At 35.0% G+C, this 71,312-nt stretch overlaps 4 protein-coding genes and 1 long non-coding RNA gene across 5 annotated transcripts in view; 3 read left to right on the top strand and 2 right to left on the bottom strand.

Moving 5' to 3' along the window:
* The first annotated feature begins 14,168 nt into the window (after window positions 1-14,168).
* On the top strand, window positions 14,169-18,751 carry LOC143550146 (xyloglucan glycosyltransferase 4-like). The gene is made up of 4 exons (XM_077040851.1): window positions 14,169-15,012; window positions 15,670-15,978; window positions 16,735-17,139; window positions 17,850-18,751. Exons 1-4 carry the CDS (start codon window positions 14,338-14,340, stop codon window positions 18,486-18,488), a joined length of 2,028 nt encoding a protein of 675 aa, XP_076896966.1. The 5' UTR covers window positions 14,169-14,337; the 3' UTR covers window positions 18,489-18,751.
* Window positions 18,752-34,131: 15,380 nt separating this feature from the next.
* Window positions 34,132-38,395, bottom strand: LOC143550145 (ferredoxin-thioredoxin reductase catalytic chain, chloroplastic-like). Its single transcript, XM_077040850.1, has 6 exons — window positions 38,179-38,395; window positions 36,336-36,454; window positions 34,787-34,836; window positions 34,625-34,696; window positions 34,454-34,514; window positions 34,132-34,323 (listed from the first exon to the last, which is right to left on the bottom strand). Exons 1-6 carry the CDS (start codon window positions 38,270-38,272, stop codon window positions 34,279-34,281), a joined length of 441 nt encoding a protein of 146 aa, XP_076896965.1. The 5' UTR covers window positions 38,273-38,395; the 3' UTR covers window positions 34,132-34,278.
* Window positions 38,396-54,291: 15,896 nt separating this feature from the next.
* LOC143550150 (uncharacterized) lies at window positions 54,292-57,901 on the bottom strand. The gene is made up of 6 exons (XM_077040855.1): window positions 57,760-57,901; window positions 56,504-56,539; window positions 56,186-56,387; window positions 55,499-55,577; window positions 54,606-54,723; window positions 54,292-54,439 (listed from the first exon to the last, which is right to left on the bottom strand). Exons 1-6 carry the CDS (start codon window positions 57,840-57,842, stop codon window positions 54,415-54,417), a joined length of 543 nt encoding a protein of 180 aa, XP_076896970.1. The 5' UTR covers window positions 57,843-57,901; the 3' UTR covers window positions 54,292-54,414.
* Window positions 57,902-69,738: 11,837 nt separating this feature from the next.
* LOC143550133 (uncharacterized) lies at window positions 69,739-70,173 on the top strand. Its single transcript, XR_013138273.1, has 3 exons — window positions 69,739-69,783; window positions 69,905-69,968; window positions 70,124-70,173. It is a non-coding gene; the product is annotated as an uncharacterized LOC143550133 (long non-coding RNA).
* Window positions 70,174-71,250: 1,077 nt separating this feature from the next.
* Window positions 71,251-71,312, top strand: part of LOC143550137 (uncharacterized) — a 924-nt gene continuing 862 nt past the window's right edge. The window contains exon 1 of the mRNA XM_077040844.1: window positions 71,251-71,312. This exon is cut by the window's right edge and continues 862 nt beyond it. Coding sequence (XP_076896959.1) covers window positions 71,251-71,312 — 62 coding nt within the window.

The raw sequence follows: 71,312 nt of genomic DNA, 5'->3' as shown, positions 1-71,312 counted from the left end.
TTTTTGAGTGTGAAAGCGAATTCGGATATCATCGGGTATTGGTAATACTCAGGTCAGATATAGAATGGGTATTTAAAATCCTGGTATTTGAATATCTTTTTTATGGGTACTGAAAAACCCTATTTTCAAATTTTTGTCGGGTTTTTTCTGGTATTTTTCGGGTACAGTTTGGGTTTTTTAAGAGGTTGCACTTTTTTTGAGGTATTTGAAAAACCCGGTTCCCATGATGGAACCGGTTCTGGTTTTCGGGTATTATCAGGTATAAATCGGATCCGACTTTGGTTATGGGTTTTGGTACTGAAATGCATACCATATATGTGTCATACGGGTAGGGTAGGTACGGGTTCGCGTACTAAAAATCCAGGTATAAAAAACTTGGTTCCGGGTTTTTTTTCGAGTCTGGTTCCATGTTTTTTGTGCATCTCTAGTATATATATTGCCTTTACATTTTTGTTGATTGTGTAAAGCAGGAAAAATGCTAGAGGATATGTGTTTTACCTAAAGAAAACTGAGAGCTTTGACCTCATGCATCAGCTATAAAGTAGACACGTTAGCATCGTTAAATACTTTCTCATTTGGGTTTCGCCAAATCAACCAACAAGGGCGACTGCGTGGATCATTTTACGTTTCATTTTTGCAACTCGGAAATGCAAGTGAATCTATAACGGATCCCATATACAAAAGACAAAAATATGTGTGCGAACAAGAATCGGTCGTCCAAGCATAGTTAGCCAAGAACATGTGATAAACAAAGGTTCCACGCCGAGTTAGCCAAAGAACATGTGACAAATAAATGTTCAACATAATATAGACCGTAACGGGATATTACCTCCATGTGATTGTGTTTTTTGAAAGACGTATATTTTGAAAAGTTTAAGAACATTAGGTTGACAAACGTATATTGGTTTTTATAGTATTAACCCCAAATATATGTATTGTTGTTGGTAGAAGGTATAAAAGTGAATTATGTCACTCGTCCATGTGAAGCCAAAATTTCGTATTCAATCCTTAGGTGTGAGAAGTTACATTTATTACAAATCCGCAACATCATCTAAAGATAACTAGAGTAAGAGAGGCCGGAATCAAATACTTCTAACTTTCATGCATTAATGATTCTTATCCTTTTTAACATAGTAGATATGTATATGATATCTCTGTCTTTATACGAAGACTTTTGGGATGATCATTACTCACTTGGCGAGATGTTGTAACAATGTTTGCCGGTTTAGAGAGACATTTATAGTAAAAGAACTTCTTGATCAAGAATCGATAAGTAGACTAAAGCTTGTTTCATTTACTAGTCTAAAGCTTGTTTTGTTTTATAAAGAAGCTATTGGGTTACAACAAAACATTAAAACATGTTCTTCCCATTTAGGTTTCTCAACACACATCTATTCCTAACTATTTCAACATTCGATCCATGTGCAATATCAAAATCATTAAACAACTATATTGTTTAGAGGTGCCAATGTGAGTGGGTTGGGTTAGATTTGGATGATGCGTCAGGATGGGTATGGGTCAGGATGGATTTTTAAAATAAAGGGTTACGATGGATATGGGTCAAGATGGGTAAATCTAATCCATCTTGACCCAAGTTAAGGTTGACATACAAAGGGTTTTAAAAACCTCTCAAAAAAATATTAAAAAAAACTATTAAAAAAATAATAACTCAAAATATAAATAAAAAATGCAAAAATGTAAAATAACTAAAATGTTTCTCCCGTGATCCTCGTTAAAAAAAAAAAAAACTCATTTTGTACCGGTTCAGGTTCGAGTTTTTCGGGGGTTTTTTCTGTTCGGTTTTGTTTTTTTTTTTTCATTTCGGTCGGTTTCGGTATTTGCTCGGTTTCAATGATTTCGGTTTCGATTTCTCAGTTTTTTCGCTTTCAGTGTTGTTTTGTTTTAGTCAGTTTTTTCGGTTTCATTTCGTTTTTTTTTTCAATTCATTTTGTTTTATTTTAGTCGGTTACGTTTCAGTTTTTTATTTCGCTTTGGTAAGCTTTTTGATTGCATTTCGCTTTTCTTTATTTCGTTTTGGTCAGTTTTTCGGTGTCATATCGGCTTATTTTTGTATCGTTTTTTCTATTTCAGTTTCGTTTCGTTTCAGTTTTTTTGTTTCGTTTTGGTCGGTTCGGTGTTTTTGATTCGTTTTGATCCGGTTGTTAAATTGCATTTAGTATTTTTATGTTTCTTTTGGTCAGTTTTTCAGTTTCAATTCAGTTTTTTTGTTTCGTTTCGGTCGTTTTTCTATTCCAGTTCAGTTTCGTTTCGGTTGTTTTTCTATTTCAGTTCAGTTTTGTTTCGGTTTTTTTGTTTCGTTTTGGTCGGTTCAGTGTTTTTGTTTTATTTTGGTCAGCTTTATAGTCGCATTCGCTTTTTTTTGTTTCATTTTGGTCGTTTTTCTATTCCGGTTCAGTTTCGTTTTGGTTTTTTTGTTTCTTTTTGGTCGTTTTTCTATTTAAGTTCAGTTTCGTTTCGGTTTTTGTGTTTCGTTTTGGTCGTTTTTCTATTTCAGTTCAGTTTCTTTTCGGTTTTTGTGTTTCGTTTTGGTCTGTTCGGTGTTTTTGTTTTGTTTTGGTCAACTTTTCATTTGCATTTCGCTTTTTTTTTGTTTCGTTTTGGTCAACTTTTCGGTTTTATATCGGTTTTTTTGTTTCGTTTTGTTTGTTTTTCTATTTCGATTCAGTTTTGTTTCGGTTCAGTCGATTCGGTATTTTTGTTTAGTTTTGGTTAGCTTTTCGGTTGCATTTCGCTTTTTTGGTTTCGTTTTGGTCAGTTTTTCGGTTTCATTCCGATTTTTTGTGTTTCGTTTTGGTCGTTTTCCTATTTCGGTTCAGTTTCGTTTTAGTCGGTTCGGGGTTTTTGTTTCTTTTTGATCGTTTTTTGGGTTTCGGATGAGTTTTGTTTCGCACGTGATAGTTTGGGTATTTTGAATTAGATAAATTTTGGATAACTTGAATATTTTGTTTTGACCCATTTTAACCTATAAATGAAACTCACTTGTATATTTCCAACTCATCCTGACACACTTGAAGAATTTTTATGATTCATCCTAACCCATTTTACTTTTAAATTTTATCCATATTTTGTTGTTTGTTGACCTCTCATAAATGGTATCAAAAAGATCAAATTTGTATCTTCTAAATGCACCTTTTTAGTAATATTTTGTTTTCTTGTTATAGTAAGCACTACATACCACTTCATGTATGTCAATTGTTAAATCTAAAGCTCCAAGAAAATTGTAAAATCCCAAAAAAAAAAACTAAGTAAAGAAAATAAGCAAAATAATAATAATAATAATAATATTATGTACTTCCATTTCCTAAAGTATACTAGGAAACTTTTGTGTAATCAAGTATTACTAGAAAATGATAGTGATTACACAATGCCAAACTTATTTTATTTATAAAACGGAGCAATTTCATATAATAGTAGTTAAGTTTTAAAAGTGTTCCAATTAGGCCACTGAACTTTAAAAAGTGTTCAAATTAGGTCACTCAACTTTCATATTTTATTAAATTAAAGGTTTTAACATATTTTTTTAACGTTTTTAGTTTTTGTTTCACATAGAAAATCTTTTTTTCTTTTTTTTTATGTTGATGTTGAGTGGCGACGTGAATTTTATTTTTTATTTTTGAATTTTAATATAATTAACATTTTTTAATTTTTTAAAAATATAACTACATATATTGCAAATTCCGACCCCCACATCTTATCCTCCATTTCTTTCTTAACAAACAAAAAAATCGGTGAGACTCGATTTGAAGATTTAATGACCCAATTTGAGAAAAATATGCATGAGTGACCTAATTGGAACACTTTTTAAAGTTGGTCACTATTCTATGAGATATTTCCTTATAAAACTAAGTGTTGTGGAAGAGAGTTAGTTAATGAAAAGTGTTGTCACGTCACTACGACGTATGTGAAGGGGGATTAACTAGCTAAGCTCTCAAAGAGTGTAATGCCTTAATCAAAACATAGTTATTTTTTAATCTTTTTATAATAAAAATAAAAGTGGAGTATTTTGATAAGTTGGATTTGTAGTTGGTCCACCATCAAATGCTCTTTATCTTTTTATACTTCAATGGAGCCTAGGTGTGCATCATTACCTTTGGCGCCTTTATAACTTCAAGTGTAATGGTGTTTGGACCTTTAAAATGATGATGTAGACAAGAATAACGCCCCTTTGTAATCATAACACATGGTCTAATAAGTAGAATGCTCGTGAACAAAAGTTATGGTTTCATAAGAAAATGTGAATGAAACATATTCATGCATACATGGTCATGTGTCGTGAAATGAATGGCTTTTAATGAAGAACGAAATAACAAAGGTCAACCATAGTTGATGACTCGATGCTATTAAGCAAATGTAGCTTAAAAAGCAAATTAATCAAGTGGGCTGTGGTGATGTCAGAATTTGCACCTATTTGTATCTATTTAGTGATCAGTCCGCCTTTGATACTTGGTGGATGACCTTTCTAGTGGCTTTTTCCCGTCCTTTTTGGGACAATTCACCCTTTTCCCAACCAAGCATAGGTAGAAGCCCTCTTTCCCACCCAGAATAAAGGCTTCCCTGCCGTAGTTGGGTTCATTAGGTCGTTTGCCTTCGGCCATTTAAGAATGATCCATTTATATAGAAGAAACTAATCATCTTTTTTTTAGATGGAAGCCGGTTCCCCAGATAGCCAGCCCTCACCAGGCTGCTAGCATTGCTAAATGCTCCGCCACGAAGCAAGCTCTCCCGAAACGACAGATGTAAGGAAGACTACCCTTTGGAGCTAAATATTCCTTAATTCTTATAGAAGTCTTCTCAATTGACCATGGGGGCTCCACTTTTCCTTACTGAATTCATTCTATGCGAAAGAGTTTCGCGGCAAGAGCGCTACTAAGTCAACAACCAATACACAAACTTGCCAAAAATTAAACAAGCTATATCATTATCATATAACTATATAAACCTAATTTACATAAAGAATAAACGCCATTAGCCTATCCAAATGGCCATATATAGAGGTGCACAAATCAGGTTTTTAAATACCCGGGTTCGGGTATGGGACCAGGTTCGGGTATGACCGGGTATTGGTAATAACCGGGTCGGGTTCGGGTCGGGTATTGTCTCCAAAAACCATACCTTATTCATCGGGTTCGGGTCGGGTATTCTAAAACTGGGTATTTGAATACCCTATTATCGGGTATTGAAAAAGCCCAATAACGCAACGAAACTAAACTAAACAAGCAGCCCACTAATGAATTAACGGGTCACATAGAATTAACCAAAAGATAACAAACGTTAGTTAGGTAATAAATCAAAGTGACTTTAGAGTCAAAAATAATATAAGTTCATGGGCTAGAGGAAAAGTCCATGTCATCTCTCTTTTGGGCTTTGCAAAGTTATTATGTATTTTATTATGGGCCAAGACAATTGTTATGTAATTTGGGTCATGAAACACATTAGTAGTTGTGGGCCGATACCTATCGGGTTGGGCCGTAGAGGCGTAGACCAACCAACATATAACCATATCAAGTGTGTGTATTTTCAGTAAGACCTAAATGGGCTATAAATAAGTTTGATTCATAAAATTTTTTTAACGATTTTGCTGTATTTTTCACTATATAAATAATTTTGCTGTAATTATTTATGTTTTAAAATTTAATGCATTAAGTATTCATTAAACATTTAAAACTAGAACAACAAAGTGGTTTAAGTCAAGTCGACCCAGTCTATTTCAATTCAAACTTGAAATGACCCGTTTTGATCAGACTCGTCCGGCCCACACATCTTGCCACCTCTACTCTCTTATATTCCTTCATTGGGAGTTGGGACTACAACCTGGGCTTCGAAAAATGTCAAGTGGGCCGGGCCAGTATGGGTTGACCTGCAGTTATATAATTTTTTTTCAGTTAATAAGAATATAAACTCAAATATGAGTGTATTAACATTATTAATTAATAAAAACAACTTATGCCCATTTCATGGCCCATGACAAAAACAACTTCCAACCCAATTTGAACCCATTGTTTCTTATCATGCATTTATTTTCAGCCCATATCGACCCGTTAGGCCGTTAGCACAAATACCTTCATGGCCCGTTTTAACCGAAGCCCATGCATGAAATCCATCATTTTATTTTTATTTTTTTGGAAGAATTTGGAAAGAAGTTGTGAGGTTTATGTTTTCGTTTTGGTATTAACGAGTATTTAAATGCGTGTCATTTTGCAAGCTATTATGTAAAGCTAAATAATTTGAACAAATACAAGTATACAACACATAACATAGTTTTTGCAATCATATATAGCACAATAATCCCTTTTATATATTTTTAAAAGAATGATAAAAAATGTGCGGGCACTCCCAACCTGACACGTTTTGACCCGAACCTATTTTTACAGTCCATTTTGCCACTTCTACTAGTGACTTTATTGTAGTTTCATTCAAAATATACTTTGATTCTCGCGTCCAAAACTAAATAACATTAAATTTGTAAATGATTGAGAGCATATTACAAGAGTGTCGGGAGCATAACGATCCAAAATAAATGGCATTTTATCTGGAATGGATGTAACATGTTCATTTTATGAAAATTGACATTACTTTTGTGACATTTAATATGCCAGATGGTTTTCACAAACCCGACCCTCTTTTTGGCATCTCTTGTTTTTTTATGATTACAACCCGTCCTCGTGTTGAACCTATTGGATTATTATCTTTTGAATCATGATTAAATCTTCAAAACCCGAATTTGTCATGTGGCAGTTACGGTTACAAACGTCTATTATTCAAGAGTCGGACATTTCACCACCTGTTTATGAACATGAACATGCATGCAAGCATTATTATCCTTATCGTTATCAACAACCTATTTTTTTATAAACATTTATCGACTGATAACTTATGTAATAAATCTCTTGTTCTTTTATGTAGTCTCTAAAGGTTGTGGGAATCACTAGTGGGACAAAAAGACAATTGTGTTACATTTTAAGGTCGCTTCATTTATTACCAATGTCCCTTAGTTTGTATCTTCTAAGTATGAGTTTCTATATTATTATGCCAAATCTTAGTGCTTAAAAGGCTATTTTGTTGCATTATTATTATTATTATTATTATTATTATTATTATTATATAGAGAGAGAGTGTGTTTGGATCAAATACAAATTAATTTAATATGTTAAATGTACGAATTAAGTTGTGTAATTATATATACAATATAATATAATTATAGCATGGTGTAATTACAACATAGTGTAATTAGGCTATGTGTAGTGAAAAAGCTATAAAATGAGACATTTTGTGCCATGTGGTGCCCAGTCAGCAAAGATGTGAATTTTGTCTTAGTGATGTAGCGGTGAGATATATAGAAAATGGTTCAAATAAGAATAAGGAGTTCCTAAAAATGGTAAGAACCAACAAATTTTTGACATTTGGCATTACAAATGATGGTGAAAGAACAATTCTAGGAAACTATGTCGGTTATTGATGATTTTAAATCTCAACCATTGATTAACATGATCCAATGGTCATGATTTATTCCTAGTCTTCCTAGGAAACTACTTATTTTTAGGATAACCCTTCCCTATATATATATATATCACACAAACATATAATAGTAATATAATAAAACAACAAGAGCATCAGGCGACAACTGCATGTCCCCCCCACCCCCACCCCCACCCCCAACACAAATCACCCCTTTGTCGCCCAAGGAGGAGGCGGTGTTCTTGCCCCAAATCACCTTTGTCGCCCCTCACTACGCATACCCTTAAACTACATGTAATTGCATAATTACACTACTTAATTCTCTTAGTTAGCACGTTAATTTAATATGTATATTAAGATACAATCTTGATATAGCTAGGGACAAGATTTGGGGGGTATTAATTGAGATATAAGATCTGATTATGTGGGGAAATAATGGAGTTTGCTTCGCTGTAATGCAGGTTTATTGAAATTTAAAATAAAATTTAAAAGTTTAAAAATAAAAAATAAAAATCAGAAGGGTGTGTTATATTATTATTTGGTGAGGGAATTAATTAGGGTGCACATGGGGATTGCATAGTAAGGGACCCTGAGATGAGCTCACATGTTCATGTTGGCACCTTCATAACCAACCAAGCTTAGGGAACATTGCTTATCAAACCAAATATCTCATGCTTCCTCACTCTTTGCTAGATCTTAATTCTTGATTTTCTTTAAAGGTGATCAAATGGAAGTGTCAAAAAAAAAAATCAAAACGGGTTGAGTAGAGGTTATTGTAAGTATCGTTTGGGTGGTTTTCTTTATTTTTTATTTTTCTCATGCCTTAAGATGACAAAAACGGACATGTCAAAAGATAAATTTTGACGGATTTTAAAAACGGGTCAAATTGGGTTAACTAATTGTATTATTATTATTATTATTATTATTATTATTATTTTGCATTTGTCTATAATTTTCTTGATGTATTAAATATGATCATCACTTGATGTGATTTTATGCCTGATTTGCAACTTAATTTTTGTGGAAAAATAACTTTAAAACGATATTTTAAATGACTTGTAAGTATCAAAATTCCTTTATTAGGACTCAAATAGGTGTTATCTTTTTTTAACTCTTTTAATCTACACTACTTGTACATATATTACAATACTTGATTTTCACAAATAACACGTTAATTTAATTTGTATGTTAACTTTCCTCTATTTATATGGGTCCCGATTGATTTAGAAATAGATTTTTCACAGCAAGTCAGCGACCAAAATTAAAATCTATTATAAAGTTATAATTTTGACTTTGAAATATCTAATAAATATTTTCAATATGTGCACTTCATCTAAGCTTAAATTAGTTAAAACGTTATATTCACTTTCTCCTTGAACTAAATAGCATAATATTATTATTTTTTGTTATACTAAATAAACTAACTACCTTTCTTGCACCCACGTCTATGTTCCATTGTTCCTTATAGTGTTGAAGCCTTGAAGGTATGGTTTTCATATTTTAAATACATCAATTATTGAACCAATATTAAAATATACAAAATTTCAAAACAGAAGCATGAGAAATCGCAAATGGTGGATCACCACTAAATAATACACAATACAAATACAGTATAATGCATACAGAACCTATTTATTACTTACCTTTCTTATTTATTTTTTAGTGTATATATAATAATAATAATGCAATAAATAATAAAGAGTGTATCAAGTAATTAATTAGTATATTAAATACTGATTATCATTAAAAACAGATTCTTGGACTACAATTCATGCTAACACATGCATGATTCTAGTGACCAAGTTATTACCTACTTTTATTTTCTAATTTACTAGTATAAACTAGTTATATATATTAACCTATTGGTATGGTTTATTTAAAATAATTTATCAATATTTTAATTCTATTCTATTTTGTTTTTTTTTAATATTATGTTATGTTATCAGAAATTATTATCCTGGAGATTTCAAATGCAATACCCTACTTCCCATAACTTCGCCTACACATAGCAACATTAACATTTTATTTTATTGATTTTGAAGTAAGTTGTCTTATTCTTAAAAAAAAAATAATTGTCTTACCACGTGGAGTCTATGTTTTCACCTTTTAAGGTTTGTACTTATGTTATAATGTTATGTGTATTAGTTCTAACGTGTGAAAAGTTTAAATGGGACTATTCACCATTTAAACTTTTGAAGTGTTGTGTATATAATTGTAATTATAATTATATGTATGTTACGTGAAATGATTGATTGCTAACGGGCGATTTGTCCAGATTAAGTAATAAATATTAACATCATGGCCTTAACTTATTTCGACGACTTCTCACACCCATTTTGTATTTATATCTTATACTGCTACTCAGCTACTAAAACCAAAACCTGATATCACGACACAAATTATATGCTTCTTACTTATTAGCATCATATAGAACAAAAAACATACGGAGTAATGTCTCACTCGTAAAAGTACAACATGAAGAGGTTGAGATGCAGAGCAAATATTACCTTTATCATAGGAGATAAAGAGACTTCTCCAAATGAGATCACTTACACGTCAAACATTTTCTTTTTTACATTTTACTTGAACATAGCACAAAATATATATGGACACTAAAAGACAAAAAAAAAAGAAGACAAAGAATATAAAAATGATCGTGAACTATCTATAAAATAGTTAACATCCACATCTAGGAAGAAAAACAAACAAGAAGAGAGGATTGTCAAGAATATAAGAAAAAAAGAAGCAAATCTATATGTTTCCACTAAAGATTACTAACATTTATCTTACGCCTTTTCGTACTCCCATTATCAATAACCTACTCAGAAAGGAAGATAGTATTTTATATAAGGCTATCTGTTAAACCTATCATTCACCATTCACTCCACCTTAACGCCACATCACCATCACAAACATTTATCTTACGCCTTTAAGTACAATGCAATATATATATAGGCCCAAAACAACAACCAAAGTGTGTGACCAATGGAATGGTTGCCACTCCTACCACGTAAAAGTGAGGGGTGAGTGGAGTGACGCAGTGTTCCCAGCTCAGGCGCTCACCACGTACAACCACATCACCTCCCAACTTTTTAACGTCACATGCATAAAACATAGTCTAAGATGTAGATGAATTACCATATTTCTTTTCTGTTTGTTTATATACTTTTACCTACTAATTTATTAAAATATAAGTAGAAAATAAAAATTTTAAGAAAAATATTTTTCAATTTTTTATGCATTAAAATCACATTGTGTGGACTTTTAACCAGTTATGTATTCAACCATTTTTTTTTTCACCAATAAATAAATAAATAGGCCAATATCAACATATCTTTTTAAATGTATCTCTTTTTAGAGATATAAATGTTGCATTAAACACATATGTTAAATATTATATCTTTAATCATACAACTTTCTTACCATAAATGTATGGTTTAATTTGATATGTGGTGTGGGTGGTTGGGGGGGGGGGGGGGGTGGATCACAAATTTTTTCAATAAAGAAAAATTAAATGAGTATTAATGTTATTTATACTTTTGAAATAGATACCAAGAAACATAGGATAGTGAATGATACACGTGCCATTCTAGCAATGGTCATAAAGTGGTAATTTACAATATAATTATAGCTAATAAAAATCTGGAAACCACATAATCCAGCTAATACATATGAAATTAAAATAATGTACACATTTTTTTAATTTTATGAAAATTAAAAGTCAAACTTAAAGCTACCAACTCTCTAGCATTAACATGACTTTTAGCCGTTTAGACTATAGATTAAACTATATTCAAGGTTCCACAACTATACATACATACATAATATCATGACAATCACTAAAAAACAATCGCCTAAAGTGGATTAAAAATAGACGGCTACACGGTTCAAAGAATAATATTATATCTTATTCCTTTTAGTTTCTAATATTCTAAAATTTATCTAAGAAATTAACAACTTCTAATATGAGATATATGTTGTTTCCAAAATTTATTAGTCATATTAAACTTTGGGTGACCTATATACCATTAGGGTTTGCATTGTTTTCTCCTACTACGGTAGATTATTAACGGTAACGGGTTGTCGCAAATGTTTTTCTTATGTAAATTCCTGTGCATTTTAGTATATCGTTTATGGTTGTTTGGTTTGTTGATTATGATTGGTTGTGTATATACCATATTCACAAATAAAAGTATTAGAGCATTTGTCACAGTTATCATCAAGTTCAATATTAAGAAGCTTGATGAAACTGTTAGTTTTGCTATTTGGAAGGTTCATATGAACACGATGTTGATAAATCGCTAGTTGAAGAAGGCATGAAAGGGAAAGACGAGAAACATGACATAGATTCATGAGAGGGAATGACATGGAAGGGAAGATACTAGGGGTGACCGGGTGACTGACTGACTGACCCAATTATGTCTAGCTCGAGAAGTTCTCTGAAAGGTCATACACAAAGCCACCACAACATGTTCGAATTCGAGTCAAAACAAGAAACTTTGTTTATAAAATTTACCATCCTGCTTCATGTTAAAACGAGGTTATATCAACATAGCCCCCCTACTTATATGAACAGTTTTAGAATTATAATCTATGAAAATGAGATCACATTCAGATCTATTTTCTAGTTTGATTACGAATGTCCAACACCCTCGTTGGAAATAATCCCTTCAAATGATTACTTATTGGATATAATTAGTGACTTGAATTAATCAATGCCAAAGAAAATGAGATTTAAGAACAAACCAACTATTTAGACCATGCGTACTCCAAGTATTATAGAGGCGTTATGGGCTATAACTTTTTGGCGTTTTGTACATAACGCGCGTGGAAGGCAAAAAAAATAATAATAAAATAATAAAGTTGAGGCATTATGAAGGCTTTATGACTTTCAATCAATCAATCATACACAGTGAAGTCCCACAAATAGCAAAGCATTATGGAGGCTTTATGACTACACCTTATTAAATAAGCTCCAGTTTAGGCATTATGGAGGCCACGTGTTGCATAATGCCTGGAGGTGAGGCTTTATAACTACTCATGGTCTTATATTCGTGAATCTCGAAGAATGTGATTACAAGAATCGAAAATGAATTAGAAACAAAAAGAAATAATGGACAATTTTATCTTCATTTCTCGATTTATGAGCTTACATTCGAACCTCTCATTTTGTATCATGTTTTTCTTATCAACAACATTTAACAAAATCGTAACAAAAAAGGTATTTACAATTTACAAATACCTCTCTCAAAGTATAAGAACTAAACCTAATTGTCAAACTTAATACACGAGGATTGTCATCTCACCTTATAATACACATTAACCATGTTATCAATCATTCAAAACATGAGCCTCGGGCATGCTTTAACACATAGGGTGTTAAAGTTGACTTGACAAAGGTGAACGAATGGCCCTTCATGGTTAAGGAGTGCTAGAGGCGAAATATGCTAAAATGTTAACTAACTTTAAAATTCTCTACACATACACAAAATAATTTAAGAATTGTTTTTAAATCAAACTGAAACCGATGAGAGTTAAGCGGGGATAAACCAAAGGTGCACAAATCGGTTTAAAACTCCAAACCGGTTTGGGTTGAAGCTGGTTTCTTAACCATGTTACGATTGGTTTCAGTTCGGGTTTTGACTATTTTTGGTCGGTTTCGATTAAATTAGCCGGTTTGGAACTGATTTTCATGGAGAAAATTACAAACCAGTTCCGAACCTACGGTTTTAATCGGTTTCTACATAATCATTTTCAAACCAATTCGTTTAAGTTGATTTTCAGATCAATTCGATTTACTAGTTTATTTGCTCATCTCTAGTTAAACCATTCCCTTCAAGTGAGATGGTGTAAAAAGAGATAGAGGCAGTGATATGTCATCTACGTACAGTTAAGGAACATAATTGTATACATGATAAAACCTACACATTTTTAATAACACACACTTTAATATAAGTGTTTTCCTTGGTTAAAGACTTAAACCTAGTGTTGTAAAAATCGCTAGACGCTAGTCAGGAGGTGAGGTGGGAACTAACGATTAATCAGGTTTAATCGGATTAGACTTTAATGCGTATTTTTTCAGTTTTATATACAGATGCACACATTTTTAAATGTAATTTTCAGTTTTATACATACAAAAACATATTTTGGCCGGACATTGGTTGGAATCTCGTTGGAACGCCGATGATTTTTTTGCTGGAATCTCGCAAGAAAGCACTGATTTTGGTCGGATTCTCGTCGAAAACTGCGATTTTGGTCGGATTTGACCGTTGACCGATTAATTGGCCGACTAGCCAAAAATTAATCAATGAAGTGGGTGCTAGCATTAATCGAGGATTAATCGATACCTAGTCGGAATTTTGGCAATTTTTGTAACAATGCTTAAACCCATACCAACTACTTTAAAAAAATAGTAATAAACAAGCCCTAAAGAAGCTTCTAACACATTACTAGTAACCCAGATTCAAAGAACACCAAAACCTTGCATTTTTTTTAATTAAAACTTTTAACTTTTAAGACATAATAATAATAATAATAATAATAATAATAATAATAATAATAATAATAATAATAATCTAAAACCGTGTATTTACTCACCATCTTATGTTTACAGCACATCTTATGCTGACCAAACATTACTATTTATACACACACATACATACATAACAATTAAACACCTTATTATCCCACCTCACACTTCACAACCAAAAACCCATTTCCCATTTCAAGATCCAGATCAAACCCATATCTTCAATTCCATGAACACCCAATTTCCAAAACCCTAGTTTTTTCTTGATTTTTAACCCAAATTCAAATTCACCCAAATTCCCATCTGGGTATTATTAATTTAGCTTGAATACCATGGCACCAAGCTCTGTGCTTGTCACCATTGACAAATCAAGCAACATCTCATTACTAGAACTCAATGATTCAGACACATCTGTGTTTCTTGAAAAACAGAAAACTGCAAGCACAAAGCAGTTTTCTTGGACACTTTTGCTTAAAGCTCACAGAATATTATGTTTCTTTCCATGGGTTGCAATGGGTTGTTCCAAAACATTAACATCTGTTAAAAAAAGAATAGCTTTACCAGATACTGGTATAGATGAATTGCAGTATAAAGAAAGATTAATATACAGGTTCATAAGAGTGTTTCTTGCTGTTTCTGTTATTGCTTTGTGTGTTGAACTTATTGCTTATTATCAGAAATGGGATTTGAATATGAGTTTGGGTTTGGATTTGGATTTTATTCATGAGTTTAATCCTACAAATGTGATGGGATTGATGCATTGGTGTTATATGGGGTGGATATCATTTAGGGGTGAATATTTGGCTCCATTTATTATGATGCTGTCTCAGTTTTGTGTGGTGTTGTTTATGATCCAATCGCTTGATCGGTTTGTACTCGGGCTCGGGTGTTTTTGGATCAAGTTTAAGAAGATTAAACCGACGGTTGACGGTGGAGATTATGATGTCGAAGATGGTGATAGTTTTCCCATGGTTCTTGTTCAGATCCCAATGTGCAATGAAAGAGAGGTAATTTAGTAATTTACTAATATTTACTAATTTGTTTAATAACTTTAATTGCAATTTGTTGTTGATTTTTAAATGATTATTTAATTAGGAAGTTAGGAATTTAGGAATTATAAAAGATTTAATCTTGGCCTGTTTAGTAAACTAGATTTCTTTGGATTATTTTATAATAAAGATTATTATTATTACCATATGAGAAATGCACAAGTTTTGATCTTTATGCTAATATATTTAAGGGAGTTGTAATAGTTACTAAATGGATTATTTTAAAATTATATTATTATTATTACCATATGAGAAATGCACAAGTTTTGATCTTTATGCTAATATATTTATGGGAGTTGTAATAGTTACTAAATGGATTATTTTAAAATAAATGTTATTATTATTACCATAGAACAATGCACAAGTTTTGATCTTTATGCTAATATATTTGTGGGAGTTGTAGTAGTTACTAAATGAATCATTTTGAAATAAATATTGTTATTATTATTACCATATAAAAAATGCACAAGTTTTGATCTTTATGCTAATATATTTGTGGGAGTTGTAGTAATTACTAAATGAATTAAAATAAAGATTATTGTTACCATATGAAAAAATGCACAAGTTTTGATCTTTATGCTAATATTATTTTTTATGGGATTTGTGTATTTACAGGTGTACCAACAATCAATTGCATCTGCTTGTCAGCTGGATTGGCCGAAAGACCGGATCTTGATTCAAGTTTTGGATGATTCAAGTGATGAACTTTTGCAGATGTTGATCAGAAATGAAGTGAATTCATGGAGGGAAAAAGGGGTTAATATAATCTACCGACACAGATTCATAAGAACCGGCTACAAAGCGGGAAACCTTCATTCGGCTATGTCGTGTGATTACGTTAAAGATTACGAATTCGTTGCTATTTTGGATGCAGATTTTCAGCCGAACCCTGATTTCCTTCAACTCACTGTCCCTCACTTTAAGGTAGTACCAACAACCTCGTCATTGTTACTATTAATAGCCCACTATTTGTCCCTTTTTTGTGGATCAAGAATGATAAAAGGTCATCAATTTCGGCTCATTTTTTATAAATGAACCGACTTGATGAAAAGAGAACGGGTTGAAAGTTGCCTAAAATGGATTTTGAATACATACAACCGCACAAATTGTTTTATTCAAAAAAATTAGATCATTAGCATAATAATGTAGTTTTAATCATCGTGCTTAAGCAATGATTGTTTAATAAAAATGAGCAAAAAAAAAGAGTTTATGGGTCAACCCAACTCGACCCATTTTAGCCTACTATCAAACCATTAGTATTTCATCTCAAAAGGGACCAGATAGAAAAACTTTGATGAAAAGAAAAAACGGGTCGAAAGTTCCCTCGTTGATCATTTTATTAAAAAAAATAGATCATTAGTGTAATAACGTAATCTTAATGATCATATTTAAGCATTAATATTTATAAAAATGCAAAAACAGATAACGGGTCACCCAATTCAACCCATTTTAGCTCACCGTAAAAATTATTGGTTAGGATCAAACCATTCATAACGAGTCATTTGGTTGGTATTCTATCTCTTAATTAGTGAAACAAGTAAAGTTTAAAATAAACATGTTGAAAACTGAAAAGAACCCGTTTGACCCGTATTCATTTTGACCTTTTAACCCTATATTTCTTCATCTAACATTCCAAGAATGTTCAAAGTTGTAAACTTTTTGGTCGGTTTTAAATTTCAGGGGAAACCGGATGTGGGTTTGGTTCAAGCGCGGTGGTCATTTGTAAACAAAGACGAAAATTTACTCACAAGACTACAAAACATCAATTTATGCTTCCATTTTGAGGTTGAACAACAAGTCAACAGTCACTTTCTCAGCTTCTTCGGGTTCAACGGGACAGCTGGCGTTTGGAGGATTAAGGCTTTGGAGGAATCCGGTGGCTGGCTTGAAAGAACAACGGTTGAAGATATGGACATTGCGGTTCGGGCCCATTTAAACGGGTGGAAATTTGTTTATTTAAATGATGTTAAAGTCCTTTGTGAGTTGCCCGAGTCTTATGAAGCGTACAAGAAACAACAACATCGATGGCATTCGGGTCCTATGCAACTGTTTAGACTTTGCCTCCCCGCTATCCTTAAATCCAAGGTTTGTTTCTATTTGGTGGTTTATTTAGTTTTATAAGCGGGTCGATTTGTCGGTTATGCTTTTTCCTACAAAGGGTTAGATCACTAGATGAAAGAATAGAGGTAAAGAATGAAACGGGTTTTGATTGATATATTAAGAAAGTATACGTTTTGACAAGGGTGTGCATGAAACCGACATAACCAACCCGTAACCGAAATAACAGAACCGAACTAACCAAACTCAACTTAAAACCGACGGTTTGGTTTTATGTCTTTTTTAAAACCATATTTTCGGTTCGGTTTTGGTTTTGCATATACCAAAGCTGAAAAAAACCGAACCAAACCCATAAAATCCGAACTGACTTTTATAACCGAACCGAATCCGTAAAACCGAAAAAACGGACTTTTATTATTGAATTTGTGAATTACATTTCTTATTTTTGAGTGTTACATAATTTATAAAAAAATAATAAATGGTGTAGCACAAATTTTAGATCGAATGTATAATAATCAATAAAAATAATTAACAAAAAGTTTTCGGCCCAAATATATAATAATCGATCAATAATAATTAACAAATAGATTTAAAACCTTTTTTGCCCCAAAATTTTCAAATGGCAAAACCGAACACATTGTACCCAAAACTGACCCATGAACACCTCTAGTTTTGACCAAACCCGACCCGTTATGTTGTAGATGTGTTATGCTAAATTTTATTTATCATGATTGCAGATATCCAAATGGAAAAAGGCAAACTTGATCTTCTTATTCTTCCTTTTGCGAAAGCTGATCCTCCCGTTCTATTCGTTTACACTCTTCTGCGTAATCCTTCCGCTAACGATGTTCATTCCCGAAGCCGAGTTGCCCATTTGGGTCATATGCTACGTCCCCGTAACCATGTCGATCCTCAACATCCTCCCGGCCCCAAAAGCATTCCCATTCTTAATGCCATACCTACTATTCGAAAACACAATGTCGGTCACCAAGTTCAATGCCATGGTTTCGGGCCTGTTCCAGCTCGGCAGCGCATACGAGTGGGTCGTCACCAAGAAAACGGGCTGGTCCTCGGAGTCCAACCTGCTAGCGTTTGCAGAGCGGGAATCCAAGAGCTTTAACGAAGACAAGATTCAAAGACGGTTATCGGATTCCGGGCTCGAGATGCTCGGGAAACTAAAAGAACAAGAAGCCCCGGTGGGTCCCACAAAGAAGAACCGGATATACCGAAAAGAACTCGCGCTCGCGTTTTTGCTGTTGACCGCGGCTACGAGAAGTTTGTTATCTGCGCACGGGATTCATTTTTATTTCTTGTTGTTTCAAGGGCTTTCGTTTTTGGTCGTCGGGTTGGATTTGATAGGCGAGCAAGTGGCGTAAGCAGGTTCTCGGTAACACGGGAAAACGGGCCGGGTCGGGCCCGGTTCGGGTTAAGGGAAATGTGGTGGTGAATATAGCATGATACTTGAGACTTGATATTAGAATTGATTTTTTTTTGTGTTATTGTATAATTATAATTAATTAATCCGAATTGGATGATTAATATTGGACTTAACGGGCTCGAGGAACCGATTAGGATCGGGCTGTATACATTGTACGTGTAATTTAATTTATATATATATATATATATATATCCCACAAAACTTTCAGATTTCGATTAACCGAACTGCAATGTTTTTTAGTGTAATTATTTGATATTTATGGTCGATAGTGTCACAAGTATAGGTGATCAAATCGGGTTGGTCAAAGGAACCGGAACCGGTTCAGAACCGGTTCCATTAGTCAACATCACTGTTTAAACCGGTTCCATGGTCGAACCGGTTAGGGAACCGAACCGGTTCCCCAACCCTCGGACCCGGAACCGGTGGAACCGGTTCTGACCGGTTCCTAAACCGGTTCTTACACTGTAACCGGTTCCAACCGGTTACAGTGTAAAATATTATTTTTTTTTTCGTTTTTCGTTTCCGCTGCTTGTGTAGGTGATGATTTGTGTTCTTCTGATTTCTGAAGAGGCTCATGCTACTTTTGTATCGTGTTACATTTGTTGAGTTTGCTATGTATTATAGTCTTTTGGCTTACGCAAGTCAAATGCTGAATTATAATCAAGAGCGGTGTTATACGATTCGTATTTGTATAACATGTTAAATAAAAAAAACAATTAACATAAAATTCATTTTATTTACTTTAAGAAGTTCAAAAAAAAAGGTTACATGTTTTAAAATATTCAAAAACAAACTAACAAAACATTAAACTTATATTTTGTGACATATTATTTCTATAAAAGCCTTCTTGTTCGTCGTAATTATTGAGTGGCGACTTATTCATCAGAATTACTTGTAGAAACGCCTTCTTGTTCGTCGTGCACTCGAACATCAAGTGGTGTTTCGTCTTCCAGAGTGGTTACGTGTTGAACCCGATCGATTGAGTCCAAGTGATCCTTCAAGCAAATGCACATCTCCACCGACTCCGAATTCAGTCTTGTTCTTCTCACCGATATTACCCTGCCACTAAGAGAAAAAGCAGATTCCGAAGCTACCGTAGAAGCTTGGGCGGTTAGTAAATCACGGGCCATGGTGGCAAGAATCGGAAACTCGGTTTCCTTTACCTTCCACCAAGCCAAAACATCAAAAGTGCCATATTCCTCTTCGGATAAACCGGTAGAGAAATCATATGCACTATACCTTCCTAGTTCGCTTGAAGGGGTGTTACCCCTTTGTTTTTTAGCCGTTACGTTGCGAACGGTGTTCATAAGGCTAATCATGGGGTCTCGTACTCTAGGAGCACTTGAACTTGATGAAGACCCCCCCGGCGTAGGCATGTGTATGTTTGACCCATATTTATTTATATAAAAGTCATACATAAATTTAAAATTCAAGTTAAAATCATTTTGTGCCTCTGTTGAAAAGTTTGGGTCAACTTCATGCATATCTAAGGCTGAAAAAATTTCGTCTATCACACATTCAACCCCCGTAACATTTAACATTGGGTTTAAAGCGGCGGCGCAAGTAAAAATCGGTGGCAATTCAAGAAAGTATTTTTTTAATTTAAACTTCATTGGTAATATGATGTTTGAAAACATTGGACTTTTATTTTCAAATTCTTTAAGATTGTTAACGATTAAAAATAACTCCGAAAGAACCAAGGGACTTGTCGGATAATACGTTCCCGATAGTTTCGTAGTTGATGTTTTAAAAACTTCAAGAAAAGTCGATAAGTCATTGATAATTTCCCATTTCTCATTTGAAAAGGGGATTGCCAAATCATTCTCGGCAAGACTAGAATGAAACATTTGTAAAGTGTCTCTTTGTTTCAAAGCACTTTGAAACATTATGCAAGTGGAATTCCATCGATGAGGTACATCCCAATTAGCTCCCAAAGCTTTTCTTCCCGTATCTTTACAAAATTTTCTATAATCCATTTGTCTTTTTTTACTTTTCTTAAAAACTTCATGTAGCATTACTCTAAAATCGTTTATAACCGATGTAACCTCATCCGAAGCAAGTCCGTCTTGCACGATTAAATTAATGATATGTGCAACACACCTTGAGTGAAAAAATACACTATTGCAAATCGGCGTATATTTTAATTTTAATTTATCAACCGCCGATGTATTATTCGACGCGTTATCAAATGCAATTGAAAATATTTTATTTTCTAGTTTATAAGTTTTTATAACATAATCTAAAATTTCAAACAAATTATCTCCCGTATGTGGATACTCAAAGAGTTCGAAAGCAATGGTGCGTTTCATCATTTCCCACGATGACGGGTCTACCCAATGAGCGGTGACACAAAGATAAGATTCGGGTAGACCATGTGGAGCCGACCAAACATCAGTAGTTAAGTTTATTCCCGTATTTATATTTTCAAAATATGCAATTAGTACCTCTTTGGCCTTCTTCCACAATTTTAAACAATAACGTTTAAGAGTATGACGACTTACGTGAGTGTATTGTGGTTGAAGCGTATCTCGAATCATGGCGGTTAAGCGAGGGTTGTCGAAGTGGCTAAACGGCAAAGCTTCTTGAATCACAAACTTCGCCATACGATCTTGAACTCGATTAATTTGGTATGTAAATATTCCGCCTTCACTATCCATTTGCGTTTGTTGCGACTCGACGTTCTGTTTCAACGCCCTGCAATACGGTCTTTCGATGTGTTTCTTCAAATTTGAATTCGAAAGTGGGTTTAAATAAATCCCACAAAACTTGCACCGAGCCTTCAATGAATGGTCACTCAATTCAACCAAATCCCAATTGCACCAAATCTCTTGATTACGATTATGAGGTACAATACGAACGAAACTTGGTCCGGCGGTGGAACCTTGACCAACCGATGATTGTGAGGCAGCCATAACAACAAATATGAATATAGAAGAAGAGAAAACAAGAGATTAGAGAACTCAGAACGTTGTAATAGCGTTTTTTTGTATTTTTTTGCGTTCGGGTTTGCGTTTTGAGTGTTGTGATGAACCCATTACACTAAATACCTATTTATACTAGTAGTGGGGTGTTTGGGGAGCCAAAAAACGGCCATTTTTGACCCCAACGGTCAAAAAACGGCCATAAAACCGTTTCCCAACGGCTAGAACCACTCCAACGGCTATAACCGGTTCCGAACCGGTTCCGGTCGAACCGGTTCCAGAACCGGTTCCTACCCGGTCCACCTCCAAACATGTCAAACCGGTCCCGGATCGTCGGGTTGAAACGGAACCGAACCGGTTCCTACGAAAAACGGGTAGGAACCGGTTCGGTTCCGGTTCGGTTCCGCCGAACCGGTTCCAGGAACCGGTTTTGTTGTCCACCTCTAGTCACAAGTACGACATCTTTATAACCCTTTAACCGTTATAATTTACAATCATCTTCATATAACTCTAGTAATAGTACGACCATGATCAACAAGATTCAAAGAAACCCTGAAACTTATGAACAGGGTTCCAAACATATGATGTCATGCATTATATACGTAATAATATAATTAAGAACCAAGTCCAACGAGACGTGGGCCTTATAATGGTGAAGTCCTATGACGACCAAGTTGATTACGACACCACTACATTATAGAAAAACGTATTCAGCAGTGTAGCATATGATATGATAGACACATGGAGGCTCCCATTGGGACATGTCGAAGCATGAAATGAATCTGACCTGATCCATGACGATGTTTCCACGGATTTTCGAGATGAACGAACCACGTCTTGATCTTCTTCTTCAACTGCTTGAGACCTGCAATGGTTTTTCGGGGGTGTGGAGGTGACTGCTAAGAAATCCTGAGGATCTCTTGTTTACAGACACAAAAAAGTGGTGGTGGCTCTTATTGAGCATGACCCCCGAATAAGGAGGTGGAGACCTCCTTATATAGAGAGCCTCATGGCCACCATCATGGTACCCTAATGGGCCTAGCCCAGTTAGGGTTACCTCCACAAAACCCCCTCAGCCCAATAACATTGTATTAGTCCATGTAATAAAATAAGCCAAACATAATAGATTTAGGGTCGTAGAACCGGGTTTTAGTACCATACCCCTACAAGCCCCCCAAGTCCAGCGTTGCTCCGGGGCGCGCAAGCGTCTAGGTGGAGCGCTGGACTTTATAAGGTGTGAGGCGGTTTTTTCTCTTTTCTTTGGCCTTGTCTTTATTGTCTTTTGAGTTTTGGGAGGTTTTCCCCATGATGGTGACATGTTGAGGTCCTTATGATAATGATGGTGCCCTGTCATAAATAAGATATAGCACGCATCATAGTAATAATGAAGCTTGCGCGCGAGGCGACTTATGAGCTGTAAGAAAAATGAAGCCTGCGCGCGTGGCGACTTACGAGCTATAATAATAATGAAGCTTGCGCGCGAGGCGACTTATGAGCTATAATAATAATGGAGCTTGCGCGAGTTGCGGCTTACGAGCTACAAGAATAATAAAGCTTGCGCGTGAGGCGACTTACGAGCTATAATAATAGAGCTTGCGCGAGTTGCGGCTTACGAGCTATAAGAATAATAAAGCTTGCGCGTGAGGCGACTTACGAGCTATAATAATAGAGCTTGCGCGAGAGGCGTCTTACGAGCTATAAGAATAATAGCAGCTTGCGCGCGAGGCGTCTTATGAGCTGTAATAATAGAGCTTGCGCGAGAGGCGTCTTACGAGCTATAAGAATAATAGCAGCTTGCGCGCGAGGCGTCTTATGAGCTGTATGAATAATAAAGCTTGCGCGCGTGGCGTCTTACGAGCTATAATAATAATAATGAAGCTTGCGCGCATGGTGGCTTACGAGCTATAAGAATAATAACAGCTTGCGCACGAGGCGTCTTACGAGCTAAAAGAATAATAACAGCTTGCGCGCGAGGCGTCTTATGAGCTGTATGAATAATAACAGCTTGCGCGCGAGGCGGCTTACGAGCTATAATAATAATAATGAAGCTTGCTCGCATGGCGGCTTACGAGCTATAAGAATAATAACAGCTTGCGCACGTGGCGTCTTATGAGCTGTATGAATAATAAAGCTTGCGCGCAAGGCGTCTTACGAGCTATAAGAATAATAACAGCCTGCGCGCGAGGCGTCTTATGAGCTGTATGAATAATGAAGCTGGCGCGTGAGGCGTCTTACGAGCTATAAGAATAATAACAGCCTGCGCGCGAGGCGTCTTATGAGCTGTATGAATAATGAAGCTGGCGCGTGAGGCGTCTTACGAGCTATAAGAATAGTAACAGCTTGCGCGCGAGGCGTCTTATGAGCTGTGTGAATAATAAAAAGCTTGCGCGTGAAGCGTCTTACGAGCTATAAGAATAGTAACAGCTTGCGCGCGAGGCGTCTTATGAGCTGTAATAATAGTGGAGCTTGCTCGCATGGCGGCTTACGAGCTATAAGAATAATAACAGCTTGCGCACGTGGCGTCTTATGAGCTGTAAGAATAATAACAGCTTGCGCGCGAGGCGTCTTATGAGCTATATGAATAATAACAGCTTGCGCACGTGGCGTCTTATGAGCTGTATGAATAATAACAGCCTGCGCGCGAGGCGTCTTACGAGCTATAAGAATAATAACAGCCTGCGCGCGAGGCGTCTTATGAGCTGTATGAATAATGAAGCTGGCGCGTGAGGCGTCTTACGAGCTATAAGAATAATAACAGCCTGCGCGCGAGGCGTCTTATGAACTGTATGAATAATGAAGCTGGCGCGTGAGGCGTCTTACGAGCTATAAGAATAGTAACAATAATTATATTAACATGAATTAGTTAATAAATATGTTGTAATTATAACAAAGATTGATTATGGTTATATAATTCAAGTGAGATTCATTTGTCTCATAAGTAACAATTGTTGTTGAAAATTGATAAATTGAAGAGAATTTGAAGTATATTCCTATTCCTCAAAATTAAGATGTATAGTTTAAGAATTTAGAAATACAATATTTTACACACATTATAAGCACATTTTTATTCATATCTTTAGCAAAAAGTGTACACATTTTATTCTTCATCACTCATAACTCATATTACCTAAACAATGATAAACTAATATAGTTAATTAGATCATATATATTTGCATAAATAAATACATACAGAAGCTTGAATGTCTTTTGAGAGCACATTTTCTCTAGCCAACAATAAGCCTAAACTCTCCACACTTGCTTACCCAAAAATAATTTCAAATTTAATAACATGTACATAAGTCAAAAAGTATAAGCAGGAGAACCCATACTTCATTGAGAGTTAAGGCATGTTGGAATATCAAATGGGGGCTAATTTTTTTTATAGTTTATATTTAAAAAAAAAAGATGTGGGCTAAATTTGAATGGGATCCGAACTAAGCCTACCCTAAATCTATCGGTAGTCGGGGGCATAAGAGGTGATATAGAAAACTTCGTAACTCAAAGAAGAAAACGACAATGAGAGATGAAAAGGCGGTGGCAATACAAGCCGACACACAACATGGGTTACGACTAGAGTAATGCGTAGCGTGGTAGTCAATTGTCACAATTGACCGTAATACTTTCCTAAAATATGGAAGAGAAAGGAAATGAAAGAAACGTCTAATAAAAAAGGGGCAACGTAGGCGATAAAAATAGAGGGTGTTGATGACTAAATACGAGAATCACTGTTTAACTAGACTTTAAGTTATAAAACCATATAAGAATAAAATAACAAAAATTCTTATAATTTTTCTTTTTAATATTATCAACCCTTGTTTAGACTTGTAGTAAAATACATTTGCAATAATTATAATAAAACAATATAAACGAATTTCTTCTAATATAATACAAACATAACGGAAACAGTGTGAAATAACATTTTTTAACAATTATAGCAAATTTTAATTCCTGACAATACAATTTGTCCTGTTAAGATTATGAGGTTTGACATAACACTACAATGACTTTGTCAAATAGCTAATCTATTATATTAGATTGATAGAAATATTCTTGTTTAGCTTATTATTCATCCAAATGGAAAGTTATGATTAATTCTTGTCATGTAGATGACAAAATATATATATATATATATATATATATATATATATATATTTCATAATATTGATTTAAAGAAGCAATAGTATTTTGACATTTTCATCAACTTCTTCTTCATATATAAGATTTCAACAAATATATTCTTTATTATCTTTAACCCACCAACATTTTCAAATCTTTATATAACATTAAATGTGATATATGCTGATTACTATGGGAGATTACTTTTTTTTTTGTCCATAGTCCCATACTCTGGTAGAAATAAATAGAGGAAATTAATTAACACAGAATGAGATGTGTATATATGCTACATATATGCATATTGTAATGTGCTTTGCAAAAACCATGTGCTATGTCTCTCTATTAATATAGATAAATCTTTTTTTCTTTTATTTTGGTTAATAATTGTAGATGTATCACCCTTTGGGCTTGTTAGTTGTTATTGATCTTGGATACTTTGATCCTCAACTGTTCCCTTGTACTACTATTACTATTACTATTATGCTTCTCACTACTATACATAATCCATATGCATTTTATACATATAACATATCTATACAATCATATATGTATGTGACAAACTTGGTTGTCAAAGAGTGATTCTCGAAACTGAGGCTTTGAGACTCTTTCTGATGATTACCTTTCATATTTCTAGCTTGGTTTTATGCTCGGGACTAGGGGTGAGCATAAAACCGAATTAACCGAACCAAAACCGGAAAAACGGAACCAAAGCATTAACCGAAGGTTAATTTTTCAGTTTTTCGAAAAACCGATTTTTGGGTTTAGGTTCGGTTATCCATTTTAAAAAAACTGAAAATACCGAACCGATTAATCGAACCTATGTTTTCTATTTGTTTTTTTTTAAATGTTATGACCGGAAACAAAACACCAAAAGAATCTACCATTGATAGTTATGAAGATTATGAAGATGATGAAGATTGGGTCTAAACTTTGAAGATGAATAAGATAATGAATGAAGATTTTGGCCAAACTTTTAGTGTTTTTTTTTATGTTGTTGAATTTAAAACCCTACTACTCAAACAACTTTGTATTTCTTTGTTCCACGTAACACGTGTCTATTTTTGTAATTTGAATTCAATATGCATGCGGTACTCTATTTTTTTGAATTCTTTTTTTCTTTTTTGCAATGTCTACTCACAATAAAAAAAACGAAAACCAAATAACCGATTAACCAAAAACCGATCGGTTGGTATTCTAAAATATCTGATAACTTAGGTTTCAATTTGGGTTTCACCCAATAACCGAACCAAAGCGTGCTCACCTCTACTTTTCACATTCAAATTAAAATATGATCATTATAGGAACTCTATACTTAATTAGAGGAGCTAGACCAACTAGAAACACATATACCTTGATCTTTATCAATACACACACACTTCAAATGCAATAAAACTAAGTTTGGGCTTACCAGGAATCATTTTACCAAACCCGAAACCCGATACAAACCCGAGAACTAAACAAACAAACTCAAATATACCAACATTTGGTTTTAACTTTCAAGTTTCATTAATCGTTTTTTTTCCAATAAAAACCAAATATTTTACCAGTATAACAAGTTAAATGTATCGTATAATGTTGAATAAGTAACTAATTTTTTACTCTTTATAACATAAAAAGTAAAAAAAGAACACGGTATTTGTTAAAACCATTTTTTTTAAAGATTTTCCATATAGTAAATGCAATCTATACATCCCCTCTTGTTATATATACACATCAAAATCCAATTTCACCATCAAGTGAATTCACAATTTCACTTGTCATGAAGTCTCCTACATTTGTTTTAGCTTTTATTGTCTTGGTTACAACTTATGCCATGCATGGTAGCATTGCCTCACAAATTCACACCCCCACCATTACTCCATTGCCTACCAACAACACCGATCCGGGTACGCCATCATGCTCCACGACACCTCCTAGCCCAACCCCACCAACGCCGTATCACCTGCCACCCCCACCGACTCCAACAACACCATCCACACCCCCACTGACACCAACAACACCATCCACACCCCCTCCGACACCAAAAAGTCCCTCTACGCCACCACCGACACCAACAAGCCCCCCTCCGGTTCCAACAAGTCCCTCCACACCCCCACCGGCACCAAAAACTCCCTACACGCCCCCATCGACTCCTAAAAGTCCCTCCACACCCCCACCGGCTCCAACAAGACCATGCACACCCCCATCGACTCCACCAACACCAGCAAGCCCCTCCACACCTCCACCGACACCAACAAGCCCCTCCACACCTCCACCGACTCCAACATATCCCCCGCCCCCAAACCGGCTCCAACAAGTCCCCCAACACCCACACCGACTCCAACACCTGGCTGTAAAACCCCAATCTCACCCACACCTTATAATATAACACCACCGTCGGCTCCACCACCCGCTAATCCACCAACAATCACTCCATCTCCACCCCCACCAGCAGGTAATTATTAATAAAAACATCATTTTACTTCTAGTAATTAAATATTTCATAACTTTCAAGATTAATTATATATATATAGGATGTTTCTCATCATGTGAGTTGAGGTGTGAGCTACATGTTCACCAAGAGATATGCCACAGCGCATGCATGGCGTGTTGTAACCGATGCAACTGTGTTCCACCCGATCACTATGGAAACAAAGAGATGTGCGGTTCGTGTTACATGGACATGAAGACTCAAGCTGGTAGACCAATGTGCCCTTGAAGACCATTTTTTATTAGTTTCCTAGATAAGGAAATTAATAAAATCTATATATCCATAGTTATTATTAAAATAAATTGGTCTTGTGTTATTGAAATTCAGTTGCTGTTTGCTTGCAATATTTATCAGTTAACTCTTACTATATCATGAACTGTTTATGTGTATTTACGAAGTAATTTCATTAAGGGTCTCACAGTTAACAAATTATATAATGTTTATAATCAAAGAATAATAATAATATCAAGAGAAACTATAAAACAATTAGCTTTCTTCATTAAAAGAAAATATAATAAGTTTTGAATATGATCAGGACAATTTGTGATGAAATTGCATAACTAATACTATATATCTTTCTTGGCATATAAAAGAAAACATAATAAGTTTTGAATCAAAACAGAAGTCATGTAAATTAATTAACTACTACAGCCCATTTAGGCCCAACCTTTAAACACATATACAAGGTGTTAACTTGTTAACTTTAGTTAGTGTAGAGTTATTAAGAATATGGAGACCTACAAGTCCAAACTAAACTAAGATTCATTTAAGATCGGTTATAACCTGGTTGATCAACCTCGTCCCCCATGGTTTGTCGGTGTTAGAAATCGAATTAGTCTGCTCGAGCGTGTGCACTTCACACCTCCTAACTCGTAGCAATGCATGTTTACCCGACTTTTATTTTCTTTTTTGGACAAAGATTTTATAAGGTACTGACTAGCAGGACGCTACCACGCAAAAACAAGATAATTTCATGAATAGAATAGGTTCTTTAACCACTTTAAACAAATAACTTCACGGTTATTCTTCCTACTCGAATATCAAAGAAAAGATAAATAAGTGGCATCATCAAACATTAAGCCTATCAACATTATATACTCAATAATTATATATGTACAAGCTAAATATGAATATTTTGAATGTGATAAAAATATTAAGTTATGTGATAATATCAAATACAAATGCATATAAAATAGCAAAATCTTTGTTCAAATTCATGGTCCATATATATGTTACAACTTCTAATATATATGAACAAGTATTTACAATATGATAGATATATTATTTATATAAACGGCCTTCATCTTTATCCAATTATATACATTTGACCCATAGAAAATTTTCAATAAAATGACATAGAGAAGATTATGGTCGATTGTGTCACAAATCCACATCTTCATAACTCTTTACCCGTGTTAGTTTACAATCTTCATGTATCTCTAGTAATAGCACGATCACAACAACACGATTGAGGAACCTTGAAACTTATGAACCGGGTTTCAAACACTTGTTTTCATGCATCATACTTAATTTATTTGAGAACCAAGACCAACGAGACGTAGGCCTTGATATTGGTGAAGTCATACGGTGACCAAGTTTAATACAATTACAAAAAAAAGTTCATATTTAAATGTGTAACGTGTGATGACGCATGGAGGCTTTGGTTGGGACACATTTTGAGGGTTACATATATAATATGACGCGAGTTAACTTAAAAATTTATGTGTCTAAAATGGAGTAGTTAATAAATGTGTTCTAATAACAGGAGTGTTTCTTTTTATGATTCATGTGTTATTCATTTATTATCATAACAAACAATTATTGTTATAAAGAAATAAATTGAAGTTATTACCTACTTACCTAAACAATGAAACATTAATATAGTTAGGCCATGTATATTTGCATAAATACATACATACAGAAGCCTAAAATGTCTTTGAGAAAACACATTTTATGTTACCAATAATAAACTTAAACTCTTTACACTTGTTTACTCAAAAATGTCTTACTTTTATAACTTGTACAAAGTCAAAAAGTGTAAGTGAGGGAAGCCATACTTCATTAACTACTAGGAAGAGTGTGAATTTGAGCCATTTTGGGTTCTTGGTAAATGAGGCCTAATATTTTGTAGTTTGCATTTTTTTTAAAAATTGTTGGCCAAATATGAATGGGTGCCCCAACCCCTATTAACACACCCTAACTAAGCCTAACCTATGTCTACGCCGCTAGTCGGGGACAACAGAAGAAGGTGATATAAACAACGTCATAACACAAAGAAGAAAACGACAACGTGACATGAAAATTTTGGTGGCTATAGAAGCCAACATGCGACATGAGTTACGGCTGGAGCAATGTGTAGTGTAGCAGATAACTGTCACAATTAATCGTAATGCATTGCTAAAACATACGAGATAAAAGAAATGCAAGGTATACCCGGTAAGAAAGGAGCAACGTAGACTCGTAGACGATGAAAATAGAGGATATTGATGACTAGATAAGAAAATTAATATGTAAGTAAAGTACTCTAGGTTCTAAAACCATGAAAGAAAACTAATGAAAATCTTTATAATTTTTTTCATATTACTAACCCTTACTTAAACTTATAGTAAGAAACAATTATAATAATTACAAGAAAACAAAACAAAGAATATCTTTTAATAAAATACAAACATGATAGAAAGTGTGAAATAAACTAATAACAACATTTCATAACACTTAACAATTATAGCAAATTTAATTACTCAACAATACAATTTACTCCATTAAGATTATGAGGTTTGACATGACACTTCACTTTGCCAAATAGAAATCTTTTATATGATATAAATTTTCTTGTTTCACTTGTCATTCATCCAAACATATAGGAAGTTATGATTAGTCCTATTCATGCAGAATTTTGACAAATAAATTATTTAGGTTTTTAATTTTGATCTAAAGAATCATGTATTTTCATCAGCCTCTTCATTAATTTAGTGCAAAATACTTTAATAAATGTATCACAATACGAATTAACTCTTCGATTTTGATTTTAAAGACCGATTTTAAGATATTCTCGTCGACGCTTCCTATCCAACACATGACATAGATGGTGCCTTGTAAATCAAGTTCAACTTTCCGGGTCGGGTTGTCACATTGACCCGCCAATATTTTCAAATGTTCATATACCATTAAATGTAATATATGATTACTATGGAAGATTGCTTTTTATTTTGTTCATAGTCCCATACTCAGTAGTCAGTAGAATTAGAGGAAACACAGAATGAGATATGTATGCCACATGCATATTGTGCATGTGCTTTGTAAAAACCATGTGCCATGTCTCTCTTTTAGTCAGTAGAATTAGGTTAATAATTGTAGTGGTATCACTCTTTGGGCTTGGTACATGATGGGCTCATATACATTATGATCCTTTTACTTTAGCCATTCACCTAATCCTTTTTCAATTTATTATTTGAATTGAATTGGATTCAAAAATATTGAATTGGGTATTTTGGTTTAGTATCCAAATGGACCAAATATTTTATATAGACAAATACATATATATATTTTTTTAATTATTACATATATATTATTAAATTAATTTATTTTTCTCATAATTCGGTTTCATCACACCAACCCGAATTCTAACCGCATTTGAATTTTCAAATTTAAACGGATGTTTTGAATTCGAATTAGTCGCTTTTGAAACATCATAATTCGAATAACCGATTAGAATAACCTAAAACAAGTGAAGCTTGTATAAATCACATATGCATTTTATACATAGAACATGTCTATACAATCATATATGTATGTGACAAACTTGGTCGTCAAAGAGTGGTTCTCGAAACACTTTTGAGACTCTTTCTGACGATTAATCGATTACTATTGATATTTCTAGCTTGATCTATGTTCTGGACTGCTAACACAGCTATTTACTGATAACATTTTGTTATTGTTAATGAGTAACAATTTTTATAGTCGTTAACATATCTCTTGTAACCAACCATATGATTATGCAAAAGTGAAAGTAAAAAGCATGGCATTTGTTAATTTTTTAAAAAGTTTTTACTTTTTACCCATTTATAACAATATAGTAAATGAGGTGAATGCAATTTACCCCTCCCCTTCTTGTTATATAAACACCACCACCACCACCACCACCACCACCTTAACTCATTCATCATCAAGTGAACTCACAATTTCACTTGCCATGAAGTCTCCTACATTTGTTTTAGCTGTTCTTGTCTTGTTTACAACTAATGTGTTGCATGGTAGCATTGCCTCACAAATTTACATACCCATCCCACCACCACCACCCACTGCCGGTGTTCCGGTTGTGAATTCAACATGTCCCCCCACACCTCCATCATCTCCTAACCCATCACCACCAGGTATAACTCCAACATATCCACCACCACCACCCACACCAGCCCCTCCAACGTATCTTCCGCCACCCACACTGACTCCTACAACTCCGTTCACGCCCCCACCGTCACCACCAAGTCCCTCTACACCACCACCAACACCAAGTCCCTCCACACCACCACCAACACCAACAAGTCCCTCCACACCCCCACCAACTCCCTACCCGCCCCCGTCGGCTCCACCAACTCCATCTACTCCCCCTCCAACACCAACAACACCCTACACGCCCCCATCGACTCCTACAAGTCCCTCGGCACCCCCACCGGCTCCAACAAAACCATGCATACCCCCATCGACTCCACCAACACCAGCAAGCCCCTCCACACCGCCACCAACAAGTCCCCCGACGCCCATACCGACTCCAACGAGTCCTCCGACACCCATACCGGCTCCAACAAGTCCCCCGACACCCATACCGACTCCCACGAGTCCTCCGACCCCAAAACCGGCTCCAACAAGTCCCCCGACACCCATACCGACTCCAAAGAGTCCACCGACCCCAAAACCGGCTCCAACAAGTCCCCCGACCCCCATACCAACTCCAACGAGTCCACCAACACCCAAACCGGCTCCAACAAGTCCCCCGACACCCATACCAACACCAACGAGTCCCCCGACACCCAAACCGGCACCAACAAGTCCACCAACACCAACACCTAATTCACCCTCTCCACCAGGTTGTGGCCCACCAATCGCACCTACACCATCTAATATAACACCACCATCGCCTCCACCACCTGCTAGTCCACCAACAATCGTACCTACACCACCTGGTAGAGGACCCGGAGGCGCCCCACCAATTGCACCCACAACTCCTCCATTTCCACAGCCTCCCAACACTTATCCACCGCCCAATGCTCCACCCACGCCACCTTGCACCCCCCCAACTCCATCTCCACCACCCGTTGGAACCCCACCACCAGCTAGTCCACCAACACCCACTCCTAAACCACCCAACTCATGTCCACCACCTGCTAATTCAACACCGCCCGTCGGAACCCCACCGCCTGCTTATCCACCAACCGTCACTCCATCTAAGCCACCATGCTACAGTCAACAAGACATTAACCCTCCAAGCCCACCATCAGACTCTAAAGGTAACATTAATTAAATTCTTAAATGACAAAAACTATATTTAATCATTTCATAATCATGTGGTTGCAGGATGTTTCTCATCATGTGGATTAAGGTGTGAGTTACATTCGAACCAAGACAGGTGCCACCGCGACTGCATGGTGTGCTGTAACCGATGCAACTGTGTTCCACCCGGTCAGTATGGAAACAAAGAGATATGCGGCTCGTGCTACACAGACATGAAGACTCAAGCTGGTAGACCAATGTGCCCTTGAAGACCATTTTTTATTAGTTTCCTAGCTAGATAAGGAAATTAATAAAATATCTATAGTTACTAAAATTCTAGAATAAATTGGTCTTGTTCATGTCATTTGGAATTCAGTTGTTTGCTTGCAAAAGTTTCATCCTTATGAATGCAATATAGTTATTAAAGTTTAAGAACTGTTTATGTGAATTTGTGAAGTGGTTTAATTAATCATCATGCCATCATGACATTAACAAATTACATGATGTTTAATTAATCATCATGCTATTATAAAACCAACGTACACGTGTCGGTTACATATTTCTAGTTTTGATAGAGGTTTCATTTTATTTTTGTTAGTTTATTGTAAGGCATGTTAATGCGATGGCGGGATACGCAGTACACCAAAAGTGATGTTATATGAGCATGTAAAGTTATACATGTACTGTAAATATGTAATCAGTATTTGTGTACCAAAAAAAAGGGTGCACCTAAACTACATATTGGCCATTGATTCTTTGATTTCTTCCATCGAGATAACCTGCATTTGTTCAGGGAAAGGTTACGCAGTTAGAACCGAGCAATTTTAAAATTATTTTAACAAAACTATTTAATTGAAACTGTTGGCTTTCTTAAATTCTATATTTACTAAAAATATGGGTTCGTATTACCTGCTCCGTGCCAGCAAAATCATTATCGGGAGTGAGGAAAAGCATGCAGTGACACTCTTTTCTGAGAAATAAGATGTCAATATCAAATGTCTTGTTTAAGTTGTAATTTGTATACAAACTAAAATCGAATATTTAATTAAATGTTTATGTGGCAAAAACATTGGCGGATACCTTTCTCTCATGGGGACACAAGGGCAATTCCAAAAGCCTTGCGTTGCCTCAGCTGCTTTGTCATCATAGTGCCTGTTTACATACCGAATCACATATTATCTGATTTTTAGTGAGACAAGTAAGATATTTTTATGTGGTAAATGAGCAAGAAACGCAACATACCTGCAGGGGCAAAGTGGTGCACCCAATGAATCTTTGTGGTCTGCCAATCCCTGTGTCCAAAGTAAAAAGTAAAGACCAAAAGCTTTAACTTTACAGTAAAACAAGTAATCATGAGCCTAATACATTGAGGCCAAAAACTTCACACACACTTGAATAGAGATTTAAAATGAGTGATACAGATACGCATAAGCAATAGACATAGCAGTTTAGGCCTCGGTGTACACCATATATACTTTGTATTAGCAGAATAGCAGCTACTGGTCCTTGTGGTTTATAATTGTGGTTTCGATAAAAACTGCCACGTTGCAAGAATAAATGAGCACACCAAAATCATGGCTAGGCAATAAGGTGCTCGCCTAAGGGCCAGGCATTCGTGTAGAGCCAACTAATCTCAAAGTGAATTTTAACTTTATGCATTCTCAGTTCTCACCTTAAAGATATATTTCAGTCTGAAGCTGCAATGGACTTGGAGATTATTTGAAAGCCTAATATTGGAATACATATGCTTGTTGAATTATACTACATAATATATGTAGTTTGAATTAGATACTATGAGAATTGAGAAAAATAAAAAAATACAAGGTATATATTAATCTCAAAGTGAATTTTAACTTTATGCATTCTCAGTTCTCACCTTAAAGATATATTTCAGTCTGAAGCTGCAATGGACTTGGAGATTATTTGAAAGCCTAATATTGGAATACATATGCTTGTTGAATTATACAACATAATATATGTAGTATCTAATAAAAAATTAGATACTATGTAGTTTGAATTGTTTTAAGGATTCCAAGCATCAAAAATGTTGGTTGTTTCCAAAGAGATGTGTGTATCATAGAGCAGAGGCCAAAGTTAACATTGCAGAAGTGTTACTAACTTCCACAGTTTATTTGGGTCACCCTTTAAGCCTAGCCTGAGTATCTCAAGAAAGACTTCTATTATGACTGTTTCGCCTAATATGTGATGTAAATTTGGGGGATTCATTATATGCGCCTAATCATATTTAAAAGAATATATCACTTCCGTAGCAATTCGAAAAACTGGCAGGGCATATCATCAAACTTATTCTAACAGATAAGTACTGGAAGGTAGGTCTTATGTCTTTAAAAGGGAATGAAGTCACAAGATCTTAAATTTATGAGTCTAGGGATTTCTTAATGTATATATCCGTAATCAGATAAGTATTGGAAATTACTCCAAAATGAACATTTTGACTGGCATCCACAGTGATATCTATAAAAGTAGGAAACTCTCATTTTACAAAAAATTTACATTTAAGGTTCAACCTTTTGTTTCAATGAAATAACTTAAGTTGTACTTAGTTGATCAGAAGCTTCAAGCTATTCAAGCAGGCAAGCAGAAAGGCACATTAAAAAGGAAGTGTACTAAAGAATCTCCAAATGTAAAGGCACTCAAAACTCTTCTATTTTATATAAAAGTAAACACTCAGAAATAATAGAAGAAAATTAACTGTAAGTCTAATATAGGAAATCCTGCATAGTTCATAGTCTCACATGAGAAAACAATGGAAACTGGAAAGAAGCAGTACCTTGATAACCACAGAAGTAACACTTTTGTCAACACAAAAGTATGTGCCAGATCTACGGGCATACTGCTCTGAGAATTTCCTCATAATTTCCACAGACTTATCAGATGGTTCAGCTGAAGCTATTTAAAAAATAACAATAATCTTAGCCACAAAGAAACTGCCACCAATATAATTCAACTAAAATTTTAATACAAATTAACTTGAGCTCAATGATATTAAATATTAATCTCCTCTCCTTGTTGCTAGCAGTAATACTTTGTTACCAATTCAAGGTATATATTATTTAACATATACGTGAGCAAGTAAAATTAGGCCATTAATATGCACAAATTGAAATGAATATGACCATAATGAAGACATTTGCAACTAGTTCTGTAAACGAACTGAACCGAACTGAACAAGGCCTTGTTCATGTTCGTTCGTTAAGCTTTCATTGGACAAGCGAACGTTTCAGGAACAACTAACCGAACAGAACTTCTTGTTCATGTTCATCCATTAAGGAAATGAACTTGTTCGTAAACGGTTCACGGACACAAACGAACAAAACGCACACAAACACAAACAATGCTTTATTTGATTTAGCTAGCCGAGAATGGTCAATCTGACTACCAAGTTTGTGTTGGTGTTTTATTTAACATGTATATTCATATGCTAATTTTACATGTAAAGTAAACACAAACAATACTCTTATATATTATTGTTCTGTAGCTAATAGTTTTGCTTAAGTCTATATGATCAGATGAAATAAGTCATTAAAAAATATTAAAAACACCTAATGAACAAACATTATCGGACGTAAACAAACACATTATCGAACGTTCACGAACACATTTGAATGAACATAACCTCTGTTCATGCCCGTTCATTTAGTTAATCGAACGAACATAAACGAACTTCCCACCGAACATTCGGTTCAATTACAGCACTATTTGCAACCTTATAAGCAAGTATAGTTATATCTGTCACAGTATTCAATAAACATACTACTAGCATGAGCATCATCTGAGTTAAATCACTTCAATGAAAGCGAATCAAGTAACGAATCAATTTAACTCTACGAGAACTCAATTCAACTAACAAAGTAACAAACACAAATTCTCATTAAATCACCAATACATATTGCTTTATATGACAAGACGAAACAAGTCATTAAAAAATATTAAAAACATTTAATGAACAAACATTAACGGACGTAAACGAATACATTATCGTACGTTCACGAACACAATTGAACTTCATTCATTTAGTTAATCGTACAGAAGTCCTTGTTCATGTCTGTTCATTTATTAAACGAATGAACATAAACATAAACAAACTTCCACAGTAGTCAATAAACATGCTACTAGCATGAGCATCATCTATATTAAATCACTTCAATATATTCGAATCTATTTAACTCTAAGAGAGCACAATTCAACTAACAAACACACAAACTCTCACTAAATCACCAGCACACATTGCTTAATTCTAAATGATAAGATGAAACACGTCATTAAAAAAAATAAAAAACATTTAATAAACAAACAAGCAAACATTAACGGACGTAAACGAGCACATTATCGGACGTTCACATAATGAAAGTCCTTGTTCATGTCCATTCGTTTATTAAACAAACGAATATAAACGAACTTCCTATTTACAACCTTATAAGCAAGTATAGTTATATCTGCCACAGTATTCAATAAACATGAGCATCGTCTAACTTAAATCACACTTCAACGAATTCGAATCAAGTAACGAATCAATTTAACTCAACCAGAGCTCAATTCGACTAATAATCAACAATACACAAATAGCTAGGGTTTCAACACGTAACATAACTAACTCTAAATCAAACAATTACCGTTAACAACGACAGTTCGCCGGAGACTGCGGTGCACCGGAGGTACGGAGAACGAGGAAACGGCGGAAGAGGTGGTTGGCGGCAAAGCTCTCATAACCGTCAGAATTAGCAGTTATTTGTTGATGAGTTAAATTAAGAGGATTAAAAGATCTGGATCATAGTAGGTGAGCTATATATATATATATATGTATGTATGTATGTATGTGCGTGTGTGATTTGGCGTCACAGTGAAGATATTTTTTGATTCTTTAAGAGGACGAGATGACGGAGCACCACTCGTTGTGATAATAAAGTTATCCGATTTGCTTCATTTCTCAGGTGTGCGAGAAAAAAAACCCAAACTCAGAAACCGGAACCGAAAAAAACTGTAACCGATTTTTTATATCCGGGTTTTTATTATCCAAATCCGTACCTGACCCTACCGTAGGATACGAATAGATATGGTCATATGGATTTCAATACCAAAACATGTATCCGGAACTGAACCCGATTTGTACCCGGTAACACCCGAAAACCGGAACTGGGCTTTTTCTATACCCGAAACCGAGTTTTTCAAATACATGAAATTAGCCATAAAATACCCAAAAAATACTCTAAAAAGTACAGCCCCTTAAAAAACTCAATCCAATGTTTTAAAAAGCGGTATTTTACTTGCACCGGATTGGCTAAAAAATGGTACAACTGGTTGAACCGAATTATGTTGGGAGGTTCAACCGGTTGAATAGTTTACCTTATAATTTTGTATAAATGTAACTTCAATTAAAAAAATAACTTAAAACTAAATGATTCCATAACAAAAAAATAATCCAAAATTTAATCCATATTAAGAAAATAATGAAAAAGCACTATATTTAAAAAAAATGGTCCTGACGTTTTACACATTTGAATGTTAATTGTTAGGTTAAAGGTAATTTTGTAAAAATATGGGCCGCAAAATAAAAAATTTATCGGACTTAAAATCAGTATTTAGACAAAAACCGCCGGTACGATATTCTAGCAAACCGGTGAAAAATACCGGACTCAAAATACCGGCCTGCGCGAAATCCGGTTTAACCGGTTCGAACCGCTTTTTAAAACACTGACTCAATCTATACTCGAAAAATACCCAAAAATAAGGTTTTTCAATACCGGTCTACCCGAAAATAGGGCGGGTATGGTATTTAGGGGTCAAGTTATTCTACAAAGGGTAACAAAAATGAGAAGTGTGAGAAGCCATATATAATTGAAGTGTGTCAAGTGGGGACAAAAAGAAAAAGGGTATAGAGGTAATTGTACACATTTTCTCTCTCCACATGCAATGCACATGTTAATACCCCCATCATTTTAGAACGTTTATAACTTTTTCGTATGACATTTTTTTTTTAAAAAAATCATCATATAACAAGTGTTTTATTATCTTTAATATGAGTATGATTTTTGTTATATAAAATTTAAGACAAAAATCACTTCATTGTGTCTTTTCGCACACCATTGTGTCTTTTCGCTTATCATTGTGTCTTTTTTCGTCATTGTGTTTTTTCGCACAAAATTGTGTATTTTCGCTTATCATTGTGCCTTTTTTCGTCATTGTGTTTTTTTGCACACCATTGTGTCTTTTCGCACACCATTGTGTATTTTCGCACACCATTGTGTCTTTTCGCTTATCATTGTGTCTTTTTTCGTCATTGTGTTTTTTCGCACACCATTGTGTCTTTTCGCTTATCATTGTGTCTTTTTTCGCCATTGTGTCTTTTTCGTCACTGTGTCTTTTCACATACCATTGTGTCTTTTCGCACACCATTGTGTCTTTTTTCGCCATTGTGTCTTTTCGCACACCATTGTGTCTTTTCGCTTATCATTGTGTCTTTTTTCGTCATTGTGTTTTTTCGTCATTGTGTCTTTCAACTCATCATTATGTTTTTTTTAAATACTAATAACACCATTGTGTAATAATAATATGTAAAAATAATGATAAAATAATAACAAATTATCTAATACATAAAACAAAATGATTAATACATGTTACACAATAACTTGAAACGTAAAACACAATGGTGAATACGTATAACACAATTACCTACTACGTAAGACACATTGGTGAATACGTATAACACAATGGCCTAAAACGTAAGACACAATGATAAATATATATAACACAATGACTTGAAACGTAAAACACAATGGAAACAACATATTACACAATGACACAATGAACAACAAAAAAAACACAATTAAAAAACTCATTAATTTTTTTTATTTTTATATAACAATATGATACTCGTATTAAAGATAAAAAAACGCTTATTATTATGGTGAATTTTTTTTTAAAAAATAATGTCGTATGAATAAGTTATGGAAATTTTATAATGATGGGGGAATTGACATGTGCCTTGCATGTGGAGAGAGAAAGTCAACAAAGGTGGGTTATTACCTTCCCTTTCAATCAATTTTTATTTATTAAATTAATCTCGGCCATTTAAATCTAAGATTAATGGACTGGATTCCTTCTCACCCTTCTTATTTTTGTTGTCCTTTGTATCCTGGTATTTAGAGACAATACTCAGACCCGAACCTAACCCGAGTATGGCCAAAACCCGGTTCCATATCCGAAGCCGGGTGTTAGAAATACCCTATTTATGCACTTCAGTTGTTATTTATTGGGCTTAATTTGCTTTACATTAGCCAGTACAAATACTTGGCTAATTAGCTTTAGATATGTATAAATCGGGTTTTATCCTAAAGGTTTTGATTGACAAAACTCCAAACCTATCAAACTGATTTAGGCCGGGTTACAAACCAGTTTGAAGAAAATAAACGGTTTTAACCGGGTTTTTTTACTTACCATATTAATTATAAACCGGTTTTGAAGAACGAGAATAGAAACCGGTTCTATACTAGTTTTGGGCTAGGTTGTGTATTGGTTTACTTGGCCCAAACCGATTATTAACACCTCTAGTCGGCTTTACTAGTTTACTAATCGAGATATTCGCTTGAATTCTCAGGTTATTAATTATTGGGCTTAATGTGCTTCACGTTAGCCCAGTACAAATGTTTGGCTAGTTGGCTTTGCATTAAAGGAGCTTAAGCGAGCTCGGCTTGTGAATTGTCTTTTCAAGCTCCGGGTCAACTCATTTATTAGCTTTTAATTAGTTTATATATATTTTTAATTATTTTTATATAAATTTGAAGAAAAATATATAAAGAGCCTAAACTGGGCTCAAGCTCATATTGATATATAGGAGTCCAAAGGGGGGAAACATTTAAGGATTACAAGGCCCGTTAAGGCTTGATGGGCCTAAACGAGCTTCTCATACAAGGTTCGAGCTCAGTCTCGATAGCTAAACAATCTTTATTTGAAGCTCGATCTCAGCATGTCTCAAGCTTTTTATCAATTCAGTAGCTCGCAAGTGGCTTAGCTAGTTTGAACCGCTATTTACTATGTCTATATGGGGCATTGGGCTATTGTGTTTACTTTTCATTTTTGCGTATTTATTATAACTTTATTATGTATGTATCATGTATCATGCCTTACAACTTCTCACATTACATATTATGGTAAACTTTAATATAAAGATATAGAAAATCTTTTTATGACTTGGGTGGGTTTACTCCCATCTTCCTTCATTTCCAGGAAGAAAGTATTGATCAACCGTGAGAGGTTTCGGGCCGCCATAGAAATCGATCAAGAATATATCTTCGATATCCAATCTGTATACCTTGAACGAATGATCCTTTGGCCAATCTATCAACAAGAACCACAAGAGTTAGATGGGCCAAACCGTGGGCCCGCTGTCACAAGCAGGGCGGGCCCACTAAAGTTTAACTGGGGTCTGGGGTCATAATGTCATATGACCCCACACTTTTCGGAAAAAAAAAATTATATGTTACGTATACTGTCATCTACTTTTACAAACATTAATCTCATATAACTTTATGTAACGTGTATTACTTTTCATCTCGGCGTGTTTAGAAAATAAAGCCTTTTTAGCCATGCCAGTCTCCTCCGATTCTGGATCTACCTCGTTCAACTGAAACAAAACGATCAAATTTGCGTACGAATAGTTATATACTAATTTGTTAATTGATCATACCTTTCCTGTGAGTGTGATTTTGGAACACGTTGGATTTTCAGGGTCAATCTGGCCGCATGTTCCAAGAGGAAACTCGCTTAATGTGAAGGAAGATCTATGATCCTTCAACGCATATCGTGTGGTTGGGTATAGAGTCGTTAAGTAGAAATATGGAATGCCAGTGCCATGGTAGGGTTGCCCGTCACTGTACGAAACCACATCCCTACGTCGTTTCATCACATCAAATACGTGCTAATCATTCATGTTGTTTCAAAACCGATAATATATTGAGAATTGCTGGAAGCCTAGAACTTAATAATGCACATAATTTTTTAATGTATGACATTCAAAGCAATGTGTACAAATGCATTATTTTCAAGGCCGGCTCTTAAGGAGGGCAGGGTGGTCGGTGTACAACTCGCTAGACCCAAAAAAAAAAAAAATTTTATATTTTTATGAAAAAAATGTAGTTTTAGTGTTTAAATCCAATTACTCAACTCATTTAAGCCTATTTTTATAAACAAAATTTTTTTGCACAACCCAAAATATAGCCAAATAATCCCGTTTAAAAAATATTAACTATTTAAATTCGACAAAGAAACCTTTTTAACTTAAGGCCTAACAAATTTTACGCCTTCGGCCCAAAAAATTTTAACGATTCTCGGAGACGGCCTTGATTATTCGGTTCTCGAAGTTCATGACATATTATTGATTCTGAAATCAACGTCTGAAGAGGTAGGTCCCAGCAGAGCCCAGTTGGACCCGCAGGACTCACCTTGAAGAGAGACGTCTGCGCAGAAACCAACTGGATCCGCAGGACCCACCATGCTCAGAGACGTGACGTCCTTACGCGCAGTACGCAAGCTGTTCCCGCAGGAAATGCCTCCCAATGGTGAAGTACTCCACATGTTCCCGCAGCTGCGGATACAAGCCATCAGGGAAGGCCACCCGCGCAGCAAGGCTACACGCACAAGGCACTTAGCTCTCAAAATAATTCAGTAGTCACCTGAAGGAATGAGCAAAGTCGGGAACAATCCCGCACAAAGGCGGGAGGGGGAATACTCCCGCCCAAATGAGCCAGTCCGTACGATACTGGAGGATCTTTTATACTGTACCTGACGAGGTATGGGCAAAAGATTTGACCAGAGATACGACAGCTCATTGACAACAGTATGGCGAGCAGCATGCTCTTGTACTGTATGTCACTATTAGCCGCTGCCTACTCACCAACTCCTGTCATACCACGTGCATAGCCTGCGGTTGGTGGAAAAGGAATAGTACACATCAGGCCTGGTCACTGTCAGCCGCTGCCTACCCACCAACTACCAGCATGGCACGTGCGTAGGCTACAGTTGGTAGAACAGGAATACTATTCAGCCGGCTATACCTTCTTGGAAACCTACCTTCGGCTATAAATACCCCAAATGGTATGATCATCTCATCTTATCTTGTATCTTATATCTTATACCTGATATCTGCTCTAGTAATCTCTTAATATACACTTATATTCAAGAGCAATCTAGTCTGATTCTCACGCCGGAGGGTGGTCACAAGGAGGTACCCCCCCCTTCTCAGTGACGAGCTCACGGTGTCTGTTTTGCAGGTTATCAGAAGAACCATCTTTGCCGGATCTAACCCCTCGTGAGAAACATCTATTTAACCCCCAGATTATCCGTAATCTGCCCGGGGTCGATTAGTGTTTCTTCATTGGCGTCATCCGTGCATAAAAGCTAGAACTTAATCTTTTTCAGTTTTCTCAAAACTTCTGGAAAGATGGTTAAAGAAACTCCGGTAACCACAACCCCAGCTACTGGGGGGAATACCGGCGACTACACAGTTTTTACGAACACTACCCCGGTTACCCAAGCCGGGGCAAGTGCAGTAAATTTTACGAACACTACCCCAGTTACCCAAGCTGGGGCAAGTGCAGTAAATAATCGCTCACTGGGATTCACCGATACCCAGTTAGAGACAACGAACAAGGCTCCCCCGCCAAACACTCGATGAAGTTAAAGCGTGGGCGGAAGCACGTCAAAAAGAATTCCAAGCTGAGTTGGATGAACGCTTACGTTTACTCCAACAGGCTGATGAATTCGTAGAGTACTTTGACGATGATTCGGAGGAATCCGATAGTGACGCAAACCCTCGTCATAGGGCGAAAGGGAAGCGTAAGGAAACGGACTCCCAACCGAGAAGGCATTTTGGAGAAACCTTCAAACCAAAAAACGCGGGTGGAAACCCACATGACTTCTCCAAAGCATTTAGACCAACTGCGGCAAATGCGGGAACGTCCAAATTTGCAAGGGACACTACGGAAGCAATCGCCCCGAAAAGTGCCAAACAGATGTCCAACATCGGCACTTACGATGGTATATCTGATCCAGACGATCATTTAAACAGATTCATAGCGGGGGCAACCGTCAGTAATTGGACGGAACCTACGTGGTGTTACATGTTCCAAATGACGCTTGTTGGGCCAGCTAGAGCGTGGTTCGATCGTCTACCGGTTAACCACATCTACGATTGGGCAGACTTCCAACAGAAGTTTAGCCAACACTTCAGCCAACAAAGAAAGTATACCGAAGAGCAATAGACAATCCTCAAATGCATTCGAGAGGAAGATGAATCTTTGCCAGACTTCATCACTCGCTTCAACTCAAAGAAGCTAAGTCTGGGCAATATTAGCGAAGATCTTGTTCGCGCTGCTTTTATCCAGGGCGCGAACGACCCACAGCTCATCCGCACCTTAACGGGTAAAGATGGCATGCCATCCACATGGGATGCCATCATGACAGCAGCTAAACGCTTTGCGGAAACGGAGAAACAACTGGGTAGAGATCTCCCCCAGAGCACAAACCTCTACACCCAGAAAACAAGAGAAGACAACGTCCTTACAGCCCGACTAAACAAAAAGCGGAAGCTAGGCATTTGGCAGTCAAGGGTAAACTTTGACACCTCATCCGGCTTGCAACATCGGTTAGGCGGAAGGGATAACGTACAGTCGAACCAGAACTCCAGATGGACGCCACTCACCAAAAGCGTAACCGAGATATTCGCCACTGAGGAGCTCCCATGGCCAAAGGCTCCAATAATCCGACATCGTCACAATGCTGATCGGAGCAAATACTGTGACTTTCACAGGACAAAAGGCCACAACACTGAAGAATGCACAGACGTGAAGGACATTGTCGAAGCATTTGTTAGAGATGGGACGCTTGCGCACCTCGTGGCGTAACGAACGCTGAGCAGGCTGATGCGTGTAGAACCCCAGTTGGGGAAAACACGAATAAAATTGCAGCTTCAATGTTGGAGACTACATACTGCGTAAACAACGAGATCCCGAACCAGGTGCATATCGGCTCGATGGCACTCCCATCTCAACAACATGGAAGGGAGCTCAATTACACAGTTTGCATGTAGATCAATTCCAAATTTGTAAAGAAAAGGCCCAGAGCCACTTCTAATGGAAATGATTCTCCTTAGAACATTGATGCTGATGATCTTACGTTTATACTTATGAACTTTCCACACTGATATGTCGGTCTTCACCGCATACATAAGTGGGGAAGTCGTTGCTTGTGGAAGGCGGCAAAACCCGCATAAACACAAAAAACGGCAAACCTTCACGCAGGTCAGTCATAGGTAAAGTTGGGTCATCCCACTAAATGAAAGTGCCGGTCCTAACCGCACAAATCATGATGGAGGAAACCGAACTAACCTATTGACAACCGCGCATCGAACGGTTAATTTATTCAAAACACTGATGCCGGTTTTCACCGCATAAATAAGTGTAAAGAAATCGTTGCTTGTGGAAGGCGGCAAAACCCGCATAAACACAAAAAGCGGCAAACCTTCACGCAGGTCAGTCATAGGTAAAGTTTGGTGATCCCACTAAATGAAAGTGCCGGTCTTAACCGCACAAATCATGATAGAAGAAACCGAACTAACCTATTGACAACCACGCGTCGAACGGTTACCCTATTCAAAATACTTAGAAAATTTCTAACAGAAGGATGAGGAAAACCTCCACGCAGGTCAGATATAGGTGAAGTTTAGCCATCCTACCAAGTGCAAGTGACGGTTTTACCCGCACAATCACGAAGGGGGAAGCAAAACTTCAACCTATTATCTACCACGTTCAAAGGTTAACTTATTCTAAACACTTAGAAAATTTCTAACAAAAAGATGAGGAAAACCTCCACGCAGGTCAGATATAGGTAAAGTTTAGCCATCCTACTAAGTGCAAGTGACGGTCCTACCCGCGCAATCACGAAGGAGGAAGCAAAACTTCAACCTATTATCTACCACATTCAAAGGTTAACTTATTCTAAACACTTGGAAAATTGCTAATTTAAACTAAAGTGTGCATGAGCAAGTCATATAACGTTTATAAAGCAAGTCATCCAGTGAAAGTAGCGGTCTTACCCGCACAAAGATTTATATTTCATAATAATTCATTACAAGAATGGCTGGGTAACTACCCGCCTACAAGAATATAAATCTATATAAGCTAAACCTATCCTAACAGTGGGAAGGGATCTTAAGGTTCAAGCTTCAGGACCACTCCCTCCAAACCCACTTATACCCGCACCATCAGTTGGCCGTGGCGGTTCAAGGAAGGTCTTTAGAATGGCTAGCCCATCATCAGCAGCAGCAACTTCGTTCACCTTCTCCACCACCGGATGCGGGAAGGCGGCATACTGATTCACTGCTTGGTCATATACAGCTTCAGTATCAACATCATATAAAGGGAAGTTGGAAGGCGGGATGCCTTTCTCAACGAACCCTAGACCAAGCAGGAAGCCGGCCTTTTCCCCATCCTCGTGAGAAGCGTTGAGGGCTGCGCTCATGGCATCGTCGTATGATGTGTCCGTGAAGACTCGATGCACAACCTACAAGAAAAAAAATACAAGTATCAAAACCTTTTCTATTTACAAAGAAAAGCCTGAAGACATTATGAAGCTAAGCTTACCTGCGACAACGCTTCTCGAAGAAGCCATTCCTTGGTAACCAGAGCTTCCTGGAGGGCAGCTTGAGCTTCGTTACGGGCGCGTTCGGCTTCACTTTTGTTGAGGTTGGCAAGCAACACTTCTTTAGCCGCAGCCTCTTCAACGCCCTTTAGATTCCGCTCAGTGTGGTCAAGCACCCCCCTCTGGTCCAAGATCTCTTGGAGCTTCTTGGCGTCTTCCATCGCCAAGGCATCATGAGCCTGTTGGAGCGCCTCTAGTTTGGCTTTAAGTTCCTCATTCTCGAGGCGTAGAGGCTCAGCAACAGCTTCAGCCTTGGTGGCCCTCTCAGTTGCGTTCCGTGCAGTTTCCTTAGCCAGCCGAAGCTGTTCGTTAACAGCTTGGGCAGCCTTGGAACGGGCCTCGAGCCGGGCCTGAACTTCAACCTCGAGGGCCTTGAAGGCCTTCTCCTTTTCCGCAGCCACTGCGGTAAGCCTCTTGTTCTCCTCCCGGACAGCCCGCGCCTGAGCTACTTCTTGAATACGAGCTGCTTTTAACTTGTCGTTTTCACGACAGAGCAGCTCGACGCGCGGCTGCATCCGGGCCAGGAGAATCCGAAGCTCGTTGGTTAGCCTACCCTCCTGGTAGCTAGCCATTGCTTCCCCCAACGCACCACTGGGAGCTGCGTGATGAGCCCACTCCACGCACTCCACAGGCGTGCGACGGGTTGTTCCTTGGCGGATGTTCCATCGTGGAACACACTTCATTGGAATCCGACACTGCAAAAAACAAAAAGCAGTTAGGAAAAGATGATAAAAAAAAAGGCCAAAAGAACCCTACGCACCTGTAGGGTCGACAACAGGCCGATAGCCGCCAAACCCATCACCTGAACCCAAGGGAAATCCATCCAAGAGGTCAGGCAGATGGGAAGGAGGCAGAGGTTGGCGAGAAGCCCCAAGCATACCTGAAGGATCGGCCGTAGCTGCCGACGTCGGAGGCATGGAGGCCGCCGCGGTAGAAACCAACGGAGGTGAACTCACCGGAGGTGAACTCACAACCGTGGTCGCCGCTGCGGAAGTACCCGCAGAAATAGTCACCGCCGGCTCAGTGAAAGATTCAGTAAATATGGCACTGACGGCCGGCGGAGATGTCATCACAGTTGGAACAGTTGGCTCAACTGGGTGAGCAACTGAACCAACAACTGAAGCAGGCGCAGCCGCCTGGGTCATCGCCTCAGGTAGGTTGACCAAGCCTACCGTCATGGGTTCGGAGGTGCTCCTCCCCGCTCCACCCTGGAATGCGGTAGCATCCACGCCTGCACAAAGAAGATATAAGTATAATGGCGGAAAGATATGAAGTTAAAAAGTAAAGTTTGTACTTACGGGTTTTCTTGAGCCTAAAAGTGCGAACAGGCGGGGACGAACCTGATGGAGCCGGCCTCTTCACGCCACTCACCGTCGTTGTCCTGGGCTGCTCGGAGGTGACGGTCGTCTCAGCCTCCGGAGCAGTGGTCTTATCACCACCAGGGTTCCTCGCCACCTCCTCGCTTTCGGTCTCTGAATCAGACCGATGCACCGGATCGGCAGTGGAGGCAACCTTCGCCTTCGCCTTCCCCTTCCCGCCGGCAGCCTTCTTTTTCCGCACCAACGGAGGACCATCTGCGGATTCCTCATCAGAACACAAGATTAGAGGAATTCCAGCAGAGGTTTCAGCATTGAGAGGTCGAGGGTTGAATAACTCCTTACCTGGCCGCCTGGCGCTCAGGATCTCGTGGCCTGGCGGGTAGACCTCCACGAACCGATCCGCCGTCTGTTCAAGGATGGGCAACTCGTTCTCATCTAGAGCACGAGTACCCATCCGAGCGGGACCATCACTCTCCCGCGGCTGCAGGAGAGACTGCAAGTCGTTCCCCTCTAAATAAAAAAGAAACAGTTAGAAGAAAAACCTATATTAACAAAGAAGACAGAGCATACCGTAAGGGACAGAGTTCAAACCGTATTCGAGGACGATGGGAATCTGGGACGCCTCCTTCCACACCCGGCTCATCCCAAGCATCGCCATCCCAGACTCCGCAAAGCGGTACACCGGAGTCTGGATCCGGGAGATCTTGGCGAACCATTCCGCCTCCTGGTAGTTGAGGGCGTGAAGGGCTGGGAGTGCTCTCCCATTCTTAAACGTCATCGCAAGGGGGACGACGCGAGCGGAGATATAAAAAAACTCACGCTTCCACGACCGAAGACTGCGCTCGGTAGCGCAGATCTTCAACCCCTTGATACGATTGACCAACGTGTACCACCCCTGGATGCACCTCCAAGAATAGAAGGTCATCAACCGGTCAACATGGGGCTCCACGCCCAGAATGAGGCACACCCACTCAAAGTGGCGGATCTTGGCGATCGCCATCGGGTGTACCTCCGTCAAATGCACCCCGTGCCTCTCCAAGACACGGTATACAAACTTCGTCAATGGGAACCTGAGATTCCCATAAACGAAGAATGCAGCGTACACCCCTATCTTGCCCTTGGGGGCATCGTACACCGTCTGGTGTGGCTCCGGAAACTCAGGCTCGAACGGCTCGAGCATGAACTTCCGGACGACGTACCGATAGAGGTCGGCCGGAAGAGCACACTGGCATTCGCCAGCAGTGCTCTTATCGTCTTTATCAGACGTAGACGTCGGGATCTCGACGTGCACGTCAGATTCTTCGGCAGCAGCTTCAAAATTGTGAGTAGAAGACAAGGTTTGGAGGTAAAGAAGAGTGATTTCAGGAGAATGCTTGGCAGAAAGTATTCGCCGGAAATCGTTTACAAGAAGAGAAGAGTGAAAGTGTGAATTACAAAAGACCCTCTCCCCCTTTATATACTCATCGCAATTAATGCGATGAATTTAATGCGGAAGAGAGAGAAATCGCAGGTGCAATGAAACTATGACACGTGGCAAAGTGCAAGCTGGCAACAGCTGTTGAAAGGACGCGTGCCATTAATTTCGCGGCCACGCGCCCGAAAAATCGCGCCCACGCGCCTGAAAAAGCGTCTGGAATGACCATGTACTGTCACGTCGCCATAACTTCCTGCACGTCCTGACACAGTCAGAAGAAACCGTCGGACGACGTTTCAACAGTTTGGACTGTTCTTATCCTTTCACCAACTTCGAATTTCAAAATTTCAAAAAGATTCAAAAGTAAGCGGGAAAATACCCCTTACCTTGGCAACCAAGAAACTATAAGACAGGTGCGAGTACAGTGTTAAGGCAAAACCCTTCACATACTTAGCACCTGCAGGGAATTGAAGCCAAGAATACCTAGGCAACCAAGTAACCATAAGACGGGTGCGAGTACAGTGTCAAGGCAAAACCCTTCACATACTTAGCACCCGCAGGGAATTGAAGCCAGGAATACCTTGGAAGTAAAGTAACTATAAGACGAGTGCGGGTACAGTGTCAAGGCAAAACCCTTCACATACCTAGCACTCCGCAGGGAATTGAAACCAAGAAGGATCTTCTGGGCCATGCTTGCGGGAACGGGAATAACATCCCCGCATAGCGGGAACGTCGAGAACTATATTGTTTGAAGCTCCAAGATGGAATTGATTGTTTTAACATAATTGATCACTATGTTCAAAACTACCAAAACCTCATGGAGAATCTACACAAGTGGGACTCAACGCTCCTGACTTGCGAGGAGGTTACAGACCTACCCGCATCATACCCAAAGATCAAGCAGGAAAGTCGGGAATTTCTGCAAGTGACATTAGGACTTCCGCGGGAAGAATCCCCATGGAAAACCTTAAAACTAAACCCTTTTCAAAACCCTTTGCTTAAGTCCAAAAGTTCACCTCACTTATTAAACATTCATGAGAAGAACATTGGACTGGGGGGACTTGAAGAGGTAGGTCCCAGTAGAGCCCAGTTGGACCCGCAGGACTCACCTTGAAGAGAGACGTCTGCGCAGAAACCAACTGGATCTGCAGGACCCACCATGCTCAGAGACGTGACGTCCTTACGCGCAGTACGCAAGCTGTTCCCGCAGGAAATGCCTCCCAATGGTGAAGTACTCCGCCTGTTCCCGCAGTTGCGGATACAAGCCATCAGGGAAGGCCACCCGCGCAGCAAGGCTACACGCACAAGGCACTTAGCTCACAAAATAATTCAGTAGTCAACTGAAGGAATGAGCAAAGCCGGGAACAATCCCGCACAAAGGCGGGAGGGGGAATACTCCCGCCCAAATGAGCCAGTCCGTACGATACTGGAGGATCTTTTGTACTGTACCTGACGAGGTATGGGCAAAAGATCTGACCAGAGATACGACAGCTCATTGACAACCGTATGGCGAGCAGCATGCTCTTGTACTGTATGTCACTATTAGCCGCTACCTACTCACCAACTCCTGTCATACCACGTGCATAGCCTGCAGTTGGTGGAAAAGGAATAGTACACAGCAGGCCTGGTCACTGTCAGCCGCTGCCTACCCACCAACTACCAGCATGGCACGTGCGTAGGCTACAGTTGGTAGAACAGGAATACTATTCAGCCGGCTATACCTTCTTGGAAACCTACCTTCGGCTATAAATACCCCAAATGGTATGATCATCTCATCTTATCTTGTATCTTTATCTTATACCTGATATCTGCTCTAGCAATCTCTTAATATACACTTATATTCAAGAGCAATCTAGTCTGATTCTCACGCCGGAGGGTGGTCACAAGGAGGTACCCCCCCCCCCCCTTCTCAGTGACGAGCTCACGGTGTCTGTTTTGCAGGTTATCAGAAGAACCATCTTTGCCGGATCTAACCCCTCGTGGGAAACATCTATTTAACCCCCAGATTATCCGTAATCTGCCCGGGGTCGATTAGTGTTTCTTCAACGTCCCACTACTAAAATATATGTACGGGGCACGTTTGCATCAGAACCAACAGTATGTTGAGAAATGAGAACAACAAGAACCGTATAATGTGTCTGTACATAATGCATGCAAAAAAATAAATAATAATAATAATAATAATAATAATAATAATTTACTCTAGATAAATGAGTTATGTGGTTCTCGCGTTTCTTAACGTATTATTGTTTCAAACATGACCGTCATATATAAAAGAACCGAAAACAACATATCCAAAAGGTCCTCCGCTCAAATCATCCGCAAGTGTGCTGCAACATTTTGGTAACAATATCAGCTACAATCAAAATATTAAATTTTGATACAAACTGAACTAGAAAGAAGTAGTCATATTACCTCAAAACCCCCCAAGAGTTCTCGGAAACCAACCATCGAGCAAATGCCGGTGCATTGCTACGATTCGGTCTTTCCTCAGACAACGACGCAGACACTCCAAATATAACCAACACAAAAAATATCAAATGAAGACAAAAATTTTTATTATCCATTTGGACAGTTAACAACTTAATGGTGAGAACTGGAAGCTGCATTGGTGATCATATATATACGGTTTCATGAAGAGCGTAAACGATGACGTTTCGAGATTCATGTTCCCTTGGTAAATCTCTTAACCTGTGACAAAAAGCATGGGCTTTTATTGAGCAGTATTTATGGGGTCTGTTGTGTTACTTGAGATTACTCAAATGAATTCAAAAGCCTTTCAGTTTTTATGGAAAAAAACAACTGTCAGTTTTAACAATATTATGTACATGTACCAAATGTAATAATCATAATTGGACCTGATTTGATGTCATGTCCACTGTCCAGCATTCATTTAATTTAAAATAGTTTGAGCTCGTCTATGCATAAAACTCGAGCTCAGTTCGTAGGCAGTTTTTCGAGTTCTATCTCGACACATTTGTTATTATTCATTATTTTATTTATCTAGATTTATAATTATTTTTATATGTATTTATAATTATAATTTTTATATAACATATTATAGATTATATAAGAGTTAATTAGTCCCTGGCCGGGTTTAACCAGAATGACTAGTTGAGTATCAAACCCGTTCTTAAGACAATGTTTCATCTATTTGCATCCTTTTGGCTAGTCAAAATAAGTGTAGTTATATATATATAGGGTAGAGATGCTGTACGAGAGAGGTACGCGAGACGCTCAAAGGCAAAAATACTAAAACGCTAAAAAAACGCTCACCCAACCCCTAAATGCTCAAAAACGGCTTTCGTGAAAAAAGGTGAAAAATTGATCGATTAACCATCCAAAACTGTTTTTTCGGTGAACCAATGATTAATTGGATATGTAATGACGATTCCGAGATGCTGTGATGTGATTTCATAGATCGATTTGTGAAAAACGGGATTCGCGTACGTAATGTACATTAAGGTATTATTGTATTGGATCTTTTCCACACACACACACACATATATATATATTAATTATCATTTTTATATATTTAATATATTAAATAAAAATTATATAAATAACATGCTCGTTAAGCTTACAAGCCTAGTCAAGCTTGATATGTGAAGCTCGAACTCACTAATTAAAAAGAGGCCCAATATAAGCTCGGGCTTGGGCTCGTTTAAGCTCGGCTCGATTCGAGATTTTAGCAAGCCGATCACAAGTACCTCATAGTTCAGCTCGTTTATACCCGTAATCAAAATCGAACCGGTAATCGATATTTTGATTTTATGACCAATCAGTTTTGGCTACAAAAAGGTAGTTATTTCAGTCATTGAAAAGCATCCCGGCTCAACTCGAGTTTTTAGTGAGCCAATCTCAAATAACTCACGAGCAGCTACGCTCGTTTACACCCCCTAGTCAAAATCAAACCTGTAACCAATATTTTGATTTTATGACCAATCGGTCTGGTCACAAAAAGTCCATTTTTTCGTTCATTGCCAGCCCGGCTCGATTTGAGTATTTAGTAAGCGGATTCAAGTAACTCACAAGCAGCTCGGCTAGTTCACACCCCTAATCATAATAAAAAACGTAACCACATTTTGATATTCGTTATTGAAAAAATGGTTTCGCTAATCGCTTAATCGGTCAAAGAAACTACAGCAAACGTCCTCCGTCTTATAACATATTATTTAAAAAAAAATGAATTTTCAATGTAAACACCATGACTACCAGTGTTCTTCAGGTCATTGCAGTTGACCAAGAACAATATAATTTGAAAAAAGTCAACACACATTACACATTTGATTATTCTGTGATTATTATTTCCATGTAACAATGAGCCTTGGCTATTAACATACAAATATTCAATGTTCAAGTAATCATATTACACAAATTCTCGAATCGAATATTCAAAACGCGTTTGGGATCGTGCTCGTTTTTCACAAAATCGCTGTTAGTTCATCCCTGTAGATGGCAAAAATATGTGTTTGTAAATGTGCTTCAAGACCAACAAGTTTTTATTTTTATTAAACTTTATATATCTTATATTCATATTTTACAATGATCAGGTGACATTGCGGTAAAAGTTTATATAAACTCATTACGATTAATGCTCTCGAATCCGACTTACTTTCCAGAATGGAGGTATTGATCAACCGTAAGAGGTTTAGGACCGCCAAAGTAATTGATCAAGAATATTTCTTCGATATCCAGTTTGAAGACTTGGAAATTATGATCTGTTGGCCAGTCTATTAACAAACATAACAAGAATTAAACAGCGTCAATAATATTAAACATGCAACAGAAAAAAAAACAAAAAAACAAATGGTAGCTTTTTTTTTTCTAAAACAACTCGTTTCAACCTCAGCCTAATTTGGTCAAAACTCATTTTACCCGAACCAAACTGATACTTTTTAGGTCGACCATAGGGTGTTCATGGTTCAGTTCAGCTGATTTTGACAGAATTTTTGTGCTGAACCGGAAAGTACGATTTTTGGAAAAACAAAATAAACCGACCGGATTGTCTGGGTCGGTTGGAACAACCAAAATGGTTCAGTTTTCGCGGTTTGCTGGTTTGGGCTTTTTTTAGCATGAAATCGTACAAATGTACATTACAATGTGTAAAAAAATGTAATAGCACGAAATCTGTAAACCTAATAATATACAGTTATATGCATATTAATATTAAAAATATACGTCTTATAATTTTTTGATTCCTATACGTGAAAAAAAATATTATATTTTTACTAAAACTATACAGATTAAAAAATACTTTTTTATTATTCTTTTTTACTTTGGCTGGTTCGGTTTTGGCGCCCCGCGCCTGTTCCAAACCATACCGAACTGGTTTTCCGAACCCAGTTTTCTAAACCATTAACCAAACCGTGGAACTTGGTTTTCCGAACCGAACCTGTTCGCTCATAACCTGATCGAACCAGTCAATATAACTCAGTTTGGGCGGTTTCAACGACTTCATAACAACTCTAGTATATCACATATAACGCGTGTATCACAGTATATTACCTTTCATCTCAGCATGTTTAGCAAACAAATAACTTTTAGCTGTTACAACCTCCTTACTATCTGCATCTATCACACTTAACTGAAACAAAACAAACAAACTCACTTACCAATTTCACTAAAACTATAATAATAATAATAATAATAATAATAATAATAATAATAATAATAATAATGGCTGTAAAATCCCGACTAGGCGCCGGGTACTCGCCAAGTAATCGCTACAAGGTATGGTGCCCAGACGACTTTCTTTAACTCCGCCTAGTTACTCGGAATCGATCAAAAGTGGTCAACCTCCGCCACAATTGGATCTAGCCGGTCAACTCGAGTCGATTTTGACTTTAAAAAAGTTAAAACATAATTCATATTTCTATAACATTAAAGAACGACCATCATTTTTTTAATTAATTTTTTTTTTTCATATTTTAGATACTTTAGTATTTAAAGATGTATCTTTTTTATTTATATTGATATTCTCGCATTTTGTTATAAATATTAGTAGATTTATGATACTTGACATATATATAAGTTCTCAAAAATTAGTTTCTTTATAATTTACCACGTCCGAGTACTCCCCGAGTACTCTCCGCCTAGATAGAGTACTCGAAACTCCCCAGTCGACCACCCTGGGAGCGCCTAGCGACTTTCGCAACCATGATAATAATAATATAAAAAAAATTAACTCCATACCTTTCCAGTGAGTGTGATTTTAGAACAGGTCGGGTTTTCAGGGTCCGCCTTGCCACAAGTTCCAACCGGATATTCACTTATCGTCAACGAAGATCTATGATCTTTCAACGCATAACGTGCAGTTGGATCCAAAGTTGTTAAGTAAAAATACGGAACCCCGGTGCCTTTGTCAGGTAGACCATCACTGAATGAAACCACATTCCTGCACCATAATAATATCACATTAATCATGTATTCATGTGACCAGTTTTATTTCATACCAAAATTCGAAATATTAGTAATGATTTTATATTAATTAAAAAGATTAAAAAAACGTACCCGAAAGGAGCTCCACCCAAGTCATCTGCAAGTGTACTGCAAAATTGTGTGATGAAATAAAATTATTAAAAAATTCAGGTTTTATATTCGAATTTAAGTAACAATATATACAGAATCATTGATTTATTTTAAGAATTAACAAGATTTTAATTTAATCATCATCATAATTCATAAACCTACAATTTAATAAAAACTAAGCAATAACAATTTAGGGGTGTGAACAAGCCATGCAGCTCGCAAGCTACTCGAAATGAACCGAGCTTTTTTGGAGCACGAGCCGAGCAAGAGCCCTAAATATAACTCGTTTAGTTATCGAGCCTGAGCCTTAGATAAAGCTAGTTTAGTTACTGAGCCCGAGCTCGGCCTTGTATAGAAAGCTCGTTTAAGCTCGTTGAGCCTTGTGTGTTTTTCAGTTTTATCTCTTTTGGAGTTCTGTGTATTAGTTTCACATCGCACATCCGAGCTCAAGTCGAGCTATGGCTCGTTTACACGAGCTTGAGCCGAGCTTAGGCTCGTTTAAGGTTTCTCTCAAAATAAATAAAAATAATTAAAAAAATGTATATAAATTAATTAATAACTTATAAACGAGCCTAGCCCGAGCTTAAAAAACAAAATCAGTAAAGAGATATATTTTTTCTAAAGTTAGCTTCATATCAGTAAAATCAGTAGAGAGAGAAGAAATATAGCAATAATACACTAGGGGTGCAAACGAGCCGAGCAGCTAGTTGCTCGAGATCGGATTGATAAAAAACTCGGAGTGAAATTCGTTTTCGATTAATCAATCGCCAATTCACCTCCCGTTATAAAGCTCGTTAATTTATCAAGCCCGAGCTACAACCTTGTATAAGAAGCCCATTTAGGCTCATCGAGCCTTATGTATTTAAAATTTGACCCTTTTCGGACTTCTGTGTATTAGTTTCACAATGCACATCACAAGCTCGAACCGAGCTTAGCTAGTTAGCTCGTTTAAGATTTTTCTCAATATATATGAAATAATTAAAAAAAACATATATAAATTAATTAAAAATAATAATTTTATAAACGAGCCTAGCCCGAGCTTAAAAAACGAATCATAAGTCAAAAAAAATCGGGCTCGGCTCCTTTACACCCCAAACAAAATCAGAAATTCATCTTCAAAAGCTACAAAATCCCAGATAATAATAATAATAATAATAATAATAATAATAATCAAAAACACAATATGAGCTACAATTATACAAATTATTAAAGTAAAGAATATATTAAAAATTAATTACCTTAAAACACCCCATGAACTCTGGGAAACTAACCATCGAGCAAATGGTGCGGCTTTATTAGGATCTGGTCGTGTTTGAGACATCAGTTGACGGGCATGGACGGGCCCACCAGAGATGATTAACACAAAACATAGGAATAAACTAAATACCATGATTATGATGAATGGTACTTGGAAGTTGAAACTAGTTGACCAAATGGAAAGCAATGCCTGGGGTTATATATTCGGTTTCTGGATGCTTAACGACGTCGTTGTTTGGATTCTTATCCGGGTCGGTCGGGTCGGGTCGGGTCGGGTCAGGTGCAGCACACAAATCATGAATTTTACACGTAAAGATATTATGATAATAGGTTATTAATTAACAAAATATAAAATAATAATTTGGGTGTGTAACGGGGCGTGTCAAGTTTGTAATGTTAAAATTAATGTGAACTATTGAATCTTGTCTTAAAAGACACACTTTGATATTGAGGGTGGTTCCAAACATTATTAAAAAGAAAAATAGAATTGAAAGTCGGTTTATAAAGTGTGTGAATTAGAGCATTTACATTCTTTCCATTATTTCTTCTTTTAAAATAGCTTAAAATCTTACTTTTTAAAATTTATTTTCGTTAAAAGAAAACCTTACTTCCCATTCACTAAACATATCTCTAAATCTTTTTCTTTACTGTTTTTATGCGTGTGTGTTGAGAAAGAGAGGATATAGGATGAATAATAGTTTTTTTTTTAATTGTGGGGAGTGTGTGGATTTTTATTAAATTTTATCATGTAGATATAAAGATAACGGATGGAATGTGTTTTGAAAAACTCTAGTTAATTAAAGAACACACATATAAATTCTTTTAAACAAAATGGTCCAATCTTACTAATATATTAAATCAATACAGTTTTACCATATGTTATTCTACTAGGGCGTTCACCTAGGTCTCCATGTCATCTCATTTCCATTCTAAGACTCTCTAATATGATGTCATGTGTCTTCTCACATACTATTTAAACCTTATAATTTTCCACCATCATTATAATCATTTTAATTTCTCTCTCTCTCTCTCCCTCCCTCCCTCTCTCTCTCTCTCTCTCTCCGATAATTTCCACCATCGAGATTAATCGTTTTTTGGTAATGGCCAACAATGTTATTTGATTTTCCGGCAAAGTAATATCTTTTCCGGTAAGGTTTTCCAATATAATTTATATTTATTTTAATTGTTATATGATTTTGTAATAATCTCTTTAGGTTGTATATCAAAATCCAAGATTGAATTGATATTTTGAAGTTATTACGGTTTTCCGGTAAGGTTTTTGTTTTCCGTTTTTGTTTGTATTTAATCTCTCTCTCTCTCTCTCTCTCTCTCTAACTCCACAATCCACCATCTTCTATATTCCGGTAATGTATATCGAGATTAATCATTTTCCGGTAAGGTTATATATTATACTTTAATGCCCAACAATGTTATATGATTTTCCGGCTATGTTATATCTTTTTCCGGCAACATCACATTTTCTTCTGGTTATTGTAGATCTAACCTTTTTATCTTTGTTTTCATTGTTAACTGATTTTTTTAAAATCAGTTTAGGTTCTAAATCAAAAATGGCGATGAAGCTAATATTTATATGTTTTTACGTTTTTCCGGCACGTTTCGAACCATGATCTGATTCAGTTGAAACCGTGAACACCAATTTGGAGTAAGAATTTGGAAGGTTACGACGTTTCTATAAATTCAATTAATTGGCCATGTAATTACGGTTTCCAAAAATGTAATTGATTTACGCCATAATTACGAATTCTGGAAGAAAAAGGAAAGCTAAAATTATATTTGTTAATTCTACCATTTATTTATGGTTAAAATTTTATTTAATTAAACAGAACAATTGATTTTTCATTAATTGAGTTTATTATTAATTAGGAACATTAATTGATTGACGTCATAATTGCATTAATTATATTTGTTTTTTTTTTCATTTTTTTTATTTCTAAAACGATTACAATTTCGAATTTTAAATTCCAAATTTAAGTTAAAGTTGAAATTTGTAAATGGTTGGTCAATATTCCATAACGTCTAAACTTACCATAATTACAATTTATTATTTTCTAAAACTATTTGATTAAAAAAGTTTAAATTTCCAAATTTAAATTTAAGTTGATTTTTTTATTTAATTGCTGGTCAAACGTTTAAGTTGGTCAAACATTTTTAAATTGTCTGGTTAAACATTAAAGTTGATTTTAACTTTAAGTTGAACTTTTTAAATGGGTGATTAAACAAACATTCATAATTTCTAAAATTACCATCACTAAAATTTATTATTTCTAAAACGATGCAATTTAAAATTTATAAATTTCCAAATTTAAATTAAAGTTGAATTTTATGAATTATTGGGTAAATTTTTCATAACATGTGACATTACCACGATTAAAATTTATTATTTGTAAAACGAATGTTAATATTTAATTTTCTCATTTCAGGTTATGTTCTCAAGTTGATATAGCTAATTTCATGGGTTGAAGATTTGTTGATAAGATATCTTATTTTTTTGTTTAATATTGATGTATATTTTTGTTATTATTCATGTATTTATGTATTTTTCACAATTCATGTAATTTATTTGATTTTTATATAATCAATCATATATAGTTGTTGGTTTTGTCCATTTAATATATTTTAATCGAAACCGATGTATTAAAGAAAATTTTATTTTTGTATAAATTCAATTAATTGGCCCTGTAATTACGGTTTCCAAAAATCCAATTTATTGACGCCATAATTACGAATTCTGGAAGAAAAAAGGAAAAGCTAAAATTATATTTGTTAATTATACCATTTATTTATGGTTAAATATTAATTTAATTAAACAGAACAATTGATTTTGCATTAATTGAGTTTATTATTAATTAGGAACATTAATTGATTGACGCCATAATTGCATTAATTATATTTGTTACTTATAGCTTTGCTGTCGGTGGGACTTCACTGGGTATGATTGATTGATATATTTGTTTTTTTCTTTCACTTTTTTTATTTCTAAAACGATTACAATTTTGAATTTCAAATTCCGAATTTAAGTTAAAGTTGAAATTTTTAAATGGTTGGTCAATATTCCATAACGTCTAAACTTACCATCATTCCAATTTATTATTTTCTAAAACTATTTGATTAAAAAAGTTTAAATTCCCAAATTTAAATTTAAGTTGATTTTTTTATTTAATTACTGGTCAAACGTTTAAATTGGTCAAACATTTTTAAATTGTCTGGTTAAACATTAAAGTTGATTTTAACTTTAAGTTGAACTTTTTAAATGGGTGATTAAACAAACATTCATAATTTCTAAAATTACCATCACTAAAATTTATTATTTCTAAAACGATGCAATTTAAAATTTATAAATTTCCAAATTTAAATTAAAGTTGAATTTTATGAATTATTGGGTAAATTTTTCATAACATGTGACATTACCACGATTAAAATTTATTATTTGTAAAACGAATGTTAATATTTAATTTTCTCATTTCAGGTTATGTTCTCAAGTTGATATAGCTAATTTCATGGGTTGAAGATTTGTTGATAAGATATCTTATTTTTTTGTTTAATATTGATGTATATTTTTGTTATTATTCATGTATTTATGTATTTTTCACAATTCATGTAATTTATTTGATTTTTATATAATCAATCATATATAGTTGTTGGTTTTGTCCATTTAATATATTTTAATCAGAACCGATGTATTAAAGAAAATTTTATTTTTGTATAAATTCAATTAATTGGCCCTGTAATTACGGTTTCCAAAAATCCAATTTATTGACGCCATAATTACGAATTCTGGAAGAAAAAAGGAAAAGCTAAAATTATATTTGTTAATTATACCATTTATTTATGGTTAAATATTAATTTAATTAAACAGAACAATTGATTTTGCATTAATTGAGTTTATTATTAATTAGGAACATTAATTGATTGACGCCATAATTGCATTAATTATATTTGTTACTTATAGCTTTGCTGTCGGTGGGACTTCACTGGGTATGATTGATTGATATATTTGTTTTTTTCTTTCACTTTTTTTATTTCTAAAACGATTACAATTTCGAATTTCAAATTCCAAATTTAAGTTAAAGTTGAAATTTTTAAATGGTTGGTCAATATTCCATAACGTCTAAACTTACCATCATTCCAATTTATTATTTTCTAAAACTATTTGATTGAAAAAGTTTAAATTTCCAAATTTAAATTTAAGTTGATTTTTTTATTTAATTGCTGGTCAAACGTTTAAGTTGGTCAAACATTTTTAAATTGTCTGGTTAAACATTAAAGTTGATTTTAACTTTAAGTTGAACTTTTTAAATGGGTGATTAAACAAACATTCATAATTTCTAAAATTACCATCACTAAAATTTATTATTTCTAAAACGATGCAATTTAAAATTTATAAATTTCCAAATTTAAATTAAAGTTGAATTTTATGAATTATTGGGTAAATTTTTCATAACATGTGACATTACCACGATTAAAATTTATTATTTGTAAAACGAATGTTAATATTTAATTTTCTCATTTCAGGTTATGTTCTCAAGTTGATATAGCTAATTTCATGGGTTGAAGATTTGTTGATAAGATATCTTATTTTTTTGTTTAATATTGATGTATATTTTTGTTATTATTCATGTATTTATGTATTTTTCACAATTCATGTAATTTATTTGATTTTTATATAATCAATCATATATAGTTGTTGGTTTTGTCCATTTAATATATTTTAATCAGAACCGATGTATTAAAGAAAATTTTATTTTTGTATAAATTCAATTAATTGGCCCTGTAATTACGGTTTCCAAAAATCCAATTTATTGACGCCATAATTACGAATTCTGGAAGAAAAAAGGAAAAGCTAAAATTATATTTGTTAATTATACCATTTATTTATGGTTAAATATTAATTTAATTAAACAGAACAATTGATTTTGCATTAATTGAGTTTATTATTAATTAGGAACATTAATTGATTGACGCCATAATTGCATTAATTATATTTGTTACTTATAGCTTTGCTGTCGGTGGGACTTCACTGGGTATGATTGATTGATATATTTGTTTTTTTCTTTCACTTTTTTTATTTCTAAAACGATTACAATTTCGAATTTCAAATTCCAAATTTAAGTTAAAGTTGAAATTTTTAAATGGTTGGTCAATATTCCATAACGTCTAAACTTACCATCATTCCAATTTATTATTTTCTAAAACTATTTGATTAAAAAAGTTTAAATTTCCAAATTTAAATTTAAGTTGATTTTTTTATTTAATTGCTGGTCAAACGTTTAAGTTGGTCAAACATTTTTAAATTGTCTGGTTAAACATTAAAGTTGATTTTAACTTTAAGTTGAACTTTTTAAATGGGTGATTAAACAAACATTCATAATTTCTAAAATTACCATCACTAAAATTTATTATTTCTAAAACGATGCAATTTAAAATTTATAAATTTCCAAATTTAAATTAAAGTTGAATTTTATGAATTATTGGGTAAATTTTTCATAACATGTGACATTACCACGATTAAAATTTATTATTTGTAAAACGAATGTTAATATTTAATTTTCTCATTTCAGGTTATGTTCTCAAGTTGATATAGCTAATTTCATGGGTTGAAGATTTGTTGATAAGATATCTTATTTTTTTGTTTAATATTGATGTATATTTTTGTTATTATTCATGTATTTATGTATTTTTCACAATTCATGTAATTTATTTGATTTTTATATAATCAATCATATATAGTTGTTGGTTTTGTCCATTTAATATATTTTAATCAGAACCGATGTATTAAAGAAAATTTTATTTTTGTATAAATTCAATTAATTGGCCCTGTAATTACGGTTTCCAAAAATCCAATTTATTGACGCCATAATTACGAATTCTGGAAGAAAAAAGGAAAAGCTAAAATTATATTTGTTAATTATACCATTTATTTATGGTTAAATATTAATTTAATTAAACAGAACAATTGATTTTGCATTAATTGAGTTTATTATTAATTAGGAACATTAATTGATTGACGCCATAATTGCATTAATTATATTTGTTACTTATAGCTTTGCTGTCGGTGGGACTTCACTGGGTATGATTGATTGATATATTTGTTTTTTTCTTTCACTTTTTTTATTTCTAAAACGATTACAATTTCGAATTTCAAATTCCAAATTTAAGTTAAAGTTGAAATTTTTAAATGGTTGGTCAATATTCCATAACGTCTAAACTTACCATCATTCCAATTTATTATTTTCTAAAACTATTTGATTAAAAAAGTTTAAATTTCCAAATTTAAATTTAAGTTGATTTTTTTATTTAATTGCTGGTCAAACGTTTAAGTTGGTCAAACATTTTTAAATTGTCTGGTTAAACATTAAAGTTGATTTTAACTTTAAGTTGAACTTTTTAAATGGGTGATTAAACAAACATTCATAATTTCTAAAATTACCATCACTAAAATTTATTATTTCTAAAACGATGCAATTTAAAATTTATAAATTTCCAAATTTAAATTAAAGTTGAATTTTATGAATTATTGGGTAAATTTTTCATAACATGTGACATTACCACGATTAAAATTTATTATTTGTAAAACGAATGTTAATATTTAATTTTCTCATTTCAGGTTATGTTCTCAAGTTGATATAGCTAATTTCATGGGTTGAAGATTTGTTGATAAGATATCTTATTTTTTTGTTTAATATTGATGTATATTTTTGTTATTATTCATGTATTTATGTATTTTTCACAATTCATGTAATTTATTTGATTTTTATATAATCAATCATATATAGTTGTTGGTTTTGTCCATTTAATATATTTTAATCAGAACCGATGTATTAAAGAAAATTTTATTTTTGTATAAATTCAATTAATTGGCCCTGTAATTACGGTTTCCAAAAATCCAATTTATTGACGCCATAATTACGAATTCTGGAAGAAAAAAGGAAAAGCTAAAATTATATTTGTTAATTATACCATTTATTTATGGTTAAATATTAATTTAATTAAACAGAACAATTGATTTTGCATTAATTGAGTTTATTATTAATTAGGAACATTAATTGATTGACGCCATAATTGCATTAATTATATTTGTTACTTATAGCTTTGCTGTCGGTGGGACTTCACTGGGTATGATTGATTGATATATTTGTTTTTTTCTTTCACTTTTTTTATTTCTAAAACGATTACAATTTCGAATTTCAAATTCCGAATTTAAGTTAAAGTTGAAATTTTTAAATGGTTGGTCAATATTCCATAACGTCTAAACTTACCATCATTCCAATTTATTATTTTCTAAAACTATTTGATTAAAAAAGTTTAAATTTCCAAATTTAAATTTAAGTTGATTTTTTTATTTAATTGCTGGTCAAACGTTTAAGTTGGTCAAACATTTTTAAATTGTCTGGTTAAACATTAAAGTTGATTTTAACTTTAAGTTGAACTTTTTAAATGGGTGATTAAACAAACATTCATAATTTCTAAAATTACCATCACTAAAATTTATTATTTCTAAAACGATGCAATTTAAAATTTATAAATTTCCAAATTTAAATTAAAGTTGAATTTTATGAATTATTGGGTAAATTTTTCATAACATGTGACATTACCACGATTAAAATTTATTATTTGTAAAACGAATGTTAATATTTAATTTTCTCATTTCAGGTTATGTTCTCAAGTTGATATAGCTAATTTCATGGGTTGAAGATTTGTTGATAAGATATCTTATTTTTTTGTTTAATATTGATGTATATTTTTGTTATTATTCATGTATTTATGTATTTTTCACAATTCATGTAATTTATTTGATTTTTATATAATCAATCATATATAGTTGTTGGTTTTGTCCATTTAATATATTTTAATCAGAACCGATGTATTAAAGAAAATTTTATTTTTGTATAAATTCAATTAATTGGCCCTGCAATTACGGTTTCCAAAAATCCAATTTATTGACGCCATAATTACGAATTCTGGAAGAAAAAAGGAAAAGCTAAAATTATATTTGTTAATTATACCATTTATTTATGGTTAAATATTAATTTAATTAAACAGAACAATTGATTTTGCATTAATTGAGTTTATTATTAATTAGGAACATTAATTGATTGACGCCATAATTGCATTAATTATATTTGTTACTTATAGCTTTGCTGTCGGTGGGACTTCACTGGGTATGATTGATTGATATATTTGTTTTTTTCTTTCACTTTTTTTATTTCTAAAACGATTACAATTTCGAATTTCAAATTCCAAATTTAAGTTAAAGTTGAAATTTTTAAATGGTTGGTCAATATTCCATAACGTCTAAACTTACCATCATTCCAATTTATTATTTCTAAAACTATTTGATTAAAAAAGTTTAAATTTCCAAATTTAAATTTAAGTTGATTTTTTTATTTAATTGCTTGTCAAACGTTTAAGTTGGTCAAACATTTTTAAATTGTCTGGTTAAACATTAAAGTTGATTTTAACTTTAAGTTGAACTTTTTAAATGGGTGATTAAAGGAACATTAATATTAAAAATGACAACTTTTCATAAAATATTAATATCACTTTCTATTTCAAAAATTAAATTAATCACATATTAATTTGTTATAGTTATTATTTTTAGTAGATTCAATTGATTATGAGATTCCACACCCGAAATATAAGTTTCTTTTTATATTCACCGTTTTAAATTTGGTTATGTATGTTCAATATATATATATTTTTTATTTTGTATTCACAAAATATTAATTTCACTAAATTTCTCAATAATATATAATAAACACGTATTATATTTTTATCCATTTTAACTAAAAAGTTTTTTAAACATAATATAAATATTCTAATTATAACATCCAAACAATTTGATAGTCTAAGTCTTCATAATGTTTTCAAAGAATATTAAAAGTATTTGATAATTTAGTGACAAAACGTTTATATTTTGTTTTCATTGATTTTCCATCATATTTTTTCACGTTTAATTATTTTCAAAGTCAACATAAAAATTTTTAATCTTTCTAAAGTTATTTGAAAATTCATTTATTGTAAATTGTTTTCAAGTTTTCGAATTTTAACAAAATATTAATGTCAGTGATTATTTAAAAGTTTGTTACAAGATTGATCAAAAATCAAACAAAATTTCATAATTTTTTAAAGTTGACTAATTCCAATTTTTTTATATTTTGTAATTATTTTGAAAATATTTCAAAACAGGTTGTTTTAGAATAGTATAAAATTTGTTAAGTATAAAATGACGGCCAAAAAGGGTTTTTCTATTTCAATTTATTTAGTGACAAGTTATTCCACCCGCATGTCATGCGGGGCTATACCCTAGTTACAACATAAATGCATGTATACGGTCAACGTCCTTCTTCGCCACCTCTTTTGTTTTCTCTACCTTTCTTTTTGTTCCAACTTTAGGCTTCACAAGTTAATCCAATAATTCCAAAGATCTCCAACGTTACGTTCTGTTCACGAGTTTATTATGAAAACAAATGCAAGAAAAAAGAAAATTTTTACTTATCTTTTCTTTTGGAACATCTTCTTTCTTTTCAATTTGTTTTCTTTTCAAATCTTTCCATTTTGGAAAAATACAAATTCTCTTATTTTACTAATAATATTCTCTCATCACCCTTCCCTTTATTTCTTTTAATGAAACTCGAAAACATTCTTTTTATTTTTTTCCTTTTCTATTCTTTCTTAGATATAACTCGGAAACACAACATATTTTTTTCATCCCTTATTTTTCTTCCTTTTCCTCCTTTAAATGAAACTCGAGATTCGGTCGCTATGCAGTCGATATCACCGATATATCAGTGATATATCGGTTATCGGTCCCTTGGCGATATAGAAGTCAAAATATCGGTTCAAAATATTAGTACCGATAATATCAATGATATTGACCGATATTTGATCGATATTGGACTAATTTTTGACCGATATATCACCGATATTCCCGTTATTAGTGTTTTAGGTCTTAATTATCAACTTTTAGTGTTTAATGTTAGTTTTTTAAGTCTTAATCAATTCTTACTTGCTACGATTGTTAGTGTTTTGCAATTTGCAAAAAAGTTAATTTGATTATGGTATGAGACTATACTGAATTATTAGTGTTAAATTGCTATACATATGAATTTTATATAATTTTAAAATTACCGATATCCCACCGATATATCACTGCGATAACCGATATCTCATATCGATATTTTTTCATATTAACTGCTTAGGAGTCGGGAACATAATGTTAGATTTGATATATCATAGTTAGTCCTAGAAGTTTAAATAGTTTGAACATTGAACACTAAGTTTGACCGTTGACTTTGAAAACATACTAAGGGGGTGTTTGGTAGAGGGAATTGAGGGGTGAGAAATGGAATTGGAAAGAATTCTCTTGTTTGTTTATGAAAGAAAGAGGTGAGAAATGGAAATAAACCATTTCCATTTCTCTGATTTTGTTTCTCTAACAAAAGCGGAGAATTGGATTTCTCGACGTTCATTTCTCCCATTTTCCTCCTTTTCCTTTCATTTCTCCCATGTGTTCATCTTTCTTCTGCAAGCGTAAGGCCGCCGCAAGCCGCAAGGATGAAGCCTCCACCTCCACCTCCACCGCGGCCGTTACTCAACCGGAAGAGAATAAGGAGGTTGAGAATCCTGCGCCTAAAACGAAACGTGCTCGGGCTTCCAAAGCTGAAGCGGAGCCTGAGTTCTTCGATGACTAGCGTGAATTGGTAAGGATACGTCTTCATTGTTTGCTGAAAACGTTGCTGTTTGTTTCAGTTTTCGATTGATTGAATTTGTGGTTAATTGAGCTAGGGTTGAATGTAGCATATGGAGGTTAATTTGAGCAACACATATTTTGATTAATTGATACGCAGCTGAATCTGTGGTTAATTGATTGTATGATAAGTTAGGGTTAAAAGTAGCATTTGGAATTGAAAGCTAAAACAGTTATTTCATATGTTCAACAATTGTTTGATTAATTGATATTAAGCTGAATTCGTGGTTAATTGAACGTATAATAAGTTAGGGTTGAAAGTAGCATATGAAATTGAAAGGTAAATAGTTAATTTGAACAACACATATGTTGAACAATTGTTTGGTTGATTGATGCTGAGCTGAATCTGTGGTTAATTAGTTGTATAATAATCTAGGGTTAAAATAGCACATGGAGTTACAAGTAAGTATAGTTAATTTGAGGAAAACAAATGTTGAACAATTGTTGGATGGATTGATACTGAGCTGGTGGTTAGTTGATTATCTAATAAGCTAGGGTTAAAAGTAGCATATGGACGTAAAAGCTAATACAGTTAATTTGAAAACACAAACAGAGAATTAACTTATTGGTACTTTTCTATTCTGCTACACCATTGCAGGTAGGAGATTAGATAAATACTAATAATGAGATACAGGGGACATGGTTAGCAATTCTTGTGTAACTTGGGTTAATTGTTAGCATGCATCAAGGTTGAATCATTAGTTAGACATGTATATTCTTTTGCAAATTGATGTGCATGTTAAACTCAATCTTCAGAATCTTGAGGTTAAAACTTATATGGGCCCTGTTACGGATTTATATGCAGATGCTTCTATAATGCTATAGTTTTAGAGGTTGTGCTTGATTTATAATGAATTTTGTAATTTTCTCTTATCAAAATATGTATCACAATAGTTTTGCATTAATGCTTAACTGGTCATAATCTGTTTTTATTGTTGAATTTAGTTATCTTTGTGAAACACTTGAACATGATGCTTGTTTTTACTTTCTCACTAGTCATGACTAAGATTATACCTTCTTTTCTTTCAATGGTTTTATTTTTTTACTTGTTTTTGCAGGAGGATTTATGGAAGCAGATCTTTCCTGTTGGGACAGAGGTGTGTGTGATCATTAATGTTCATTTTTTATATTGTTCTTTTTTTTTGGTGTAGGCTACTTATTGAATTTTACATTTTCTTGACAGTGGGATCAACTCGACTTACTTTCTGAATACAATTGGAATTTCTCAAATCTAGAGGTGAGTAATACTGTAGCGTTTGTTTAACATCCAAAAAGAATTGATTATTTTTTAATGTTTTATTTATCTAATAAATGTCACATAACTAAGCAACTTTTTATCTCTTCATCAAACCGTGCAGGAGGCATTCGAAGAGGGCGGGGTATTACATGGGAAGAAAGTGTACCTCTTCAGTTGTACAGAACGTAAGTAGAACATGACACTCAAATATTTAGATTTTGAAATTCACATGTTTGTGGACTTATAAGCTTAGATTATTGCCTGATATGTTGCATTTTTTTATTGGTTGAAAATGATGCTATCATCCATGTTTATGTGACTTGATTTATCTTTCTTTCAGCACAATTGCTCTTTTATAATGGTCAATCAAAAGTCACATGCATACCTGTACTAGAGTTAAATTGAAATAGATTACGTTTGTAATTCAAATGAGGTTTAGACTGCTAGACGTTATTTGAAATTGGGTCAGATCCACAGAAACTTACAAATATAAATTGCATATTGTTAAGGGCATATTTGGTATTTCTCTTAAAAAGTTGAGTTGAAGTAAAATGTCAACTTTGAGATTGAATTGGTCAAATGATAGTGTGGTAGCCTAAAAATAGTCAGTGATGTGTTATATAAGTTTTAACATTGACATAAACGTTACACCAAATATAGGGATCTAAATGGGTTTGAGACTTTGAGTTAGCTTTGATTCAAATGAAACCTATCTCACAAAAGACTTTTTTGCACATGTTGGCATGAAAGTGAAAAAATAATGAGATAGCCAATGACATCCAAGTAGTACAGGAGAGGAAATCCTTTGGTCGATAGGGACTCTTTTAGCATGCAAAAAAAGCATTAGCATGGGTTATAAACTCTTTTGGTGTTTACTTGAAATTCATTGTGTAACAACTGATATTGTGAGTTATGATAAAAACGGTTCAAAGCAGCTCATTTGATTGGTAAAGATGTGGATCTAGGGCGTTCTTTTCTTGCGTTGACAATAGAAGAGAAAATTGAGATGGTCGAGTTGTATACCGATGGTTCAATGGGATAGTTGTGTATGGTTGAAGTATGTTTTGTATGTGAATTGGTTTTAACTATGGTTGATGTTTTTTGCTTAAAAACTATGTTTTGTATGTGAATTGGTTTGATCAATGCATATTTTGGTTGGAATTTATGCATCTTTTTATATGTTTTTTATTCTTTAATAAATATTTGTTATGAAAAAAATACTTGTGCTAATGATAAAGTTGATATAATTCTCTGTTTATTTTCTATGTACCAAACAAGAGAAATGATTCTAAGCTATATTTTTCTACTGAAATCTCTGTACTACCAAACAGAACAGTCAATTCTCATTCTCCAGACCAATTCCCTTTCTCTGCAATTCCATTTCTCTATTCCATTTCTCTACCAAACACCCCCTAAGTATAACCCAAATCTCATATCAAATTAATTAAACAATCAACACCACCACCGATGGCTGCCGGACTTCTCACTTACCTCACCGGCGGCGCCGGAATATTCGTCTTCGGCGCCAC

Source organism: Bidens hawaiensis, unplaced genomic scaffold (genome assembly GCF_021521415.1).
Source record: "Bidens hawaiensis isolate Kalapana, Puna unplaced genomic scaffold, B.hawaiensis_p1.1 tig00015926_1, whole genome shotgun sequence".
Lineage (NCBI taxonomy): Eukaryota > Viridiplantae > Streptophyta > Magnoliopsida > Asterales > Asteraceae > Bidens > Bidens hawaiensis.
Note: the sequence above shows the minus strand (reverse complement) of the source record. Positions and strands in the feature narration are given on the sequence as shown.

Excerpts from the sequence above, each read along its gene's own strand:
- LOC143550146 (XM_077040851.1), top strand. The coding sequence starts at position 14,338 with ATGGCACCAAGCTCTGTGCTTGTCACCATTGACAAATCAAGCAACATC. Across the intron at positions 15,979-16,734 it reads TCACTGTCCCTCACTTTAAG|GGGAAACCGGATGTGGGTTT; the intron begins GTAGTACCAACA and ends TTTAAATTTCAG. Across the intron at positions 17,140-17,849 it reads CCGCTATCCTTAAATCCAAG|ATATCCAAATGGAAAAAGGC; the intron begins GTTTGTTTCTAT and ends TCATGATTGCAG.
- LOC143550145 (XM_077040850.1), bottom strand. The coding sequence starts at position 38,272 with ATGAGAGCTTTGCCGCCAACCACCTCTTCCGCCGTTTCCTCGTTCTCC. Across the intron at positions 36,455-38,178 it reads GCGAACTGTCGTTGTTAACG|CTTCAGCTGAACCATCTGAT; the intron begins GTAATTGTTTGA and ends TTTTTTAAATAG. Across the intron at positions 34,837-36,335 it reads TTACTTCTGTGGTTATCAAG|GGATTGGCAGACCACAAAGA; the intron begins GTACTGCTTCTT and ends CTTTGGACACAG.
- LOC143550150 (XM_077040855.1), bottom strand. The coding sequence starts at position 57,842 with ATGTCTCAAACACGACCAGATCCTAATAAAGCCGCACCATTTGCTCGA. Across the intron at positions 56,388-56,503 it reads TTGGGTGGAGCTCCTTTCGG|GAATGTGGTTTCATTCAGTG; the intron begins GTACGTTTTTTT and ends ATTATGGTGCAG. Across the intron at positions 54,440-54,605 it reads CAATACCTCCATTCTGGAAA|GGATGAACTAACAGCGATTT; the intron begins GTAAGTCGGATT and ends TGCCATCTACAG.